Source organism: Grampus griseus (assembly GCF_964374135.1).
Source record: "Grampus griseus genome assembly, chromosome: 18".
In the NCBI taxonomy this organism is placed as follows: domain Eukaryota; kingdom Metazoa; phylum Chordata; class Mammalia; order Artiodactyla; family Delphinidae; genus Grampus; species Grampus griseus.
In genome coordinates, this window is record NC_139012.1 from 21,170,724 (window position 1) to 21,242,812 (window position 72,089).

The window sequence follows — 72,089 nt, forward strand, 5'->3', positions numbered from 1 at the left end:
TTGTCTAAAGGGATATATTCGCTATAAACAATGCTTTCAAAACAAATTGATATTCTGTACCACAAGTTAGGATTTGATTACTGAAAATGTGTACATAATGCAAAGCTAATTATAAAAACCCAATATTGAAATGTACTTTTTTTCAGGGATTTAAATGGTTTCCACCAAGGGAGAGGACTTTTCAATATGCAGGGAACTAGAATGATGCTTCTTCTACTAAACAACAAAATAACTTAAGCTAAATAGCCCTTCCCAATCCTTTTATTTCTATTCTATGTGGCTTTGGAGAAAATCAGAATAGTATTTAGGATCATATTCTACATAATGCTTATCTCTAAATGAAAATGTGCATTGCTTTTCTTTAAAAAAATGTTTTATGTTTAGAGATGCTGTATTTCTAATTAGCGATTCTATAATTAGCAATCTAATTCTGACTACTCCTGAGCAATATTAAAATGAAAATTTAATTTGCCTTTTCTTTTCCAAGGGAATTTCCCAGCCATGCTAAATGACAGCCAGGGAGCCACAGATTGGATTGAGACAAATGTCATAACATATTTTTGTGACAGCCAGAATGCTTTAACATTTTATAAAGAAATCACTATACTTTCTCTCATTCTTTAAGATGTTTACTTTAATATCCTGTACATACACTTCTTTCCTATTGCTCTTTTTTACTAATGAATTCATGGTTTTTCTTTTAAGGACAATTTTTATATCTTTATGACAAGAATTTATAAGCTAATATAAATATTTATCCACATCTCTGAGATGCTGAAGTCCATTTTAAAATCTGCTTTAGCTACTCTGTGTTGCTGTGAATACAGAATAAAATAAAGAATAAAACTATGTCATGGGGCTTCCCTGGTGGCGCAGTGGTTGGGAGTCCGCCTGCCGATGCAGGGGACACGGGTTTGTGCCCCGGTCTGGGAGGATCCCACATGCCGCGGAGCGGCTGGGCCCGTAAGCCATGGCCGCTGAGCCTGCGCGTCCGGAGCCTGGGCTCCACGGCGGGAGAGGCCACGACAGTGAGAGGCCCGCGTACCGCAAAAAAAAAAAAAACAAAAACTATGTCATGAATGCTACAGTATAGTGCACATTTCATAATCATTCTGTGTATTGAAAAGATTTGTATACCATGGTGAGGACATACATTTTGATACAAACTGAGATTGCAAACTTTTGAAAGTTCTAAAACATATAGATCACTTTGACTGCCATGTAGAATGGGTTGTTAGGAGGCAACAACAGAGGTAGAGGCATCACTTAGTAGTTTATTAAAATGGACCAGGAAACAAAGGTCAGTGGCTCAGATCAGGATACAGCAGTAGAAGTAATGACAGTTGCAGCTTACATATATTTAAAAGACATCTTCTTTAGGACTTGTTGATAGATTGCTTAGGTGATGGGATGGATAGGAAAGAAAAATTAGAGTCAACAATGAATTTTTATCCTAAGCAATTGGAGAAATGAAAATTCATTTAACTGAAATAGGGAATTTAGAAGGAAAACTGCTGTTTATATTTTCTGGAAAATTTTTTTAATTGCTTTTTTTTTTAACATCTTTAGTGGAGTATAATTGCTTTACAATTGTGTGTTAGTTTCTGCTTTATAACAAAGTGAATCAGCTATACATATACATATATCCCCATATCTCCTCCCTCTTTGGGCACATTTATGGTTGAGTTACCTGTTATACATCTCCAAACTGTTACAGTGGGATAATGAGTCTAGGGTTCTGGGGAGAAAACAGGGCTGGAGATTAGCATGTAGAAGTCATCAGGAAATGGATTAAATTTAAAGATAAATGAGTTCTCCTAGGGAGTAAATGATAAGATACAAAAGAAAAACAGAGAGTGATCAAAATGTTAGCTTTATTTAATAAAATAACTTTCAATAGCAGACACAGACCTTTTGTATGGCCAGTGTCGTCCTTTCTAAGACACCTCTGGATTTAATTTATCTTTCCCTCAGTAACTGAACCTACCTTGCAAAACTTAATGTATGGCTGAAAGAAATCTGAGAATGCATCTCTCAGCAGGGAAACAGTAGTCACAAGAGAGGTGGAAAGAAAGCTCATAATGAGGCATCCTCTTCTCAATCTTAAAAAAATTGTTAGAGTATTTCTAACCATGGAGGAGCAAAGGTGGGAAGAGAGGCCACAGGTTTTTTCCAGTGTTTTACTAGCATGAGGAGTGAATGCTTCATGTTATTCCTAACAGCAATGTTCACTGGTATTAAAATATAATTTCATAAAAGACATAAGGGAGAAGGAAGAATCTAGGTCAAATTCCTGATTTATGTTTAGGTTTTCATACAATTACTATTTCATTGGAACAACCAGAGAACTCAGGAGGAACATTTATTCTGGTGTACCAAGTCCCTAAAATTGCTTTTTATAGTCTCTGAGGTTAGAACAGCACTTCCCAAACATGTTCACGAAGTGGCATGCTTATAAATAATTAAAATGTGTATTCTTATATTAAATAAACACAAAGTTAATCTCAAGCTTAGCTGACCAGCTGATGGGTCCATGTTACAGCTTTGCCCATTCCAGTGGGTAAGATTAGTAATATATTAGACTTATTTTATTTCTAATTAAGGCTTATTAATATGCTTTAATGTCTGAAAATATTATTTGGGAAATTTCAGTATAGATAACTCTTTCAGACATTACACTGGACAAAATGGCCCTTGCCCTACAAAAAATAGTTCTTTTATATTTTAAATTTATCATATAAATCAATTACCCATGGTATTTATTCATCTAGAATATTTATTTAATTATTTCCAGTACCCCAAGAGCAGATGTGTTTAACTGTGATCAAAAATTGTACTCTCATTCAACCATTTGAATAACTTCCATTATATTACTGACAGAAATCAATACACCTGCTTTCATAATAGCCATTAATTCAAGGCTGACTGACCTTGAAGTTAATGTATTGATACTGTAATTTAAAGCATGTTGCAATATGTCTGCTTAATACTGGGCAGACTCCATGAGGTATGGTCATCTGCTAGCAAATTAGGATCTCTTTACTCTTCTCTTGGCTTATTTTGCTAACACTGTGTATCCAGGCAATTATCAAGAGATGTAACTCTGTATGCATGTCTCTTGACCTCCCCATTGGACTCTGAGTCCCATGAGAGCAAGTTCTTCAACTCACTGATTTTCATTTCTCCCTTGCCTATTTCTGTGCCCTGAATGCAATTTACATATTAATCATATAACAGATACGTTTTAAATTAAAATGTTTCATCTTTGTGGTTGGTGTGTAAATGAATGTCAGAGTTGGAAAGCAGGCGTGATTTGTTATAATAGTCACAACATTAAGATATTTGCTCTTAAACTAAAATTGTTAGAATTTTCTGAATTTGCTTCTGATGTGACAAATTTTTTAACTATACTGAAGAAGACTGAGAAATTGCATAGGGAGTTTTCTGCACATATTTTGAATGTTAAACTGTAGCTGAAATTAGTTATAAGCGATATAAAAGACTAAATCTCTAACTATGCCTGTGCTTTTATAATTTTTATCCTTAAGGATTCTGGCAATATTTGTGGATATATATAAATTAATCCATGCAATATTTTGGGTATATCCCAGTTTAAACAGTTGTCTTTGTCTATCTGATTATCATTGATATAAACATGATTGTGGTCATGGGTATTTTTTTATTTTCAGGAATGTGAAAAAGTGTTAAAGATGTGATAAATGTCTGCCTATGTTCAAGGGCTTTTGTGTCGCTGGAAGTAAGCAAGATATTTACTATAGAGCACAGTGTTTTCAAAGAGTTTTCTTTCTACTGGTTTGCCCCAATATGCTTCGTTCTTCCCTGAAGTTATAAAAGCAATATGATCCTTGAGGTCCTACCATCAGTGATCTGTTCTTTTGCATTTAAAAAATCCACAGAAGCAAAATATCTACATCCTATGGAAAGATCATTAAACTATTTACCACAAAATAGGAACATAGCTACTTAAGGGGAGATAGCTGCAAATTTTGGAACAGGGTCAGAAGATGTTTCCTGAAAAATTTGATTCTGAGCAGTACAGCTTGGCAAAAGGGTCTTTGGAAGAGGCTAGAGCTGAAGCACAATGATCGAACATTTTAATGGGAAGAAGAGAAAAGGTCCATCTCAGAACTGCCTATTCCAACAGAACAGAAACTATTGCAAGTGAAAGCATATATAATTTCATACAGTGAAATCTGAAGTTTCCTTTAGACCTACTGGAAGGAAGAAGTGAGGTGAGGATTCTGGCTAAATCTTCAAAATAATTATTTTGATTACATTTGGTTTCAAATTTTTGCTAAGAATATGAAAATATTTTTGGAGACTCTGTGCGTTATGTCTATTAATTCTCTGATTTTCTTCTGGACAAATGCTAGATTTTTTTTGTTCGTTTATTTGTTGTTGGTATATTTTGATGCTATACTCAGGTAATGCTGGAACAATGGACCATTTGTGTGGGCACAATTTGGTTTTGTTTTTTCCATACTGTAAATTCTTCTACCATTACTGATATCATCCTACTTATGTGACATGAATTTATTGGGAATAGTTGCATACAAACAGCTTTTATGAGCAGGTACAAGCTGGCTCTATTATACCACTTCTGTTACCTTGACACTTTTTATGTTTTCAGCTTTGGCACCTTTTATTATTCTAAATATAAATTACCTTCTATTTAAATAGGCATCCTTCAAAGTTTAAATGAAGCATCAGTCTGATTCGGGTTCCCAACTAAAATCCTTTTGCCTCCATGACTCCGAAACAAAGAGTCAAAAAGCCAAACAGAGCACATCTAATCTAAAGCCCTCATTTCAGAGACTATAGAGATTAAATGGCCTAGGGTACTATAACATGTAAGGAAAATATACAGAAATAAGGCTTATTAACCATAACATCCTATACAGGATGTTATTGATCTAACTGTCCAGATTTCAAGCATCTATTTATAACTTTATCCAAATAATGTTTTTAAATTGTGTTTCCTTCATTCAGAAGAAATAAATTATATATGCAAAAAGACAACCTAGAGAATGGGAGAAAATATTGGCAAATATTATAACTGACAAGAGGTTAATGTCTAAAATATATAAACAGTTCATACAACTCAATATCAAAAAACCAAACAACCCAATCAAAAACTGGACAGAAGACCTGAATAGCCATTTTTCAAAAAAAAGACACACAGATGGCTAATAGGCACATGAAAATATACTCAACATCATTAATTATTAGAGGAACGTAAATCAAAATAACAGTGAGATATCACCTCACACTTGTCAGAATGGTTATCAACAAAAAGTCTACAAACAACAAATGTTGGCAAGGCTGTGGAGAAAAGGGAGCCATTGTACACTGTTGGTGGGAATGTAAATTGGTGCATCCACTGTGGAATACAGTATAGAGGTTAGTCAAAAACTAAAAATAGAACTACCGTATGATCCATCAATTCCACTTCTAGGTATCTACCTGGAAAAAATGAAAACACTAATTCAAAAAAATACATGCACCCCAATGTTCATAGCAGTATTATTTACAATAGCCAAGATGTGAAAGCAACCCAAATGTCCATCAATAGACAAATGGATAAAGAAAATGTGGTGTGTGTGTATATATATATATATATATATATACACATATACATATATATAAAATTAAATACTACTTAGCCATAAAAAAATAAAATTCTGCCATTTGCAGTGATGTGAACAGACTGCTTAGTGAAATATGTCAGACAAAGACAAATGCTCTATGTTATCACTTATACGTGGAATCTAAAAAAATAAAATAAGAAAATGTGTATAGCAAAACAGAAACAGACTAACAGATATAGAAAACAAACTAGTGGTTACCAGTGTGGAGAGGGAAGGGGGGAGGGGCAAGATAGGCATATGGGATTGAGATAAAAACTACTATGTATAAAATAGATAAGCAACAAGTATATGTTATATAGCACAGGGAATTATAGCCATTATCTTGTAGTAACTTTTAATGGAGTATAATCTGTAAAAATACTGAATCACTAAGCTGTACACCTGAAACAAATACAATATTGTGAATCAACTATACTTCAGTTAAAAAAAGAATTATGTATATGTGTATACATTCTCCATATATTTAATTTAAAAAATTAGGTATAACTATATTACTGAACAACAATGTGTCCAGTCATTATTGTACAGTAAAGAACAAGTTTCAAAATGTAGGCCTTAAGATGCAGTATGGAAAACCGATGCCTATACTTTTGTTCTCTCTCACCAATGGCAGACCTGCACATGGTGGTCTCAAAAATATTTGCAATTACTTGGAAAAATCTAATAGAAGTTCCTGATAAAATCTCCAACCTAAGCCCATATTCCTACTCAGCTTCTAACAGAATTTGTCATTAAAATATTGGGTAAGCATGTAGCCCTAAAGAGTGTTGTACTATTGTTCCTTGGGCTTAGGCTCTGCAGAGTATTTTGCCAATGGAGTATGTTCGATTGCAAGGTATCCTCATATCTTAGACCATAATGTCATCAAAGTGAACTGAAATACCACCTTATACCCTATACAAATTCTCTTGCTCCAGAGCTGAATACTGATTCTGTCTGTGACCTGAGTGCTAGACATTAGGGGAAATTCTCTGTTAACTCTCTTCCTTTCATCCTGCCTTCCGGAGTTTATGGATATGTTTTTGATTGAAACTTAAGATTCAACACAGATGTGGGAGCCTTAAATACAATTCTTTTAAGCCATTAATATATCTAATAGACTCATCAAGTTAAAGGATATAAGCACATGCCATTTACAATGAAGTTAAAGAGATTAACTTTGGAGTGAGGCTACCACTGACTCATTCTCTGCTTTTTTTTTTTTAAGGCAATAAATAGTGTATTAATATATTGGGATATGTCAAAAATGATTACATTTTGTGAATATTTCACATGCTCTTGAAAAGTATTCTGATGTTTTGGGATAAAATGTTCTAAAAAATGTTGATAAAATCCAGTTGATTGTTGGAGTTCATTTCTTCTATATCCTTACCAGTTTTCTGTTTAATAGTTCTATGTATTATTGGGAGAGAAACATTGAAGTCTCTAACTGTAACTGTAGATTTGTCTAAATTTCCTTTAAGTTTTGCCAGTTTTTGTATTTTGAAATTTCATTTTTAGGCACATAAATATTAGACTTATGTGCCTTCTTGGTGAATAAGCAGTGCCCCACCTATCCCTGGTAATGTCCTTTGCTCTTTTGCTTCTTTTATATTTATATAGCCACTCTAGCTTTGTTTTGATGTGTTTGCATGATATATCTTTATTCTTCTTTGTACTTTTAATCAACCCTATTTCTCTATCTATTCGTGGGTGTGCTTAGATCATTTACATTTATATAATTTACCTTTAATGTAATTTTTGACCTATGGAATTAGTTCTACAATTTAATTTTTTGGTTCCTTCTTCTTGTTATTACTTTCCCCTTTTTTCCATTTTCTTTTGCAGTATTTGAATATTTTTTAGTAATACACTCTAAGGTTTGCGATGTAGTTTTAAGTTTATCTCCATACAAATTTTTTTTAGTAGTTGTCTTAGGGATTACAACGTACATACTCAAATTACACAGTCTGCTTACAACCAACATTTTAACATTTGATGAGAAATATAGAAAACGTACCATTATCTAAGCTCCTGTTGTTACAGTTCTCTTGTATATTGCATCTATATGCATTAAAAACCAAATCAGTCAGTGCTATCATTTTTGCTTTTAAGCATCAAATAAATTATAAAAACCCAGAGGTAAATAATCTAATATATTTACCCAAATATTTACCATTTCCATTGTTCTTCCTTCATTGCTAAGGTTCCAAGTTTCTGTCTGGCATTGTTTCCCCTCAGTCTGAAAAACTCCTTTTAACAGCAATCATTTTAGAGCAAATTTGCTGGTAATGGATTTTCTTAGATTTTCTTCATCTGGAAATGTCTTTCACCTTCATTCCTGAAGGATATTTCCACTGGATATAGAACTTTTTTTCAGCACTTTAAAAATGGTGCTCTACTTTCTTCTACCTTCAGGATTTTTTCTTTGTCTTAGTTTTCTGCAGTTTTATTATTACGTACCTGATCATAGCATTCTTTGGATTTGTTTTGTTGGAGATTCTCTGAGCTTCTTGAACCCGTCACTTTATGTCTTTGGCCAAATTTAGGAAATTTCAGCCATTAATTTTGTAAATATTTTTCAAGCACCACCTTCTTTCATGCTGGAATTCATATTACATCAAGATTTAGCCTTCTGTTTGTTTACTGTAGATTCCTGAGAATCTTTTCTGTTCTGTTTTTTCTTTTTTTTTTTCCTCTTTTTTGTTCATATTGGATAATTTCTATTGATCTATCAGGTTCACTGTTTCTTTCCTCTGTCATTTCCATTCTGCTGTTGAGTCCATCCAGTGTATTCTTCATTTCATCTGTTGCATATTTTATATGTAGTATTTCCACTTGATTTTCTTTTGTATTCTTCAATGCATTTATTGAGACTTTCCATTTTTTTCTTTCAATTCAAGAGCAAGCCCAGGAGTTGATAGATAACTGTAGGGGTCACTTTCTCACACACTTTCTGCAATCTTCCTAGTATTTTAGGGTTCTCTGGGGCTCTCCTTTTTGGTTCTCTGTTAGGAGGACTGAGCTTTAGTCACCGGCTCTCTGGCACACTTCAGTGAGCATGTCCACATCCATGGCCAAGTGCTAGAATTACAGAGAGAGAGCAAAAAGCAACAGTGGTTTGTTCCAACCTCCTGGCACCAGAGCTCCACCGATCAAAACAGAAGGTTCCTCTTCCTCACAGTCTTGGCTTTTGTGGTTTCTTGTTGTGACCGTTGTGATTTCCTGTCTGGTGATCTTTAAAAAGTCACTTTCTATCTCTATGAACCAAACAAGAGGGCTTTTCCTGGTGTTCTTTTATCTGTAGAGAATGATTTATTTTTGTGTTTTATGCTGTGTAGTGTTCAAGCCCTGGAAAAACAGTGGAAAACAACTGGTAAATCACCATTGGTTCAGTGCTGCTTGAAATTTTCCCCAATCAGTCTGCTACTATTTACTTTTTAGAGTCCTCAAAGAGCTACTAAATCCATTTTTGGAATGTTTCATTCTTTCGGTGGAAGAGTCAGGGTGAAATATGCTTACGCTATCTTACCTGGAACCAGAGCACAAAATCTGCTGGCATTTTGAGCAGAAAATATATATATATATTTTATATGTTCATCTGAGGGGAAAATATAGATGATAAAATACTTTGGATACAACATCATTAAATCTCATGGTTTCTCCAAATCCAAATGTTAATGTAGATAATTTTCTTTGCTAATTTGTGCTTTAAACACATGGGCTATGTAATTTCACAGAGCTAATATGTGGTTCTCTCAGTAAGTTATAAAATAATATATGGGTCAAAATACCAGGAATTAATTTCAAAGGAATGGCCATAACATAATGGCTAAACTTTTAACATGGTATAGCTTCCACATCACACTATGTCTCTGTTTTACATACCATGTCTTTATCAACATCATTCTTTTTTAAAAATCCAAACATTCCTAAAGTATCATTTCATTTATGCAAATACTTCCAAACCTCTTCTCTGAATAATTAAGAAAATTTCTTATCAGTTTAAAGTAACACTTGATTTCAAACAGAATATTAAGTAAAATATATATATATATAATAATGCAACTTTGTCATTAATAGATTTAAAATTTATTCCTATAAGAGGAAAAATGTATGCACTTTCTCTCCAATCAGCTCCAACACCTTGTGTTATTTGAACACATGGGGAACATATATTCCCCATGTGTACAAATGAAAAAAGAAACAGCAGACATTGTCTATTTTTATAATAAATACCTAGTCCCAGTTTTATAACCATACAAACACCATATTCAGAACTAGAAATAAATGTTTAACAAGTAAATTTCTAATAAAGTACATAAAATCTGGTTTTCCTATAATTTACAAATTAATATATGTGTATATTTTAGGTCAAAATAGGTTTCTCTATGTATCTACTAACAAAATTATGTTTGAAAGAGCATTCAAGTTTTATATGAACAATATTAATGTAATTTTAAGTAATTAATTCTATTTTGTCATATTCTTTACCTGTGATATATTTCATTTGTTCTACAGAATTTTCATATTACAATTATTTATGATGAACCTAAATCATTCCTCATTTTATCAAATTCATCAGTTTTGCATACAAACCAGTTCCCATGGGGCACACGGTATGATGAGCATCTCAAATTTAGTACCATAACGAGCAAATTCTCACTGAACTATTTTTGTATAACTCTATAAATTTATTCTTGATTATCTCTTCCTGTTATTAAAACCCTATTCCTTGGGAATTTGAAAATGAGTCTGAAATAGAACACTGAAGGCTGTATTTATGAGTGTTATTTTTCTGACATCGGAATGATTCAAATGATCTCAAGATTTTTCTATGCTTTTTTAAAATATTGCTTGGGGCCATTAAGATGACTTTAAATTCATCCTGCTGAGAGGCTAAGCAGAAAGGATTAATACAGGGTGTGTTTTACATTTATAAGAGTTAAACTAGGTTGTTTAGAAACATAATACAGCAAGTCTAAAGGTACACCTAGCTATGACTTTACCAGATTATTACCCAATTTTAAGAAGGAAGAGAAAAAATATGTCCTCCAGCAATTTTATTCATTCAAAAATAATTGTAATGCAATGAAATAGATCTATAAGCAGACTTCACATGAGTAATTAGTTTCTCTTTTTTCAAAAGGACTGGTTGGAGGGGCTGCTGTTATTGTATTATTTGTCTCCATCATCTAAACATATATTAATTTTTCCTTCATTAAAATTTGATCTTTTATAGAAACTGCTGTGATCAAAAATGAAACAAAAGGGCTTCTCCTCAGGGTCTTTTGCCTTACTCCACTTTTGTAAGTAGAAACTACTTAAATGTACCAGAGAATTGCAGTTGCCTGCAGGGCAATTCTAGCTTTAGCTGCAGCAGCAGAAAGAATTGCCCTTTTAAAGCTTATCCTTTGTTTCTGTGGGGTGAGTTTTGTTATTCCACATTTTAGATGGCTCATTCTTAAAAATATGAAGGTGTAAATTAGACATTGGGCAAAAAGTGGCCAAAGCATTTAAAATGCTTTCATTTCCAGATTTTTATATTCTCTTTAATTAACTTGTAATTATCAAAGACATTTTTGTCTCCTCTTAACCTTGATTTACCTACAAGTTTAGTTAGTTTGAATAAAAGGATGAGATTACTTTAAATTTATGTTTCCAGAGATTTTCATTTTTTTTTTTATCATTAGAGCTCTGAGTAAATTGAATTTTTTTGAAAAGAATATTCAGTTTGGTGATGTTAAAGAATATGATAATGTCATATATATTTATTTCAAATTAAAAAATCTTTTCAGAATTTTTTTGGTAAAGGTTTAAATAATACATAGCTCAATATCAAATAATGTTTTTGATTAATATGCCCAATATATGAAGGTAAGCCTCTGTGTTTCTTTTAGCTGTTGGAGTTTACAAAGAGACATGCAAATATTGAACTTACTACTCCTGGATGCCCTGACAATGTGGAAAATAAATCTTTACAAAATTGATTTTTTAAAAGAAATTACAAAATTTAGTAAAATAAATAAAAGTCTTAAATGAAATTAAGTAAAAATCTCCCTTCTTAAGTACAAAGAGATGTTGAGATATTGAATTTACCTAGTGAGAATAGCCAGAATGAGAGGAAATCAAATATCATTCTAATATCTAAAGCAAAGTTGGTTTATCAAAAGTTAGGACTTCATTAGTTTTTAAACTGTGCTCGTACATTTAAAAAATGTTTGTTTTGAAGATGCCTTAAGACATCTTAGGGCAGAATTAGGGTCAGGCTTGTGAATGTGACCAAAAAAAGAGAAATTTTGGCTCAATATTAGAAAGTAATCTCTAACAACTAATTATTCCCCTTCAGACATGGAATGCATAACTACTAGGGAAGTTACAGAAGGGCTTCAGCATTGGGGGGAAAATCACGTTAAAATTATCTCTGAGGACATCTGAAACTCTAACAGTCTGAGTTCAGTGTGCCCATTCCACATTGAATTAGCTTCAGCACATTTTTTATTGACTTCATTTTGTCCGTAGTTCAAAGAAGATAAGAACAAAACCACAAGTATATGTTATTGTTTCATTTGGGAAGAAAAAGAGTTCTAATTAGGTCCAGTAATGAAAAATATTAAGTAAAAAGTTTAAAAGGGGGGAGCATTATGATGTTCCAATGAAAATTATTTATGCAAATCATTGTTGCTTACCAATCAAGTAGTCACTATAATAAATATAACTTTATGTGGACAATCATCAAATCAAAACAAATTGTGTTTAATTAGTATTAAATGAATGAATGGCTTTTTAGATTTGAATTCTGTTAGAATACTACTTTTAAAATATGTTCATTGAGCACAGTATATTATTAATCATAGTGATTTATCATATTTTATTAGCTGAAAAATGGAAAAATGTGAGCTATTTCTTTTCAGCTGTAAAATACATAAAAATTTATATGAATATAACAATGCTTTTATCCATCTTCTTCAGGGATGTGTAGAAATGCACTATTTTGTACATTCCTGGTGAGCATTTTAGTTTCTAGGATAGACTAAAGGGCAGTCTAATGATACTTACCATCTTAAAATGTTGATAGATGTTTACTCTTGAGGATCTTATCTCTGGGAATTGATCCTAGACGAGCGCATAGAGATAGGTGTAGTAGTTGCTATACAGCACTGTGTATAATGTCTACAAAAAACAATATATAATACTACTAAAAATACTATATGTTTATGATCTCTAAACATACATTGCCTAACTTAAAACTCACAATGGTCATACAATGTTAGCTACATATAGTATTGCTATTTTATAGATGCAGAAATAGAGGCACAAAGAGGTAATGCAACTTGTCCAGAATTACAAATGAGATGTTGGAAGATAAAGATTTATATCAAGGAAATAATTCAAGTTAAATCCCAATTGCTGGCTCATGATATCCACATAAACTTGCCTGTCAGTGATTGAAACATATTCTCCCAGTAATGAGATATTTCGCAACAATAAATAGTAGTTTTCAGTACAATGTTTAAAACTGATAAAAATAATGTTAAATATATTTTAAATTCTAGGAATAGATTGAAGTATCTTCAATGCATTAAATCCATGAATCCTTTAAACCTTGTTCTTGTAAGTTGGGCAATATTTGTATCTCATATTTGTAGATAAGGAAACTGAGACACAGAGAGGTAAATAAACTTGGAAAAAGTCACTCAGCTAGTTAAGTAGAGGTTAGGTTTGAATTTAAGCACTTCTGGTAGCACAGAACTGTTGGTGACAGATTATCTCACCTTTTATTTGCCTGAAATTACTTTATTTCCCATGAGTTTTCCAGGAAAATTTATGTTGGGTATAGATTTTTAGTATCTGTAATTTTTTGAAATTATTTTTACCCTTTTCATATTTTCTGACTCACTGATTTTGTTAAAGTCTTCTCTATAAGTCTTCTGGTGATCTTTGTGGTAACATGTCTTTTTCCTTTCAAGATGTTTTGAAAAATTGCTTTTCCTTTTTCTTTTTCAGAGGCTTGACTGTGCTGTATGCAATTAGGCCTCTCCTTATATTTCTCTCACATTGTGTCCACTGAGCTTCTTGAATCTGTGTGTTGCTAGCTTTGATAAATGTCTCTCCTACTACATTTCCTCTTTCTCCTCTCTGGAACTCCATTTACACTTATTTTAGACTTTTACGATGTTGTCTTTGTGTCAAACACTCTGCTCTTCTCCCTCACCCCCTATTTTTTCCCTTTCTGCTAGTTTTTTGTATCCACCTTATCTTAACTAGTAGTATTTTACAGTGCCCTTTCTACTATTAAACCTATTCAAAGGGTTATAAATTATTGCTATTTTGTTTCATATTTGTATCATGTATAGGTGATTCACTCTATTGATACCAATACTCTTCATCTTTTCATCTATTTAACATATTTTGTTAATTTCCATATATTTATGTTGTTTCAATTATTCTAAAATCCTTATCTGTTAATCTCAATGTTGAGATTCTCTGTGGTTTCATTCTAATGTTTGTTTTTCTCTTTATTATGAGTCATATCATCTTATCTCTTGACATGTGCAATAATTTTTATGTTATCTTAGACAAAATGTAGAAAGGAACAGAAAAAGCTCCAAATGATATCTTTTGACAAGATCATTCCCACTTTCTACTGTTAGGCAGAGTAAGTGATGAATCTCTTCAATCCATCTGAGATTCATTTGGTGAGGACAAGGTTGAAATTTTACTAAGAATCATTTAACCTTTTGTTCTTTTCTATTCCTCGTGCATGTTAGTCTTAGTTTATTCAGGCTGCTATGACACAATACCATAGACTGAGTGGTTTATGAACAACAGAAATTTATTTTCCACAATTCTGGAGGCTGGGAAGTCCAAGATCAAGGAGCTGGCAAATTTGGTATCTGATGAGAGGGCCTGCTTCCTGGTTCATAAATGAATATCGTTCCTCTGTGTCTCACATAATAGAAGGAACAAGGAAGATTTCTGGGGTCTCTTTGTAAGGGCACTAATCCCCTCCTGATTTAATCACTTCCCAAAAGCTCCATCTCCAAATACCATCACACTGGGGATTAGGATTCAACATACGAATTTGGAAGGGGGGGGGCACAAAATTCAGTGTATTGCAATGTTCCCCAAATTTTTTTAGCTGAGAATCTGACTGGGTCTCTGTCTATCCTCAACTGAAGGATTGTGTGAGTCTGTTATTTGGAGGTTTCAGGCTTTGTAGTTTTTCCTTTCAATTGCACCCTACTCCAATCATAACAAAAGCCTTGAGTGAAAAGCACGGTGTACACTTGAAAGAGGCCCCGTTCTCTAGGTGTAAATATTTCTTCTAGATGTTGCAAGATTATAGGAATTTTATTTCGCTTTACAGAAACTCTTAACCTGCTACTTAGCACAAGAATTTGGCAAATGGACCAGTAAGGGTCTGTGGCCTGTTAGGAACCGGGCCACACTGCAGAAAGTGAGTGGCTTGTGAGCAGTGAAGCTTCATCTGTATTTACAGCTGCTCTCCATGACTCGCATTACCGCCTGAACTCCGCCTCCTGTCAGATCAGCGGTGGCATTAGATTCTTATAGGAGCACGAACCCTACTGTGAGCTGCGCATGCAAGGGATCTAGTTGCATGCTCTTTATGAGAATCTAATGCCCAGTGATCTGAGGTGGAGCTGAGGCAGTGATGCTAGCTCTGGGGAGTGGCTGCAAATATAGATTACCATTAACAGAGAGGTTTGACTGCACAGAGACCATAATAAATCAATTGTTTGCAGATTCATATCAAGACCCTATCAGTGAGTGGCAAGTGAAAACAAGCTCAGGGCTCCCACTGATTCTGCATTATGGTGAGTTGTATAATTATTTCATTATATATTACATTATATTGTAATAATAATAGAAATAAATGTAATGTGCTTGAATCATCCCGAAACCACCACCCCGCTGCCCCAGTCCATGGGAAAATTGTCTTCCACGAAACCAGTCCCTGGTGCCAAAAGGTTGGGGACCACCGGACTATAAGATAAAGAGAATCACACATTTAGGGTGCCTGGATTTTCAAATTTGCTGTGCCAGAACAGCACAAACACCCAAATCTTTGCTAGATTTTCTTTACCCAGTCGAGTACTTCTGTAAGGACCAAGTTCAATCATCAGCCATGTCTAGTGTTAACAAATGCTCTCTATGAAGAAAATATTCAACAATACACTGTTACCTTATAAAGACTGTCCCGCTGGAGTTTCAGTCTATTTAGTTTGATTTTCCTCCAAAGCTGGGCTGTTTTTGAATATCCCAGGCAATGTTAAGTTATATCTATAAAAACCTCTGAATACCAGCTTTGGTTTAAAACTTCTCTAAGACTGTCCCACCCCCACTTCGCATAAAGCCAAAACAATTTTTGTTGTGGCTCTTTGAGATAGGGGAACAACCCTTAGGGATTTCAACATTATGGGCAAGAATCTTATTACACATGTACTGGCATAAAGCTTTGTCTTCCACAAAAACTGAGTCTGTGAAAACCAGTGCTTGAGTTTCTCTTCTTCGCTAAATTCCTCAAGGAAAAATCAGCTTTTATTTTACTTTACTTCACTGGGGTTAGCATGATAAATCCTTACAAATTTATCAGCTCATGGATGACTTAAAATATGTACTATCAAACATTTTCAGGTGTTATGTAAACCAGATGCATTATCAGCAATAATACGAGAAAAGACATTTCTCTCCATTTACTCTTCCATCCAATTCATTCTCCTTTACTGCATTGAAATTTATCAAATTCATCAATGACCAAAATTGGACCAAACCCAATGGACACTTTCTGACATCACTTTACTTGACTTGGCAGCAAGATTGGATGTGTTCCACCAGTTCATCTCTCTCTTGAATAATTTATCTTTGATTTTGTGCATCTTCATTTTTGGTTTCTCTCTTTACTTATTTTTGTTTTGGTTTGTTTATTTTTTTCCTCTTGGTCCCCTTTGCTATATCATATTTGGGTTGCTGAAGCCCATGAATACAGCAAGACTATAGTTAAATCAATATTCAGACAAAAAATATTTATATTTAGAAAATGTTTGCATAGAACCTGTGAGTTTTAATTTTCTCTCAAATATGTTTTATCTTATGGGGAAAGACATGTTTCACATTTGTCTAACTTATAAGTTATCGATTTTTTTATTGTCTTGAAAAAGATATTAATTATCCAACCCGATGGAAGTAGAGGGATATGTGGACATTTCAGCTCTGCAAACTTCTTTTGCATATATATAAATAAAATATATAAAATAAATATATAAAATAATAAATATATAAAATAAATATATAAAATAATAAATTTTATATATAAAATTCTTTTGCAATATAAAAATAAAATACTCATATATAAGGAATTGTTTATGAAAACTGTTGTGTTTAGGTTAGAAAAGATTAATGAAAGCATAATAGACAATAAATTTTCCTAATTTTTTCTGCATATTATTTTTCTTTAGCTTTGAGATAATTTTGGTAAATAAAAATGGGAAAAATGACATCATTAATGATCTTCCCAGTGAAAATTTCATTTAAAGTTACCATCACTTAGAGCTATCATTCGAACTTTCTCTATGCTTTTTAACATTTAGTAATCTTTTAAATTTATGTTTAAAGATCTAGTACTTTATGTATAAAATTAAATATATACCTACTAATATTATTCTTAAAACATAATGTTTATTCTTCATCAGCTGATCCTTTAAGAGTTTAGATTCTAAGAGAGAGATGATAGGACCACATCCTCTTACAAATGTCACTTGAATCCTGCAGTATAAAAATTTTATAGTTCATGGTCCCTCAAGCATAAAATTAGCAAATATATTTACTGTATTTAAAAACAGAAATAATGTAGTGATCAGACTTTCTTTTATTTCTTTACAAACTTGACCTAGATATTTTCATTTTCTTTATTAGCTCATTACATTTATTCCTAGTGAAAATGTATCTCAAAGGATGTTCACTAGGCAAGTAAATTCTATGTAGACAAATTCTGTTAAGATTAGTTATTATACCTTCAAACATCCTACTGAATACACTGATATAACATGTTATACTTCAAAAATTTTGAATTATTAGTATTATATTATGCTTTTCATAAACAACTTGGCTGTGGTACCTAGAAAGTTATGTGGATATTAGTGGGTCATATTCTTTTAACATTTCACAAGAGTTTTCAATGAAAGTTGAACAGAGATTTCAGATGTTGGTAGTAAAATTCAATTACTTAAAAAGAAAAATCATTAGATAAAATCTTTTAAAAAACTTAATTGACCAAAAATGGAAATAACTTCCCTGCGAACACTGCATTGATGGACATTTTTAAGTGCCAAGGATCTCTATCTGAGGTATTCAAGATGGAATTCTTGTATTAGTGAAGCATTTACATTTGAGGTTTATCCTCATCCTCAATATTCTTTGAATTATTGCTTAGCATTCCCTTTATAAAACTCTGCAGAAACCAAAAATAAAGAAGTACTTTACCTCCATTTTCTTTTCAAATTTTTTTCAAATAAGATTCTAATACTGTTTTGTAATGTGTGTGTATATATATATATACATATTCAGTAAATATTATAAGGTTTTACAATGTATGTATATATATGTGTACACATACACACATATGTATGTGTGTAGATGATAGATAGAGATATAGATGATATTTTTAACACAATTTTATAGCTTATTTTTACCATGACTTAGTAAAATCACTTTATCTCATATTCAGAATTGTTTTATTACTCGGTAGCATTAGATATTAGCTATTTAACTGTTCTGTTAATTTATACACTTACCAAGCTACTGATCAATAAATTAATGCAATAGGCAATTGGAATTTCATTGTTTTATCTCTTATATCAAACCTTTTCATTACCATTTTGTAAGTATAATTCATATTATTTTTCACAGTTCAGGATGTTTTTTCAAGTGAGATGGAATTCATCATATAGCTGATTCACTGTCCATTGTAACAGATCATTAATCTTTGCCAGCAGGTATATTTATATTCTTGGCAGTCAATACATTTTCTAGATTTTCTCTTCCATCAGAATGAATGAGTAGAAAGTAGAGCAGATGCTCAAAATGATGGCTCTTCTAAATTTTCTGTAGGTACAGCAATAAAGATTAACACTTATGTCTACTATGACTTCTTCAGAATATGAGTATTTATATGGTTGTGTTTTGTTATTACAGATATCTGTGTGTGTAAAATTACTATTTAATGCATTGAAATCAATTGAGAATACTCAACCAAACTAAGAATATCACTTACTGTATAAGGTCAGTGTAATCCACTCTCTTTTTCAGTGTCCTCTCTTAATTATAAAAATTGAAAAATATTCTGGTAATTAGTGTCACCATATGAGATTAAAAAAAACAGAGATGAATCATCAGAAGGAGTTAAGATACCAATTACGGAGAGTCTTTTAATTCATATAAAGATATTTGACCTCTATATTTAAAAGCTAGTGAGTAGAAACTGAAATATTTTATGTAGGATAATGACACATCAAATTTACATTTCAAAAAATTCACCCTACCTGCACTTTAGAAAATCTATTGGATGAATACAAAAATGTATTATTGGTAAAAATGAGGATAAGACAAGAATACTGGTGAGATATAATGTTACCTTAGTCTAGAACAGTGTCAACAAAGAGGAGAAAACATATATATTTAAAATCATCAGGACTTGAAATTGTTTAAAGAGGCAAAATAGAGGAGTGATTTATTATTGTTATTAAGGTTCCAGAAAAAACATTGCTTGAATGATTATTTATTATGATAGAGACACTAGTGTATGAATAAATTTGTTGTGAAAATCATAAGTTCAAGTTGAGACTGGTTAAACAGGTTAAATATCTCTTAGGTATTCCAGATTTCAAGGTGACATAAGAATGTATACATCTGAAGTTCCACATAGAGTTATAGATTGAAGATTAAATTTAGAAGATGCCAATATATTTGAACTTATGTGGGAATGAGGCCTCTATAAAAGGTAAGAAAAAAGAACTTGAAGAGTAAACCCTTATGGGGACTTCCCTGGTGGTCCAGACTTCCCATTGGGTAAGACTCTGTGTTCCCAGTACAGGGGCCCTGGGTTCCATCCCTGGTTGAGGAACAAGATCCCGCATGCATGCCGCAACTAAGAAGTCTGCATGCCGCAACTAAAGATCCTGTGTGCCGCAGTGAAGATCCCTTTGCCATAACTAAGACCCAACACAGCCAAAATAAATAAATATTTAAAAGGAAAAAAAAAGATTAAGCCCTCATGACCACCAAAGCATAAGGTTTGGTAGAAAAGACATAAAGAGAGGAAATAGATATGTGTTGTGTTGCAGAGTTGTACATGTATAATGAAAGAAAGAAAGAAATGGCATGAAAAGAAGAGCAAACATGATAATTAAAAACAAAAATTTCAAAACAATAAATTCAGCAAAATTTCAAAACAGTAAGTTGGCACAGTCGAAAAATGAAGCAGTATTCTGAAAGATATACTTGAAATATCTTTCAGAGTATATAACAAAAATACAAGGAGAGAGAAAAAATTGAGGTAAGCACAAAAGATGTAAATATATATATATATTTATGTATAATTCAAATATATATATATTTGAATTTTCACTAAAGTTAAAATAAGTGTTAAGCTCCAGGTGGAAAATTTCCATCACGTACCTTATAAGAACATTAAAGTGGGAGAAACTCAACAAAAAATTATGGTGAAGTCTTTGACTGTCAAGAATATTTTAAAAATGCTAAAATAAAGCCTTCTGGAAGGAGACAAAAAATAATTTAGAAGAATTGTGATTATATTGGCATCAAATATTTTATGTGCAACACAAAGTATACATATATGAATATGTACATATATAAAATGTACATTATAACATGTTTATTGTAATATACCTACACATATGTATATATGTATTTCTAAGAATTATAAATAAATCACACAAAATTAAACAATTTAGGGCCAACTTTTGGTGCAAGTTTATAAAGACTAGTTTTCTGAAAAATGTCAATATATCCTCTCCATGGTGAAAGGCAGATTATTTCACCTTGGAATACCTAACACTAAAAATGAGGCACGATTATCAGTAAGATTTTTTGAATATAGTAGCAATGTGTTTCGCATTTGAGTAGAGCATTTACCATGTAAACCATAAGCATGCATGCTAGTTTTGACTGGGAAGGAGAGCAGGAGAAATCACTGCAGCCCATCCAAGCTTCACTGCACTCTGTTTTTCTGCTTGGTTGTTATAACTCAGCAGATCTCATGGTGCTTTATGTGTCTGTGGCAAACAAGGGTACTTTATGAAATATTGCACAAGAACCAATGGGAAAATCCCAGCACTGGCCTCTAAGGTTCTTATGTATATTCATGCCTTCATTTTCCAATAATTATTCTCTTCTTGAGAAATAGACTTTGGCTACTATAATCAGGTAAAGACTGAGTGCCTAATAGTGGGATATAAAATATCAGCCATTCAGAACTACTCATTCATTATGAGCTGTATGTTATCTGACACAAAAATTCTTATGGATGAGAATGCTCAGAAATAATCTACTATCAAGTATAAATGGTCTGCCTTCTGCAAGCTGGAAACCCAGGATGGCCAGTGGTGTAGTTTGAAGGCCTGAAAGCCAGGAGCACTGAGAGCAGAAGACAGATGTCACAGCTCAAGCTCTGTGTGTTAAGCTTTCTGTCAGGCAGAGAAGGAACAGATCTTCCCTTTCTCTCCATATTTTTGTTCTGTTCTGGCCTTAGGCGGGTTAGGTGATGCCATTCACCTTTGGCAGGGCCTTCTTCTTTACTCAGTCTTCCTATTTAAATGCCAATCTCTTCCAGGAACACCCTCACAGACACACTCAGAAATAATGTTTAACCAGATATCTGGGCATGGATGATTATTAATGATCTTGGATTATTATATTAATAATTTTTGGGAAATTGACCCCAGGAAGATAATATTCTCTTACTAATTCATAATCTATTTAAAATATTAATTTTATTTAAATAACACATCCAAAATAAATTCAGGAAAGAAATATAGGGAAACTCTAAAATTATAATGGTTTACAATGTTTGAAAGGGGAAAGTTCTTAGGTAATATAAAAACCCAGAATTCATGAAAGGAAAAACCAAGAATCTAAACAGAAAACGTGACCTGATTACATGAGATTTCGAAAACACTGTATGACAAATATATTTATATTTTAAGCACAAATTGATTACAAGAGCTATTGGAAATATAGTGAGAGCAAAGACATTAACATTGGAATTATATTAAAAATATAAATCAATAAGTAAAAGACAAATAATCCATTAAAAAAGTGCTGAGTGTCTAAAAGGCATTTAAAAAAGAAATGCCAATAACACACATAAGTACTAAAATGACTGTCTAGCTCACTCTTATCAGGTAAATGCAAATGTGAAAATGAGAGAAAAATGAGAATATAGGCTCTGACATACACATTTGTGGGAATTTAATGTATTGCCCAATTTCTGAAGGTCAATTTGAAGATTAAACCACAATTAAGATGTATCATTTGGCTTCTGCATAAAGTGTGTGGATAGGTAGATTACATTATATAAATTTCCATTTTTACAATAATAACAATAAAAAGAGAGCTAATTTATTAAGTAAGCAAAGCTTTAAAATGTCTAAGAGTTTTAAAATATTCCAACTAAGAATTGGGAATAAAGTATATTTCTTGCTGTAAGAAAAATGTGAAACCTAATTTTTTTTACTCTGTGTGTTCAAATATTACTCTGGGAGAGTATTTGTTACAATGCACTTGCTGAAAGTTTAAATGACCCTAGAAAAAATATATTCATTTGATAGTTTTTATTTGTAATTTAAATCTTGATTATGTCTAATTACAACAAAGATCTGCAGTAACAATCACTAAATTTTCTCAAAAATTATTTGTCAATGCTTAACCCAATAAAAATAGCATAAGAATGGCACAATATTCTACATGTTGCCCTAAACACTAGATTATGTGTATTTTCAGAAAAATGTTCTAAACCTTTGCTAAATTTCTTTTCTATGTTTTTTATTCAATTGTTTTCTTCTAGTAAATAAAATTTTATCACAGGGCATGGGTAAAAAAGAGATCGAAGATAATGTTCAGTGATTGTCACAGAGATAATAAAAACACCTCTCTTAGGCTTTTTATATTTAAAGCACATTGTTCCTTGACTTTTCATAACCTAACTGCATTCTTATTAACCTTGTATTCCGTGGCTCATTGTAATTATCTCTTGCATCACTTTCAATAATGCCAGCTCTATCTTTCCTCTCTCATACTCATTAGGCAAAACTCCAAATGACTACAAACAGAGTTGTTTTTAAGAAGTGGCTGGAAATCCTACAACAGTTCAAAATGCTTCCCTCCATCCTGCCATAGGAAAATTATTTCGTATCTTCTCTCTCTTCAAGTCTCTAGCATTGCCACTCCTCCCTCTCAGCTGAGATTAAAAAGGCAGTTATGAGAGAAGGTTCTCGTTATCCCATCACCAAGTCTCTCAATGTATCAGCTTCTATGTGTTACACTCTCTCTGAATAACCGCCATTTGCCCATCTTGTCCCCTGCATCCCATTTCTGCTCACCTTTTCAAAGACTCCACGCCTGTAATTGTGCCCTAATTCTCTGCATTACAAAGTTCTTTCTATTAGCAGAGTCAGTAAAAGCATGTTGTAATGTTTTTCATTAAAAAACTTACAAGAAAAATAAAACAAAACAAAATCTATTTTGTCCCTTCTTTCACCAACAGCAACTGCACCCTCTCTTCATCCATTTGCAGTAAATCTAAGTAAAGATATCTGAACTTACAGACACTAAGTCTTCACTTTCTTCTCTATGAAACTCACTGTCTTAAATCCAACCCAGCAATGCTTTAATTCCCACAACTCAAATGAATCTCCTATTAAAGTCATTCATTACCTCTTTGTAAGCAAAATGTACATATGGAACATTTTCTGTACTAATTGGAGTTAGCCACCTGACAAATTTGGCCACTACCTCCTTTTAGAAACACTTTGATTTATATTCTACTTTTATTTATTATTATGAAATGTACACATTTACACACACACACCATCTGTGTACTTTCTACCCAATTTAAGAAATAGAATATTACTAATACCTTTAGCCCGTACTGGGTACTTTCCTAATCACATTCTCCTCCTAAGTGTACACATGATTCCAAACTGTCTTTTATCATCCTCTTACTTATCTTAATGGTATACAAATGTATCAAGCTATGTATATTAATTTGAAATTTTTTGAATTCAGTGTTATTTTCTGAGATCCGTTCAGGTTATAAATGGAGATATACTGCTCAATTTCATTGCTGTATATCAAGCCATTAAATGAATTCACTGCAACCTATTTATTCATTCTCCTGTCTATTGAGAATTTGCTCTCTTCTAAGTTTCTTTTGCTTAACTCACAGCAAATATTGATATGAATATTCTTTCTGATGTAGCTGTAAAGGAACTCCCTTAGAATTTTTAACTAGAAAAGGAATTGCTGGATCAGAATTTATAATCCATATGTTTAAATTTATTATAAGACAATTTTTTGTCAAAAGTTGCATTCTAATTTTAATTAAAACAAATATTTAATTAAAATTCCTATTATTTGGTATTTTCCTCAACATTTGGAATTTTCAGACTTTAAAATATCTGTCATGTTGGTAGGTATAAGATTATTTCTTTTCATGGTTGCTCCATTGAAAACTGATCCTGTGTTCATTTCTCTAGTCCATGGGTATATAATTGAAAGACATTACTGACAGCTGTCAGAATCCTCACATCACTTGTCAACCAACGAAGTAAGAGCCATTATGATGGAATGAACTGAGAGAGGCCCATGAAACTTATTTACTATAAGTAATAAATAATATTTATTTATATGTTATGTATTAATTAAATCAGAATAAATAAATAAAAATAAATAACACATCTCAGGTGAAATTGTGTGGTTAAGTGCCAGCATCGAAATTTTAAACAATATAGGGGAGATTATCCCTATTATACTCCTATTCAGTTAATGAGTTCAGGTTCTAAAAAATTTAAATAAGTAAAACAAATTAGAAACGGATGGTGGATCGTGAATGATAGTGGTTGACTATCAACTTATGCAGTTTATAGTCCTACATTTGTAGGACTTCCCTGGTGGTGCAGTGGTTAAGAATCTGCCTGCCAATGCAGGGGACACAGGTTCGATCCCTGGTCCACGAAGATCCCACATGCCCCAGAGCAACTAAATCCATGCGCCACAACTACTGAGCCGGCGTGCCACATGTACTGAAGCCTGCACGCCTAGAGCCCATGCTCCACAACAAGAGAAGTCACCACAATAAGCCCGTGCACCACAACAAAGAGTAACCCCCACTCAACGCAACTAGAGGAAGCCTGCGTGAAGCAACAAAGACCCAATGCAACCAAAAATAAATAAATAAATTTAAAAATGAAAAGACTACATTTGTAAAAAATTTAAATTAAATTAAAAAATTTAAATAAGTAAAACAAAATAGAAACAGATGGTGGATGGTGAATGATACTGTTTGACTATCAATTTACCCAGTTTATGGCTTGACTATCAGCTTCTGCGCAAGTGTTTCACCTTGATTTTACATATTAATAGAGTAATAGCCTCTGGCACCAGGTATGCAGATCTGTTGAAGCAATTCTTTAGACCCTTTTCAAGAAAAAGCCTAAAAAATTTTTAAAACTAACATGGAAATAAGAACATTACACATCCACTGAGTTGTCCAATGGATATTTTAATTCTCATGCTTTCAATCCTATAATAGGAAAGACCCTGAACATTTTAGTCTTCTGCAGAATATCACAGTGACCACTATATTGGTAACAGAAAGTGGGTATCTTTTTACTTGTTCCATTAATCTATTGTTGCATTACAACCCAACCCAAGAATTGAGTAAGTGTTATAAAACAATAAGCTCATGATTTCATGCACCAGAACTGAACACCTGTCCCTAAAAGATGCAAATGAAGAAGAACCCAGGAAACCAAGTGACTATCAAAATGAAGGCCCCAGGCACATGCCCCAGTTCAATCACCCTTGCTATCTGCAGCTGTTCAAGTCTACTGGTAGGAATGATTTAGGGAAAGAAAGGATGTTTCCTTTCAAGTAGGTGCTAATGTGAGCAAATGAGTTATAATTCTTCTGGGAAATCTTAGAAGGCAATGTGGCTAACGCCTCAAATTTATCACAAACAAAGGATAAATCCATCAGATATTGGCTAAGGACTCCTCCAAGGGATTGCTTAACTCCCTAGTACTTTGCTTGGTATATGCACTTAGGTTGGTACGAGTGGGGTCCTGTAGCCAAAGAAAGTGCTTGAAATTGAAAACCCAAATATTTGACTTAAAGAAGCATGTTACTGTCTCCAACTCTTCCCCAAGAAAACTCTTTAAACTGACATCAAAATAACAAGAGAACTGTAATGCCATTATGAACTCATCCTTAGATCCATTGCATTTGGACACCAAGGGAAAAAAAAAAAAAGTGACACTGATGTGCATATAAATGTAGAGTACTGGGTGATGTGAGCAGAAAAGCGAGGTCCTCTGCTAAACATCTCTCATCTTACACAGTGACTGTCCTACTACATAGTAGGTATTGCAAAGATCTTTTGATTAATCAATAAATTTTCAGCACCCCTAAACATTATACCTAATCACTTTCTTCATAAAATTAACAAGGAATTTAAAAATTTTTTGAAAGCATGGATCTATTTCTTTTTAAATCTGTGATTCATTTTTTCACAAATTTTGAGACTGTCTATTAAAGGCTACTTACTGGATAAAAATATTTCTGGCTCCACAGAATTTAGAACTTAGCAGTAAACTGTAATAAAGGCAGCTTATCGATAAAAACCCGCTCGGAAAATAACTAAGTATAAATATTAACACCCAATTACGTGTTGAGGGATAGTTTAGTTAGACACATACGACTAAATAATACTGCTGCCAATAATAATACTCTGACATCTGTTTATCAGAAGATACTAGAAAGTAGCCTCAGAGCCTAAGCCTCACATCCCCCCTCCACCAGACAACAGTGTTCTCAACATTAAATATCTCTAGGAAATCCCCACACCAAAATACCTAGGCTCTTTGGAGAACATGTCTCTCTCATGTCTCTGCCATTTCTTTGAGCCTATCTCCCCTCAGCCACCATCAAAATGATAAATAAAAGAAAGAATTTTGGCTTTTAAGCGTTGTTGTTTTAACTCAAGTAAATTTATTTCTTCCAGGGATGAATTTTAAATAGCTATGTGCTATAACTGATATGACAATATTTTCTGGTCCCAATATTCGGCAACATAATTTGCATTTTTATTAAGGTGTAATTTACATATGCAAGACTATATCCATTTAAAATACACACTTTGATGAGTTTGATAAATGAATATGCCCATGTTACCAACCCACCAATCAAGATATAGAACCTTTTTCTTATTTCAGAAAGTTCCTTCGGTGACTTTTTTCGGTCAATCCTGCATCACCACCCGCCAAACTCCAAAGTAATCCCTTTCTGATTTCTATTACCATGATTACTTTTAGACCCATTTTTTAAGTTCATAGATGTGGTAATAAGGGGTATGTTCTCTTTTCTGTTTGCTTTCTTTAGTACAACACAATGGTTTTGAGATGCATAGGTGGCATTTTGTGTGTCACCAGTGTGTTTTTACTGCTGAATAATATTTCACTGAATGAGTATACCACATTGTGTTTATCATTCTTCTGTTCTTGAACATTTGGGTTGTTTCTATTGATAGATTTTGGCTATCATGAATAGCTGTTATGAACTGTCATGTATGAGTGTTTTGTGGTCATACTTTTCTGATGCCAACAAAATAACTATGAATGGAATTGCTGGATCATCAAGCAGATATATTTTACCCTTAAAAAACATTAAACAGTTTCTCAGAGCAGTTCTACTGTTTCACAACAACCCCAGGAATGCCTTAGCATTCCAATTGTTCCAATTCCTTGCCAACATTTGGCATTATCACACTTTTTAGTTTTTTTCATTCTTATGGGCTAAGTAATATCTCATTGGAATTTAATTCAAAGTTCTATGAAGAATGATGAAGTTGCTCTTCTCTTTCTGTATTTATTGCCTAATTGTATATTGTGTGTATGTGTAGATGTATGTGTGAAGGACTTTTAAGTCCTTACTCATTTTTAGTTGGGTTGCTTGTTTATTTTGTATTGATTTTTAAGAGTAATTATGTATTCTAATACAAGTGCTCTGTTGGATAAATCTATTAGAAATATTTTCTCACTGTCTGGTTCTTCCCATTTTTAAAATTGAGACTGATGAAAATAAGTTTTTATTTTGGGGAGATTGGATTTATCATTTTTCTCTTTTATGATTAATAGTTTGGCCCTAAGAATTATTTACCTACTTGAAACTTGTAAAACTGGCTACTATATAATGAACACGTTATGTACTTGCGTCCATTATTGAAAACAACAGCTTTCTGCTTCCCTCTGAAGGGCTTATCATCTATGTAATTCAGCTATTTGAGGCTACCTAATATCCACTGCTAGCATCATAGAAGTATATCATTTTAATTTTATCTTTAAAAAATATTTTCATGGTATAAAGTGTGATTTTTATGTTCACATTTTAATCAGAAGTTGAAGTTCCTATGTTTCCAACTTTAATAACCACCCTTTGCATACATCACTGTCCCATACAATAACGGATGTTTATAATTATGTATTAGACTACTTAGGTAATAGAAAAGTTGTGTTTTAAGAGGCAGGGAAACAATTCAAGGCATTGGTAAGAAACCTAACATCAATGATTAATCATAACAAGCATTTATACTTAGTAAACAAGATTTCAGTTGCATATAAAATTAGAGCATTTGTAAAAGCTCACCTTCTGATACTATTGGATAAAGTGATTTTATTCTACTGTGTATATGTAACTTTTGATAAAAAGTTAAGCTATACATTTTAGTTAAATTTTGAAATTTGAAAATGAGAAAATCTAGGCCTAATACAGTGTTCATCATATAGTGTAACTAAATAAACATCTTTTAGTCAAAGACTGGTTCTATAATGTAGTATTAGGATTTTAAACTAGTGACAGTTTTAATTTTGAGAGAGGAATTTCACCCTCATTTTGTGTTTAATGAAATGAACCTAATTAGCCCCTTGCATTTTGTATTATTGGTTAGGTCATCTGAGGCCAATTTCAATATTTGCATTCATTTCTAGTCCTAATCATGTTCCAAGAAGTAAGAATATGGTAATTAGTTTCTGTAATTTAAAAACAACATTCCTGAACTACTTGAAGATTATTGAAATCTAGTTATCTTTTTAAAAAGTTTTATTAGAATTTAGGCACCTGTAAAATCCTGCTTCAATACATTTTCCAGTGTCATTATTTGTACTACATGATTAGTACCAAGAGACTGAATTCAAATACCACAATCTCTTCTCGTTATTATGGTCTGTAATTTTGTAAATTGTTATTAAACATTAAATATTCATGGGTTTGTTTTTCTTTTAGTTGTCAGCAATGATGCAGTAGTCGCTGGGGACTAGCCTTTCTTGTGGACATTGTTATTAATCAAAAAAAATGAATTAAAATGTTCTTTGAGGAATAAACTATATGAATTAATAAGAATGTATATTTTATATTCCATTAGTCATTCTAGGGAAAATCTATCAAAGATTTAAACAATATTTTTCATTAGAAATGAAGTCAAATTCATTAATCAATTCAGAACTAAGACAATTAATCTAGCCCTGGTGAAATTCAACCTGGACTAAATATTTTTTAAGACTTTTTAACATGCATTCATTTAGCATCTTTGAAATTCTATCCTTGAATTATATATTTAAGAACTATTTTGCCATCAAAGTGCACATAACCTAAAGGTATAGTTGGACTGAGGCAAAGTATGTATTAACATAGACTCAATTTTAGTGTATATGGACAGCATTGTTTCTGCAATTGTTTTTGGAAATAATTTCAAAATCTTAAGGGAGGTTCATATTTGAGAAAGTAGTAAATTATGAAGTATGTGTTTACTATATAATAATAACAGCACTAATAAATCAAAATGTGAATAAGTTTAAATATCTATGGACCCAACATTGTGATCTATTTTTTTTAATTTTATAATTGAATTGTATACAATTTTCCACACTATGCTATATTTCATTTTGAGTAGTTTTAATGCTTGGGCTATATATATATATATTTAATAGATTTATTTATTTTTATTTTAATGTATGGGCTATATTAAGTTCCACTAGCAAGAAAGTAACTGTTACCCTAAGGTAACACACCTTGGTAATCCTGATATCCTTATTCAGTGTTACACATGGATATGGTATTAATAACCCTTCGTCGACCAAATCATTACTTCTGCCATTTTGAGCTCCGAGTATCATATGATGAAGCAAGTTGTGTAGGATTCCCACAACTAGCTAATTCTCAAAACTCTTACAGTGATTTCTTTCCCATCTAGCCATCCCCTCTAGGCCTATGGAGGCTTTGGACTTCATCAGGAACAGATCTCAGATCTCCACTGAGCACCCTCTGTTAAGTGTACTGTATTGAGATGAATCAGAGAAACAAACCCTGATTTAAGTTTATCTAACTCAGAGAAAAAGAAATTTTCAATAATAGAAATCAAAATGCTTTTGGCTAGGTCCAATTGATTAATTCAGAATTGTCTCCAATTGTTTCTACTAAACATATTTTAAACTAAACATATCACTTCCTAAAGTCTAAACGTTGGTAAGATTTAGATTTTTCTTTTTCAAGGTGGTTTCAATGAGAAAACTTAAGAAATGCCTACTGAAAATATTTCAAAGTATAAATAGTGACATTCTTTTGCCCTGCCTTCATATTAATTAAAATTTATAGTCACAAGAGGAGCCTTAAGTAGTATTATGTAACTATTAAGAAGGTTAAAATAAATAATTTTAAAAATCCTAGGACATAATAGACAATCTTAATTTCATATTCTCATCAATGGGAAATGTCAAAGACTGCTGAAAATAAAAAATGTTTCCTAAAATGGTGAGGTAAAAAATCATAGGAAGTACTTTAGTTAAGCAGATGAATCAGAGATCCATTCAACTTCTAATTTTCTCTATTGAAAGTAGATAAGAAGACATCAATTTTTATATAAATAATTGCATTTAACACTTTTGGTATAAGAAAACTGAGGGTTAGACAGATATTGTTACTTTCCCAAGACTAATAAGTAATAAAAAGGGAAGTTTTATCTAAAGTAAGGCTTACCACCTAACCAGGGTATCAGATCAGGTTAGACTATGCTGCAGTGCTTATATGCCTAGTATCTCAGGGGTTTAATTCCACCCACTTGCACCAAAAAAAAAAAAAAAAAGTTATGTCTAACTCATGTCACAGATCACTTGCAGTTAAGTTGGGGCTATACTTCATCTCCAGGACAGAGTGAAAGGAGTCATTATCTAGAACAAGATCAATCACTTTTGCATTGGAAAGATGATTTTGCAAATTATGTACTGGATCATAAATGCTTCTGCTTTAAGGAACTCCAAATAACACGATTCAGAATGTACATCTATGCAGTCTCTTTTATTTGAAAACTATCTATTGAAGTTTAAACTGCATTTATTATTCGATGCCAAAACTGTTTGTCTAGAAATCTATTCTACAGATATACTACTCATAACCACTCATAATTCACTGGCCAAAGCAAGTCACATGACCACACCACCTTCTCAGAAGTGGAGAATGCAAAGAACATTTGCATCAAAGAAGGCTTTAACAGTATTTCTAACTCATTCACTGTCTTTGAGTGCATATGTATGTATGTAGGCTTATGTGTGAAAATGTATAGATGTGAAATTTTCTTATCTCCTGTTCTAGAAATAGTCCCTGTTACTGTAATAAGAAAAATTCCTATTATTGTAAAAATATGCTCAGGTATTCATAAATTTATTATTTAAATAGACATGTTAAATTTTACATAGACTATATGTATATATATGTGTGTGCACATATAAGTGTGTAATATATATATTTTATGCTTATATATTTTCTGTGTAGGTATCTATATTTAATTTTAGTGTGTTTAAGCTTTTTTTTCCCTTTCACTCCACAAAAGTTTTTTTTTTTTTTTTTTTATTGTGTGTGTCCAATTTCATTAGCCTTTCCAGCTTGTGGGATTCCTTTGATTATTTGAAAGACCTTCTTCCATTACAGTGTTATGAATGTAACAGTCTCTGTATTGTTCTGTAGTTTTAATGTGTCTTCAGTTTAGATCATTGATGAAGAAGTTATTGGGATAATGGATTTGTGTAGATATCTAGCTTTATTTACTTTTCAAAATAGCTACTTCCAAAACAATTTACTAAAACATCTACTCTCCCATGTTAGTTTGAAATATAATCTTTAGCATAGTAAGTTCCCACAGTTATTCTGTACTTTCAACTTTGCTTTATTGCTATGATTGCTACTCCTTCAGTAGCACCAGCTTAAACATACTAATATTAAAGGCATTTCAATTCCTGGTAAGGTTAGGTCTTCATATGACCATTCTTTTTTCAAAACCTTTCTAGCTGTTCTCTCATATAGACTTTTCCACATAAACTTTATGAAATGCCTATACTTACATTGCTATGTATTTGTTGTTCAAATGCTAAATCATTTCTTTTCCCCTCTTGTTTAGAATATAAATATATAAAGCCATATTCTTTTTCTCTGTGCATAACCATAACAATGTAACCATGGTTCTAAATACAGGGAAGCCCCTTGAATGTTCTTTAAACTTGTTTTACTGATTAAAATATGGTATTATAATTTTGCAGTGCCATTAATGACTTGATATTTATTATTATTATAATTTAATTAACCAGTCACCACTTCCAAGTAAGGGATAGAAACATATTCAAAACTTTTGATATATATTACCAATTAAATCGTGTAAAATAGTATGGGTGAATTACAAGTATCTTGTACAGAAATTTCTATTAAAAAATTAGTATTTTAACTAAATAATTATTTTATGAAAAAATTAAAGTTCATTAAATTTCTATTTTAAGTTGCATGTATTTTATTACTAGTGAAGTTGAATATATTTTTCAAGTAATTGTAACCAGTCTATCTTTTGGCAAATTTTTAAATTGTTTTTATCTCCTAAATTTTTACTTTTAAATAGCTTTTAATAAGATGTGTTACAGATATTTCACTGGTTTGCAATGTAATTTTAATTCTGCATGTTATATCCTTTTTGATGTTAAAGAGAATAAACAGCAAGTTAAAGTACAGGATGGATAAACTAAAATATTTTTAATAAAATAAAATTTGCATTATTATATACATAGAGTATATGCGTAAAGGAACATACACCAAGATTTTGACATTGTTTGACTTGTGGGATGGGTTTATGTAACATTATTTTTAAAAGTCATTTTAGGTTGCATTATTTAAACTTGCCTTAATTTGGAAGCATTCTAGGTATTTAAAATTTACTTTTTAGAGTGTGTTTATGTATTGCCTCTACAGGTTTTGTCATTAGTGTTAAAAGTCACTCTTTACCTCAGGAATATATGATATACTTAACCATGATTTTTAGTAATATATGTTCTGAATTTTTTAATTTAACTGTATATTTCTTCCTTATACTTAAGGCTTTATATTTAATTTAATTTTACATTAACATGATTAAGGAATTTTACTGAAGCTTTCTCAAAAAGCTAACAGTATGTGAACTTTAGGTTGTCTGAGAAGAAAATAAAAAATCTTAAGAATATAGGTGGTGTAAGCATAAATTCTTTTATCTATTATATTAATAATGAAGATATAAATAATGTATCTTATTTATATTCATATTCTATATAAATATAATATATACATTGATTAAGAACATAGTCCTTTTAAAGTTGTTTAAATAGATTAATGATTAGAGTAATATCATATAATATATTCACGTAAAATGAAACTATAAAAAGATTTTGGTCAATGGATACTGGATGAAAGAGTAAAAAAAATGTTTTGTTTGAATGGAAAAGAGAAAGTTGAACATTGTGTCTTATATTTATGTAAGGAAGGCAGCTTATACTGAGGCAGCATGAGTATGGTTTGAAACTGATGTCCATATTTTAACATTCAAGTAAACCAATCCTGGCTTTCGTGTTTCTGCTCCTTGGTAGAGCAGATGAACTGAGAGAAATACTTACAGTAAATAAGCTGACAAAAATTGCTATTGACACTATCCAATAAGTTCCTGAAAATTAAATAACATAATAAAGTAGAATAAAATGAGAGTAAATGTGAGTTAGCTATTCATAGAATGGCATATCATGAAGGTAATCTATAAAGAGATTATAACGTTATAAGTTAGCATGCAAGGTAAATTTTTAAAAGGTATAGACTTGATCCTTTGATATTTGAAAAACTCAGTCAAATAATATCAAATACTAATGAAAATTTGGGATAACTGCCTCTTGAGAGCATGTAATGAATAGTCTATAAATATAGTCGATGACATATAGTAATACATTGTGACCCAACAATTTTCCCACTATTCACCTTTTTGAGAAACACATGCACACATTTGTAAGGAGACATTATAAGAATGTGCAATGCAGTGGTGTTTATTATTTCCCAGAGTAGGAACTGACCTAGATATCTATCATTAGAGAGCTGGGAAAAATATAAAAATATAGCATCTAAATGCATTCTTGGTAGGAGATCCACATATATTAACATACACAGATATAAAAGAAATATATTTAGTGTAAAATATAGGAAAGATAATTGATTATTCTCTCCTTAAAATAGATGTATTGCATTAAGTGTTGGACTTAAACTGCCTTTCAATGAAAAGATAAATTATATAAATAATGAAATATAAATATATAATTTTTAGTAAAAGTACTTTTATATTTAAATATTATAAATCATATCCTCATAGTCAAGCCATCTCCTAAATAATTAAAATTCAGAGTATTGTCATGACAATACTTCAAATTAAGTATCATAAGTATGTATCTAATTGAAATTTAAAATGACCAAATTATACATGACATAAATTTACAATCAACTGATTGGCTCCAAAAAAAGATACTCATATTAAAAATATTTGTTCTTACTCAAAGAGGTCCCAGTAATTTTAGATGGTTTATCACCAGTTCTTCTTGTTCATGATAATTTCAAACCATAGTTTGTCTATTTTATGAGAAAAATCTAAGAAAATCACAGTAAAATATTCTACCCCGCTACAGTAAATATAAAAATATAATATGTAATTTCTCTTACTGCATCTTTTTAAATGCATGTGCTTAAAATCATCTATATAAGAACACAAATTTTAAAATCACAACTTTAGAACATAAGGAAATATGAACAAAATAAATAATTTTATGTTGAAATTCTTCAGAAATTAAATCCAGCTACATTTTTGGAATAAGAGAGAAAATAAAATAATATGAATTTATAAATATTTATTTAGAAAAAAGGTTTTTTTTTAGTATATAGGACATTTAATATGAATTATAACTTTTTGAGATAAATCTTGACAAGAATACATTTTTTCTTCTATAAAGCTCTACTCATTGATAGAAGGCTAGAGTATAAATTATGTTTATTTGTCATAGGTAGCATTTCTTATAATTTATAAAAATTATTACACTGAAAAACATACACCAAATCATATACATTTGAAAATATTTCAGTATCTTAGCATATAAATATTATTGTTGGGCTTCCCTGGTGGCGCAGTGGTTGAGAGTCTGCCTGCTGATGCAGGGGACACGGGGTCGTGCCCCGGTCCGGGAAGATCCCACGTGCCGCGGAGCGGCTGGGCCCGTGAGCCATGGCCGCTGAGCCTGCGCATCCGGAGCCTGTGCTCCGCAACGGGAGAGGCCACAACAGTGAGAGGCCCGCGTACCGCAAAAAAAAAAAAAAATATATATATATATATATATATATATTATTGTTGCAGACAATGTGGTTTGAATGATGAGCTCATTAAACCCTTTGGGTACTGACTGCAAAAGGATTTCTAGGTGGAATAATGATTCTATACTGATGAATACATATAAATGTTTAGGTTAACTTTTTTAAGTCACACAATATTTACACATCTTGGACAGATAATCTCAATCCCAGGAATTTATTTTAAGAAAATAATCCAAAACATTAAAAAAAGAAAGGAAAAAACTATTCAGTGTGATGGCTAATTTTGTGTTAACGTGACTGGGCTAACAGAGGCCCAAATAGCTAGTAAAACTATTTCGGAGTATGTCTGTGATGATATTTCTGGAAGAGATTAGTTTTTGAATCAGTAGACTGAATAAATAGATCCACTCTCATCAGCGTGGGCCCGAACAGAAAGAAGCTGAAGGGCAAATTTGCTTTCTTCCTGAGCTGGGACATCCACCTTCTCCTGGACATCACAGTTCCTGGTTCTCAAATTTTCAGACTCAGACTGAATTACACCATTGGCTTCCTGATTCTCCAATTTACAGACAATAGATTAAGGGGCTTCTTGGCTTCATAACCATGTGAGTCAATTCCTACAATAAACAAGCAAACAAAGAAATATATCCTATTGATTTTGTTTCCCTGTAGAACCTTGACTAATACAAAAATACATATAGTTTTTTTTTTTTTTTAGTATCATTATGATAGCAAAATAAGGAAGGGAAAAATATGAAAATTCAAACTGATGTCAGTACTAGGGAATGAACATTTTTAATTAACACATTTTGTTAGACATGGGCATAAATGGTATCATAATGAAATATTATGAAGTCATATAACACCAAGGCTGCACAGAAACTTGGAAAATACCCAAAAATTAAGTTTATAAAATCTTACCTAAAAAGGTTTTCCTAAGATCGATTGATTGTTATTCTGTGCGCTACAGTTTATAACTTTTCGATTAGATCTTAGTCAGCAATATAAGGTGCCAGCATGTGATACTCTCATCAGAAAATATTAGAGTTCTTTTATAGCTGTCATGTCTCACTGTGAACTTTAGTGGTGATTATCCTGTTTGAAAGAAACCATCTAAAAGAATTGTGATTCATCTTACTCTCTACATATTCTTAATAGATCATCTTGGCTTAAAGGAAACACTTGCAGAGCATGTACTTGAAATAATATCCGAGTTTGAAAATATCCAAAGGTTTGAAAATAACCTTTTGCTTATTTTACTTTAATATATAGTTTTTTTATTTTTTATCTAATCAAAGACTTAGTTTTAGCATCTTCCACAAAAACGTAATTAATATATAAACGTAATTAATATATAAAACTACCTTATCTGAGAAAGAAGACATGGTTTGCAAGAATTTGCAAATTATTTTTTTCAGTCATACTCATCTGTTTTCACTTCTCTCCCACTTTATTTCTTCTAGTGGGTATGAGGTCGTAGTGCTTCATTATTTTCTAAATCTACGTCTTCCATTTCGGAGTCACCCCTACTTAATTTTCAAATCTACTCCTACTTAATTTTTTTAATGTATTCTCCTTATACTACAAAATTTCTTATACAAAATATATGCTGTTATTGTCATCAAGCACTTAGTGCTTAGCCATCTATCATTTGACCCTCAACATTATTTTATTGAAAACGTTTCTCAAAACTAAGCAATGATATACTTGTTGCCAAGTGGAAATATATTTTCTTAGTCTTCAGCCTCCTCAGTCACACTGCAAATTAATATCAGTTAAGGCTGTATTCTTTGATAATTTTTCCTTCCTTGATAATCTTTCTATAGTTTGAAATTATACCTCCTAGTCTATTACTCAGCGTTCCTTCCATGGTCTCCTAAATTAGCACATTTCTTCTGCCTATAAACTATATTTAAATATCACCAAATGTGTTGTCTGTGAACCACTGCCTTTTGTGTTATTAATTCTCATGACTGATATCTACCACCTGGAATAATTAATTGGCACAATTTTCCATTTACTTTAAAACTCCTAACACTTTACTATAAAATATCACAGATTTAGTATATGCCACCTTAAAATTAAGGGAAATTATTTTCAGTATTCTATATAATATCTTACTTATTGATCCCCAAAAACTATTTCAAAATATTTTCTAAAAGGTGGTTAAATTATAATGTGGCTAATTCTGGAATAATAAACTGTACTGAAATTTTAAAATAATTTTGAACCAAATATTTTATTCACATATATCAGAGGTTAATGTCAATCATTTAATAAAGCTAAATATTTGCAAATAATATTTTACCAGTGAAACTGTATTTCACACACGAAAAAATATGAAATGCCAGTATGTAAAAGTTGTTTTTTTCTGATGGAAACAGCACTGGGAGATTTGAATTAACTTTCCAAGAGGAAAACTTCCAGGAAACTTGCCTGATATTTCAGAGTTTTCTGAACACTATTGTAAAATCACTATGCTAAATATGTAATATTTTGTAGAGATTATTTTTAAACAAGTAGGAGGAATATGTTTGCTGCCTTCAAGTTAGTAGTTTTCCTCACAGCTTATTTAATGATTGAATAATACTGAAAATACACACCAATCATGTTTAAACACTTTACGTACGTTTTCGTTAAAACTAAAATCATGGAAGAGTTTATGAATACATCATATTATGCAATTGCCTGGTAATGAATGTTTTGAAATTTCTTTCTTTAAAAATATAAATCATTTTAACTTCTGTTAAAATTTATTTCTGAAATACCTTTTTATACCCCTGTTTCACCCAAGAGATTTTAACTTTAAAATTAATAAATCTTAATAAAGCCCATATCCTAGGAAACGGGAATGTTCCAAAACACAATTGTAAAGTGTATAGTGTTCCTAAGCAAAGTATACATCCAGGTATTCCCAAGTGATAACTAACATTTACCTCACATACAGGTGTGAAATAATATATCTTGATTTGTTAAATAATACTGGGTATGAGTGTGCTGAATTCAATTCTTCAAATTTATTGAACTTCTATATTTATAGGACCCTGTTTAGATTCCTGGGAAATACAAAGCTCACAAAAAGTGATAACCAAGGTATTTTTCCTGTCTTCAAAAGAGAGGCAGTTACGTACACAAACATGACCCACAAAAATAAGTAACAATATAAAGATGCAAATAGACTACTACATGGGTAAAATAATGGTGAGACTAATTTCACCATAGACATTTTCATGAATGTTAATGAGTGAAATATATTTGATCGGAGTCTTGAAGTGCACGTAGAAATTTTACAGGATGATAGGAGTTCTCCCTCTGCATTTTAACTTGGAGGAGCAAATAAATAAAAGACCTGGGGGATGTAAAAGCAAATAAAAAAATAAAATAACATAAAAAAGTGGCAAGAAATCCAATGTGCAAGAGATGTGCATATTTATGAAAGATTAAAAAATTAATATAAAGTTAGAGAAGTTGATTGTGGAAAACATATTTAAATCTTTTGCCCAGTTTTTTTAATTTCAAACGCTAAATACTTTTATTTTATTTTACACATCTTTACTGGAGTATAATTGCTTCACAATGCTGTGTTAGTTTCTGTTGTACAACAAAGTGAATCGGCCATATGCATACATATGTCCCCATATCCCCTCCCTCTTGAACCTCCCTCCCACCCTCCCTATCCCACCCCTCTAGGTGGTCACAAAGCACTGAGATGATATCCCTGTGCTATGTGGCTTCTTCCCACTAGCTATCTATTTTACGTTTGGTAGCATATATATGTAGATGCTTCTCTCACTTCACCCCAGCTTCCCCCTCCCTCTCCCCCTCCCCATGTCCTCAAGTCAATTCTGTCTGTCTACACATTTTATTCCTGCCCTGCCACTAGGTTCATCAGTACCTTTTTTTTTTTAGATTCCATAAATATGCATTTGCCCAGTTTTTATTGGTTTGTCTTTTTATTGGTTGTATTTTTATTATTGAGTTGTAAGAGCTCTTTATAGTTTCTGGATCAAAGTCCCTTGTGAGATACATGATTTGAAGATTTTTTTTTCCCAAATGTTTTCATTTTTTGATGGTAGCAATTAGAGCACAAAAGATTTAAATTTTGCTGTAATCTAATTTATCTAGTTTTCTTTCACTGCTTGTCTATTTGACGTCATATCTGCACTGTTGCAGCAGCATCCAGTATTTGTGGTGCAGTAGCAGTGGAGCTCACAGCAATATCATGTTCAATTCAATTGGTAAAATCTGCAGGGTACAGTGTTCTATATTAGTGGCAATGGCGTCTTCACCAGACTAATTCCTTGGTGTTATTTTGGATGGAATTCTGTTAATTACCATCTGAAAATTTTTGTAGAGGTTTACTGGTATTTTGGTTACCTCACCAATAACATATGAAGTTACTTTCTGCTGAATTTCATCTGAATCTATTTATACTACCTGCATGATTAAAAAACAAACAACAACAACAAAAAACCCTACCTGCTGTAGCCACTGAGAGATTAAATGATTGGGTTACTCATGAGATATCAGAGATAATAGTTTAAAAGAATGTTGGGAAGTGAAAGAGGCTATTATGGTTGTGGATTATTTTTACTGGTCCCAAATTATCTCTTGATTAAAAATTCAAATTTCCTTTTGGGTAGAGAATTACTTTTCACACTATTGTGTATACGCCAGAAGTTAATAAGATACACTTCTTTTCTGGAACAGAGGGAAAAACTATGATTAAAAAAAAGTCGACCAATTCAAGGATATTCTCCAAAACGTAAACTTTGAAAATGGTTGGTGTGTATTCCTTACAATGAGTGTTTCCTACAATCCCTGATCTCTAGATCTTGACAATATTTCAACTTTACCACAGATTCAGTGAGTTGCCCAGTATTTTAAACAAAAGATATTTTTCTTACAAAGTACAGTATTAAGTCCCTCACAATGACCACTTAAAAATTTTTAATTTAAAATGTAATATAAAATAATTCTATAGAAATTAAAAGGAAAAATAAGCTTATTTTGAACTATATGGCTAGCCTTGTGTCAGATTAACAAATTAAGATTCTGAAAAAGAAAATTTCCAGCCCATAAATCTGACATATTTTTAAAGTAAACACAAGGCTGACTTTTTAAGTTATCAACTGCTTCTATTCTTTGTTCTTCAAAGGCATTTTGTATTTGAAAATATTTGTTGTATTAACATAATTAAATCTGATAGAAACCTGAAGGCAGATATAAACAAGAAAAGGGTCACAATAAATCTGTTTCTCTTTCTTTCTTACTATGGACATGGCATCTAAACAGTCAGCTCACATTTAGAAAAAGATCATAATCTATAACCTATGAACCCTACTCTTAATGGCATATTGTCTGTAGCTATAACTACTAATTGAGAAAATGGAGCATAAAATTACTAAAGAGGCATAGATAACTAATATTTAAAATAACAAGAAAACTTAATTAATTGAGAGAGCATTCAACAGAAGTAGAAATTGTTATCGAGAAAGTGATCATATGAACTATGATGGGGTGAAGATGGGGAGAAGATAAAACACAGAATGTCACATTAATTTCATTACTTTTTATAAAGTTAGGAAAATTAAATGCCATGACTTTAATTAATGTTCAAATGAAAGAGTGACATTTTGAATATATTTTAAAACATTATGTTTCAGAAAAGATTATTCAGTGCCAGTTGTAGTCTAATGGTGTGCTTGAGGGTTTTTTGTTTGTTTGTTTGTGGGGGGGTTTTGGTGTAAAATGTGTATCTAAGGTATTTCCTCAAATCTTCCTCCCACTTCCTAGCCACCACTGACACTCTCTCCCTTCACAAGAATCCCCTGTTTTGTGCTGCATCCTTTCAACCTAGGACTGTTTTTTCATTTTAAACTTATCTTCCATTTATGATTATTTTGCCAATTTTTAAGGTAATTATAAGGTACAGTAATGGAAATTATGTTCTTCTTAATAAAAATCTCTTTTAAAAAGTAACAGAATTTTTCTATTCTTCGAATTTACTATTTTTTTCATTTTTTGTGAGAGACAAGTGGTGTAATATTTATAACTGCTCTCATTTGCCTTCCCCATGTAATTGTCAGATCATAAGCTCACCACAGGTTCAGGTATTATTCTAACAATTACAGTATCAGTTTTTCAAGAAAGTAGTAATGATACAGGCTGATTTGATTTCCAAAGATATCTCATTCTGTAATTGCTCATCATTATACTCATTTAATTTTTTACAGAAACTCTGATAATAAGAAGAAAAGAAGTCCTCCTAAAATTGGAAATTTAGTAAAAGACAAATTATTTTCTTTTTTACTTTACATTTGCTTCATAATAGCATTTTTTAACTTACAATTTTAAATTATATTTAAGACCAATTTTATTTTTTCACAAGACCATCCCATTAAATTGAATATATATGTATAAAGAGAGAGTCAGAAGTATTATGTGTTTATTTTAGTCATTTTTATTGTTGACATGATGATATTTAACACAAAACTTTATTCACATCATAAAAAATTACATCTAGTATTTGGATAGATATGTAATATCTGTTGTTTATGACACTGATTGTTATTGTATACATGTATAATGTCCATTATGTGTATAAATTATATCATTGGTATCCATTATATATAAAATATGAAACTTTTGTTATCTCTATATCCTGAATGTATTTTAAATATAGTATTTAGTCCCCTCTGCAGCCAAACACTTGTAGCATGTAGAAGATTATCAGCACAAAAATTTAGGTGTGAAAAAATATATATTTTTTGGCAGTCACTATAGTCACTCTTTTAAATATTTAGATGCATTTTCTTATTTAATTCAAAAAATCACCCCCATGAAGTCATATTATAACTTATTCCTATTTTACAAATGAGGAAACTGGGGCTTCTTGGTACTGCACTAAGAATTGAGGATAGCAGGACAAAAAATAAAATTTTGTTACTTGCCTTCATAGTGCATCTATCCTAGTGGAGAAGACAATCGACAACCGTGTAAAGAAACAAAGAATTTCCAGAAAAACAGAAAGAGTACAACTATTCAAAATAACAGGCAGAGGGGTTGCTTCAGATAGCAAGATGGAGAAAGCATTTCTGAGGGGTTGATACCGACAACAAGACCTAGAAAAAAATAAAGAGCTGCCTATGGAAAGAATCGTAAAGAAGTTATTTTAGTATAAAGGAATATAGAAAGTGCAAAAGTTCCAAGTGAGGGGAATAATCCTAGCCTGTAGAATAGACAATGGACAGAATAGGCAATGGACAGAAGAACGGTGTGGCTAAGATATTCTGAGTGCACATAATATCAATATAATACAGGTTGAAGAATAATCAAGGGTCATGTAACTTGGGAGCCAGATCAGGCAGAGCCTTAGCAGCCACACTGATGATTCTCAGCTGCATTTTAGTCAGCAGAGTCCAGTGTGCACTGAAATCATGCATTTCTTTCCATGCTGAACTGTTATCTTGTTCATGCATCTAGGTTTACTTAGAATTTTTATTTTCTGTTTGTTTTTCTTTTCCACAATATTTTGAGTTGTTTAAAAACAGGGCCTCTTCTTCCTTTATTTATTCTCAGACCTAACATATACCGGCAAAGTTTTAGGGCATAATTAACTTTAAATGAATGATTTAAACTTTAGAAGATTTATTAATGGCTGTTTCCACTGACTAATATATGTGAATTACAATTAGAGACACAGAAAATTTTAACCCAGTTTCACAAGCTTGTATCAATTACTACTCTCCCAAAATTGTTTTTAGAGTGAATTGAATATTTAATTGTACATTTCAGATAGTGTATTCCAGGTTTTCTCATTAACAGAAGGATGTAATATAATAGACACCAGATCTTTTTAACATTTTTTATAAAATATCAGACGATTTTAAAATACTACCAAAGAGTTAAGATTATATTTAATAGTATTGCTTACACTGTTTACCACTCTTTTCCTCAGATATTAAAAATGTATATCTGAAAATTGTTACCTTAATATGGGCCCTTTTGTGTGATAACTTATACCACTGAAAATTCTTCAGAAGGCATTAAGCTTAATATGACTTTATGCCTAGCTCAAAATCTATCTTTTGATCTATCTTCAATGCAGTTATTTATATTTATTCCCTAACTTTCTTATTTCTCACAAAAGAAGAAATATTCAGCAAAACATTTGCTTATAATTGTCATTTGTGCTGAGGCTGATAGATATGAAATAAGGCACAGAGATAGGGAGAATGTGACAATGCTTTTTATTTTTCCATGTGATTTTAACATCATTTTGTTTCATAATTCCTGTTTATCACTGCACTAGAAAGTCACTTTGACCCTGAGTGAAAAAGCTCAGACAGACTTCTTTTTTAACCTTTTATGTTCCATTTTTCACTTTGCAGTTTCTCTTTTTTTTTTTTTTACTAATTTCAAAACTAATTGGCTTTATCAAATTCTTCACTCAGTATCTGCATTGCCAGGTTTTGCGCTTTGAAATTGTAATTGTTAATTTAGATCAGAGTCTCATCTAGTTTTACAAATGCTCCTCTACCAGGGAAGAGAAAGAAAAGACTGATTAAGCTCTGACCTGACTTTGAAATTAGTGGATAGAAAGCCATATTAAAAATCAGTCTTAGAACAGTGAAGACATAACAGACATCATTTTTTTTATAATAGACTTCAAAACTTTTTTTTTTTTTTTTTTTTTTTTTTGCGGTACACGGGCCTCTCACTGTTGTGGCCTCTCCCATTGCGGAGCACAGGCTCCGGATGCACAGGCTCAGCGGCCATGGCTCACGGGCCCAGCCGCTCCGCAGCATGTGGGATCTTCCCGGACGGGGTCACGAACCTGTGTCCCCTGCATCACCAGGCGGACTCTCAACCACTGTGTCACCAGGGAAGCCCGACTTCAAAACTTTTTACATAATGCAACGTTTAATAAGCCTTTCAACTTTGAGGGAATGAGCTACACTAGGTAAATTATATTTTGTTCCTATAGGTGAAGTATTATCTCATCAAATTTAAATGCAACTTGTTCAAGATAGTTAAGAGATCCAAAATTTCTATTCCACATCCTTGGCAAACTCATATTTCATTTATACTGAAAGAAAAAGCAGCTTTGTTCCTACCTACACCCTCACTTTAGTCCCTGTGTACCAACCCTAACATTTATTTAATAAAAGATATGTTCTCAAGGATAGTTAAAATAGCACTGAGATATAAATTTCAATTTTTTTCTTTTATAACCACCTTTATTACATATGTTTTTTTATGCAACACTTCTCTACATGCATTACAAAATGGTTATCACTTCCATTTTCTTAAATAACACTGTTCTCAAAGTAGCAAGTAGGGAGTACTCTTATGGCCATCTTTTTTACGTGTCTTTTTTTTTTCTTGAATTGAGATATAAGACACGTTGACCACTAGAGATTTCTTAAATGTTGACCTGGGATTGACCTAGCAGATTCTTTTAAAAGTGAAGCAGTCTTTGCTAAAGTTTCTGACAGAGACCAGGAGAAAGACAAGATTATATATAAAGAAACAAATTGTAGGGCAAGATGAATGTTGACTGTTTAATATTATTTTAGATTTGGCACAGGAAATATATAATAAAACTGAAGACTATATTACAAACAATGTATTCTCCCTTCATCAATAGCATGTGTTATATTTCAACATGATGTTTGTCTTTATAAAGATGATATTATAAATAAGTACAAAATGGGAAGTTATTACTTTCTTACTGTGACAAATATCTACTTTTATTCAGTGCTTACACTGTCAGACACTTTGTTATTTACTTTATGAGTTATCTGATTTAATCTTCAAAATTATCCTACAGTATAGCATTATGTTCATTTTACCAATTGTCACTGAAAAGAAATCAGATGGTTTGCTTCTACAGCTCGTAAATGTTTTCACCCATAGTTTTCTCATTTTAAACTCACAGAAACCTGTGAAATAGCAACATCATTTCCACGTTTGCGACTAAGAAACACAGAGGTAAAGTTACTTTGTTGGGTCCCAAGAAAAATTTAAGATTCCTAATTATCATTTGCTTTAAAAGGCATAACAACTGCTCCCCCTCATACGTCACACTCCTTCTATATATATTCAAAGTTACTAGGAGCAATTGTATTATACAGATCATTTTCTTTTCTATACTGAATAATAAATTGAGGTGTGCCAAAATAATTAAAAGTCTTTATTTTGAAGATTGGCAGTAAATTGTAAGATTCTTTAAATGTTGAGCTTATCCATTCTTCCATTGAACACTGATTACCAGGAGAGCTGATGATTTTAAAAGGCATTTTTATATAATAATTTCAACTTAAATGAGATTTTGAATATTTTAATAAGCTATGTAGTATTTTCAATAGAATCTATAACTGACATCTCAAAGTAAGGCTTTCCCTTTCATTTCTTTATGCTTGAGCAAGTTTCTAAAGAAAATTGATAGGAAATGAATTTTAACATTTTAATTATTGATATTAATGTTTGACACCAAAAGTTGGGAAATTCAGTTTCCTAGAGCACTACTCTCTTCAAGGAGACACTTAAAAAACATATTGACCGAAATAAGTAGGTCAGCTTTTCCACGGAGCTTCTGAAACTCCTGTCTAATTGCTACTATAAATGTATTGTTTTGATTATTTTCAGTGTAATAAGATTTTTTTTTCCATGGAAGATGAAATTTATTCTTGGAAATAGCCTAAAGCCATCATGATTTGATAATAACACTCTAGCAAATGGCAGTTATGTTACCAAATGAGGTTTGAAATATTAATTGATCATTGTAAACCTCATCAGCTGTATTTAAAAGGCTCTTTTTCCAGTCTTTTCCCCAATTCAGCTTAATTTGTATATTTTACCCCTAACATGTGATTATTCTAATTCATATGACTGATTATAGTTGAATAAATGATCTATAAAGCAATCATTCTCTCTGCTGCTTCACTGCTTGAATTATTCACATTTTATAAAATATACTTAATTAAAATTATCAATATTTTAATTGCAAGATTAGAAGGGGCAATCTAAGGAAAATATTGACAAACTAAATTGTACCCTTGTCTGGTAAAGTCTTATTTGAAATGAACCTTTAAAAAGTACAACATCGAGGGCTTCCCTGGTGGCGCAGTGGTTGAGAGTCTGCCTGCCGATGCAAGGTACACAGGTTCGTGCCCCGGTCCGGGAAGATCCCACATGCCGCGGAGTGGCTGGGCCCGTGAGCCATGGCCGCTGAGCCTGCGTGTCCGGAGCCTGTGCTCCGCAACGGGAGAGGCCACAACAGTGAGAGGCCCGCGTATCGCAAAAAAAAAAAAAAAAAAAAAGTACAATATCGAAAAAATGAGGCAAGACTCAAATCATCTTTTTGTTTTCCCAGTAAATGGGAAAAAGAAACTGCAGAGAGTAAGAACACTTACAGATTGAAGAACCTTAGAATAGTCTCATTGTGATAATGAAGAAACAATGGTGTATTCTCTGGACTAAACAAGGCACTGAGACCATTTTCATGAGGACCCTCTGATGGTTCTGGAGATTCCTGCTGAGACTGGACTCCTTGGTGTGCCCGACAGACAGCTACGCCTGGAGCATGTAGTTGAGGCAATTTAGCATTAACTTAGCGAGACTAGTATCATCACATCCATTTTTGCATCAAGAACATTCAAAAACAGCAGAGATGTGTCCATGAAAAGTCTTCTACATCTAGGACAAATGGTTGAGGGGAAGGAAGAAAGAGAGAGAATGGGAGTAATATCGTATGTTAACAACTTAATTTCAACCTCTTGTAGTTTGGAAGGATCACTAGAAATCAGGAACAAATTTCTGTTCCTGTTTTCCAGCACTGCTCAGATGTAAATTATTACACCTTAAAGGAACCATTCTCCTTTAATGCCTTCGCTTGGGAAATTTTATAATGGCCTGGATCCTGCCAACAAATTCTGCCTTATCAGTACCATTTCTTATTCTTAAATTCAATACTCAGGTCAAACTTTAATTGCAATTTCCAAATACACCATTCATCTCACCTCCAGTCTTTGGCATTTGTGTTTTTCTCATCTTGTAATACCTTGCCTTCTTCACCTAGATAATGATCATGAATCCCTCTTGTCTCAGTTTCTATGTCATTACTTACGGAAACAAATTTCTAGTGACTCACAAAACCTGTGCTGTCTCATCTAGTCTACCTGTACCCTGTATTTATTCCCATCTTTGCATTGAAAGCTCTTGGCTGTGAAATCTTATAAGCCAGATTTCACAAATACTGTGGAACTTCAGCGAAAGCTGGGACTTGTCTGGCTCACTTCTGTTTTTGTAATGTTAATACGATACTGGTACATAGAAGGTAATCAATGAGCATTTTTTTTTTTATATGGGAGATTCTCAAAGTGACTGTAGAGCAACTACCCAGCCCCTACTGTTTACAACACATTTGTGTGTAAACACATTGAGTTTCAACACAGGACATCAAGGAAACTTCCTCTTAACCTCCTTTGGTGTCTGAGAAGACGCGATTGCAAACACATGACTGCATCTCCTAATATCTGACTACAAAACGACCTTGGGCTTTTCAAATACCTTAGAAATTATGCGTTTGAACACGCTTAGGGAAAGGAATCAAGTAATGTAAGAATCATATATCAAAATATTAAATCTCTAGTAACTGAAAGATCCAACGTAAGTCAGTCTCCTGAGTCCAAGTGTGGTGAACTTAACTTTTTCAGAAAATGTTGATCTATTTATTTCATAACAACAAGAATATCTGTAGTGCGAATTCCTCAGTTCTTGTCCCAACTGGTTCAATGACTAGCACTTTAACCTAATCACAAACTGATGGAGGAATAACACTATTTTCATTTAAAGACCTATGCAATGCATTTTTCAATGGAAATTCATCTAACACCCTTCTAATTTATAGTAGAATCAATGACTCCCTCACCTATGAACATTTATTTGCTTTGTATATGTTTCAGTTTTTTGAGGACAAAGAAGAGTAAGGTACTAGAGCCTCTGGGATTACCTGGACTGTTAATACAGTTGCATTCTGATAGCGGCAGTAATCACCTGGGTTTTGTGTGCTACTTTTCAATCTCACTCTAAAATGTCCAAATGATATTCTTTTCAGAATTGTAAATATGTCCACTCAAGCTAGTCATCTTCAGAGTTCAAACCTCTCTCACTATGTATTTTAGCTCTCATTGGGATCTACTATGGCTCGGCTGTCAAGAGAGTTGTTAAAATTTTAACCCGTGCTCTATTTGGAACTGCTTTTTCCTGTGGAATTTATCTCTATTGTGCAAGATGCAGTGGTATCCCAGCAGAGATGCAGGTGTGGATAGATACACTCAATCTACTCTGTACAACCAATTCTAGTATTTACAGTGTGTAAAATGAAATGAGATGAAACAAAATAAATTAAATAAAGATAATATGGTAATGAAATCCAGCACAATATATTAAATCTGTACCCTGGATCCACAACCTCCAGGTCCATATCCTAAGAACTTTGCACTTGTGTGATTAAGGGAAATTTACTTTACCTGTCTGTGCTTGTTTTCTCACTGGTAGAGTAGAGATTAAAATCATACTTCTCTCATAGCTTTGTTAGAAGTCTTACACTGGATAGTGTTTCTAAAGTTCTTAGAACAATACTTGGCACACAGAACTTCACAATTAGATTCTAAATTTTAAAATTTGCTTTAAGTAAGCATCTTTCAAAGTGCCTTCCCATAGGACTGCAAAATAATATTCTGCAAAAAAAACATAGTCACATTGTGACAAAATAATTCTGTACTAAAATTGATTTAGGTGATACCATCTTAACTATATTAAGTATATTTTTGTCTGCTGATTTATTACAGATATTAATAATAGCAGGTGAATATTGCAAGTCATGAAGAGGGGGTAGAATATGTATTGTTTACCAGTTTGTCTGTGAAATCCTCTTTTTTCATGAAGATTTTATTAATATCTCCCATAACTTGTCCCTCACGTAACACAGATTGGGAGATTTTGTCTTAAAAGTATTGTGCTAATGAGGAATGTTCCTATATTTCATGCTACTATATTTTATATATATAAATTATCATTAAGCAAATTTTGCTATTTAATTATAATATCTCCCACACAGTGTATAAGTTATGAATAATGCACTTGCAATGCATAAAGATAGTATAGTTTAGAAATTACATTCATTTTCAACATTGAAAATTATTGAGCTATATATTATCAAAGCAAGAAATATTCTGGTTACCCAGATACCAGTAGGAATTAGTTCGAGTCCAAAGTAATTGAGGAAGTATGCAATACCAGGTCAGTCCGGCTCTCTTTTACACCATATTTGGGGGAAAAAAATCGACTATAGCTTTAGAAAATGCTTTATAAGTAAATAATTAATAAGTAATAATTTAATAATCATTACTGGAATCAGATCTGGAATGCTAAAGAGGTAATAGCAGATTTTGGTATGAAGATTGCAAGTTACAAGTTTTCCTGACTTCACTTAAGCTGATCAGAAACATGCATTCATATTAGCATTATTCCTCAAGAAGAGCTGGAACATTGAAATTTCTTCTTTGGTTCATTTACCATCAATAAATAGTCTACATTATAATTATAAAGCGTATCACAAAATCAAATTATTTAAGTATTTAAAAAGGCCTTTTATGAGCATTCCTAGATAAAAATTTTATACTTTTATGTTTGTCATGATTGCATTTAAGAAAACAAGTTTAACAAATTAACATATGTGATACTGTATGTTATGTTTTCTTATAAAAGTTAAATAAAATAATACATTAATAGTGTGCGTGTATATTTTTTTTTGTATATATTTGTCTGCGTGTTTGACATCCTAGCTCATACAGCATTTTGTAATAGTCACATTTGATTTTTACATAAACTACAAATTATGCATGGTATTATGAAGGGAGTCATTTAGATAAATAAGATTCAGGTTCAAGTATTTGATTCCTTATATAGAACTCTGCAAACCAACTGAAAAATCTCTTCATTGTAACTTGTATGTGAAAAATGTTACATCATATGGACTGTGATAATCTGTAAGGATCTTGATTTTTAATCTAGGTAGTTATTATCATTAGTAATGCTTATTAATGGAAAGTATTGAATGGGAAATTGAAATTCATCAGCTCAATAAGAATTATCTATCACATTAGGTACATTGAGATAATTTTGTCAACTTGTTTTTGTTACTATTTATTGATATAAATAATTTACTGGGAAATAGCATTTAATTGTGCATTTTTAAAGGCACAGTGTACGTAATCTGTTACAAGTCAATAGTTTTGTTATGATAACCAACTATCCAAACATTATAAACTATAAGAAATAAAATTATATATTTGATTTTGAGATTTCATATTTTTATTTGTAAAAGATGTGATTACATAAAACATCAAAGTCAGAACTAGCTAATCTTTTATTCAAACATTCTCTGGATCTATTAGTAGATGCTTTTTTTTTTTTTTTTTTTTGGTCCATTGGCAGTTTTTTAACATTGCCATGCCCTACTTCATGCTCTGTCTTTATGGTTCAAAGGCAGTGTCCACATAGTTGACTTTTCCACCATGTTGTACACTGAACTTCTCCTTTGACCTTTGTGCTATTTGGACATACAACCCTCTATCTATCTTCATTATTTCCAGCAACGTCAGTTTCTTTGATTACACATTCCTGAGTTTTTCCCTCTTATCTTTCTAGCAAATATATATTGATCCTGCTTTGCTGACATTTCAGCCTCTATCCATTCTGAAAATATTGATATAACTAACAGCTCATTTCCAGGACATCTAGTTGACATGGACGTCCTAAGCAGAAAATACCATCTTTGGATTTACTGTCACATATATGCTTGTGGCTCATAATACGCATGTCCAACACAAATGTCTTTTCAACCACCTACCCGCAATTCAAACATGTTATAAAGTAAAATTAAGTAACATTTTGCTCAATAATTATTCATTCCAGGGTTCATTCTCTCATCAGACGATATCCAAATACACATGTAAAGTAAAAAGTTCAGCTTAATCTTTGATGCCATCTTATTCCTTATCTTTCCACTTCTAGTCAGTTATCAAGCTGTTTCAATTAGTTCCCAGATATTTCTCCCATCCGTCTACTTTATTCCTTCCCTACTGTCTTTGGTAGTCTTCCTCCCCTCTAATTAATTCTTCTCCAAGTTGAGAAAATTATATTTTTAAAAGTGTAGATTGAATTGCAATTCTCCTTAAAGTCATCTAATGACTTTCCTTTATATATATAGAATAAAGATCAAATTACTTACCATGACTTGCCCACTAACTCATCAATAATTCTGCTATTCTGCATGTTCCAGACTCTAGACATCTTCCAATACATTATTCTGTCTTTCTGTCTTACTTATGGGTTTTCACATACATACAGTACTCTAAACCTCTCACTTCATATCTCTTCTGATCTACATTACTCCTATGTTTATGGTATTGTCAGGTTAAGCATGCTTCTCCTGGAAGTAAGTTAGGAAGAGTAGAGGTAGACTTAAGATAGAAAAATTGCTCTAGTTGAGTTTGGAAACCATAAATTCATAAGGTTATGCTATTATACATATATATGATATTTAGTCTGTGGTAGAAAAGAATGAAAATAATCAGTGCATGCATTGGCTTAGTGCATGCAAAATTTTTAGGATGGCTATCCAATAAAAGCTACCCCAGACACTAAAGCAATGGCTTCAGATAATATTTTCTTTAAAAAGAAATCCCATGTCATATTATTATTTTTTTAATCTATATATCTTAAAAACTTAACAAACCTAATATCTGGTCAGCTACCGTTATCTAAAGCATGACATAAATAGAAGCTGATTTCTACTATTAACTAATCGGTTCTCAGTGGAATCAATTAACTATCAAATACACATGAAATGATAGGACTGATTATCAGATGACTTTTGTTGTTGTTATTATGCAGCCCCTTTTAAAATGTATAATAAGATTTTAAATATTGATTAGATGAAAGGACAATATTTTTTCTAAATTTTGTATTATAATTTAAGTTGTTATACTTGCCTCTTGCCAGCTTTTTTTTTTTAAACATTTAAACAGGTGGCTCCAACTATCTGAGCATTGAATTAAAATACAAAAGTAAAATTTATCTCTACCTTGTCAGAGTATTTTGACTAACACTCAAGTAGATAGGTGGATAAGAGATGTGATTTCCATAATTTTGCTTTTGTTGTATTCTAATTTGAGTTTATGTTTTAATTTCAACCTTAAGAAATCCCCCTTTATTTATTTTTTTGAAATAAAATTATAGAACTTTAGGTCATTAATTCACTTGTTTGCTATTTTGCCTAGATTCCCAGATCACTACACATGTCAAACTGTGGGTACATAATCTTTTGGTTTATCAGAGATTCAACTCTCTTTGAGATTGCTGACTCTGAAATGTTTGTCTTTAGATTCAAATCTATATCCTGTTTCCCATCTCATTTTGGATGCCTAAAAAAGTGGTCTTTTTCTCAAAGCAAGCTTGTATTCATAGCTTTCTTTTGAATAAATTGCACCGAAAACTTTTAGGATAGTCAGGTTTAGAATTTCAAAGACTTTTTGGATTAGTTTGCTTCCATACCTCTCACACGTGAGAGGGTGTACAGCACCCTAATGAAAGTCTGTATTAGATGCTGATATTAGAAGTCCTTAAGAAGCAAAAGAGGAAATGTGGGTACCTTACTAAAAATAGATGAAAGAAACAATGGAAACAGTCTCAGATTTAACTGTCTTATAGATTCTACTTTAAAAATTCCTACTTAATCAATTCTATTCCTCACGTTATCCATGCAATCAACTTCCTTTCCTACTTTTATGTGGCAGTCATTAATTCTTCTCATTCTAAGTTTGATTTTTCTTTTCTTGCACATGGAGATTTACTCTTGTCCCATAAGACCTACACTGGGTCATTTTACTTTCTGTACCCAATAAACCATAAGTTGAAGTGATGTGTGACACTTCTAGGCAGACCCTTAAGAGTCATTCACTTCATTCTAGCTTCCCTGGCTCTGTAACCATGGTAGTATGTTTTGAGATGCAGCTTCTGTCTGCCTGAATCTCTGAATAACCACGATAAGCAGAGACTTTTGGCTGACCTGTGATAGAAATGTGATATGAAGAAATAATTTTTGTTGTTTTAATCCACTCAGATTGGTATGATTTTTGTTCCTTTCACAGTTACATAATCAAATCTTTCCTGATGTAGACTTTCAATACCAGTCTCCATTCTGTACTTATTCAACTTTTCTGTACATGATCATCTTAATCATCTCTCTAAAGCTCAGCTCCTACCATGACTTCAAACTATTATGTATCTCCTCACTACCTGGTAAGCTAAATACAAACTCTTTGGATCTAAATTTGGGATTTTTATATTCTCATTATTGCCACTTTGGCAGAAGTTGTGAAATATTTGGACGCATCAGATAAAACCAGAAAAGTCACAAGTCACAACTTGGCAAGTTTTAATTCTGTAACATTTGTTGAAAATGGGAGAAAACTTACCAGCATGGCATACAAGACTGACTGAGTCAACAGAAGGATTATTCTCACAAAAGAATCACTAATATGGGGGAAAATATCACTGTCTTAGTCTGTTTAGGTTGCTATAACAAAATACTATAAATTGGGTGGCACTGGGGCTCCAGATAATACTAGCATCTCAGAAGATTATAGAGGCATGTAAATTAAGCAAAATAGGTAGAATTTTGTAGAAACTCAGTAAACCAGCAAAAGAAAATATATCATTATATGACGATCTTTTCTTCAAGTATTACCTTCTTCTCAAACTCCTAAATAATGCTTTTAAAAATTAAGAAATTTTTATTTCAATTTGTTCTCTCCCTGTTCTAAAAGGTTTTTCTACTTATATGTAGGGATTTATTTACTCTGTCATCAGTTCTTTAACATTCTGTTTATAGTCCTCATAGTATTTTTACATCGTCAGTCTTGTTATAACACATATTCATTACATTTCTTTTATAAAAATTTCCTATTTATTGAAAGTAAGGATACCTATGTTAATCTTTTTTTAAGTCAAGTCCAATAACTTGCTTATTGTTAACATTGAATAAATAGCTACAAACTGATAATAGTCGTTGAACTGATAATTTAAATTTTAATTAAAAATGGTGTGCCACGATGTTTTCCTTTTGCAACTGGGATCTATACTCCAATCTTCTTCATCATTTTCTGTGTATTAAGTGGATGACCTAAATGGGCTACGTCAACCACCACCTGTGCAGAGACATCAAGAATGAGATTAGCGCCCTTATAAAAGAGACTTAGAGAGTGCCTGTTTCTAGGGCTGTCTATGAGCCAGGAAGCAGGAGCTCACCAGGCATGGAATCTGATCAGGTGTCTTGATCTTGAACTTCTTAACCTTTAGAACTGTGAGAAATAAATTTCAGTTGTTTCTAAGCTACTCACTTCTATGGCATTTGTTACAGAAGCCCAGGCAGACTAAGACAGAAATCGGTACCAAGAAATGAGTGTGCTGCTGTAATAAATATCTAAAAACGTAGTTGTGACTTTGGAACTGCTGGTTGAGGACAAGGCCAGAAAAGTTTTGAGGGGCACGCCAAAACCTATCTTACCGTAAATAGACCTTTAAAGGACATTCTGGTAAAGGCCCAGAAAGAGAAGAGGACAGCTGTAGTGAAAGCCTTAGTCTTCTTAGAGAACACGTAAGCAATCCTAAACAGGATGTCAGTAGAAATATGCACAATAAAGACCATTCTGATGAGGTCTCAGATGGAAATGAGGAACATGTTTTTGGACACTGGAGGAAAGGTGTTCCTTGTTATAAAGTGGGAATGAACTTAGCTGAATTGTGTTCATGTCCTGGTGTTTTGTGGAAGGTAGAAATTGCAAGAAACGAAATTTAGTGTTTGGCAAAGGAAATCTTTAAGCAAAGTGTTGGAGAGCGACCTGGTTCTTCCTGACTGCTTATAATGAAATGTGAGATGAGAGAAATGACTTGAAGATGAAATTGTGAGTCAAAAAGGAACCCGAACTTAAAATTTGGAAAATTCTCATACAAGAATGAGAAAGGAATGAGAAAGTCTGTTTGGGAGAGAACACTAAGGGTGGGGCCAAATGATCATTTGATAAGAAGATTAGTCAGTCATCTCAACAGAAGGCAGGAACTACTGTCCAAAGCAATGGAAGAATGATCCTAAAGGCAATTCAGAGATCAACAGGATTATCCCTCCTGTCACGGGTTCCGAGTTCAACGTCCAGTGGGCAGACTGGTTTCAAAGGAGGGGCTTCTGGCATGCATGGGACCTCAGCAGGTCCTGCTGGCACCATCTCAAATGGCAGGCTCCACTTCCTGCATTTGGAGCTACCCCGGGTGGGGCTTTGCCGGCCTCAGTGAAGGGCAGGCACAGTGACCACCCCTCCAGAGGGAGCAGGTAGCAAACTTTGGCGGTGTCTTCAGTGCTTTCTCTGTTGGCACACAGAGTACACGAGCTCAGCCATGGGGGCAAGGCCGCCCTTACATAGATTTCGGTGGGTGGGGACCCTGCAGAGAGCCCTGGAGAAGGCAGAGTCAGCTCAGAGAGTCCAAATCAGAAGAGCTACCTGCTTCCCTGGAGAAGTGCAGGTCGGAGGGCCCAGCTGGGAAGAGAAGCAGAAGCAAAACTGGAAGAATGGTAGGCATGGACTCCAATGCCTGAGAGCCGAAGAGATTATTTTTTGAGCCTGAAGATTTAACGCTGTTTGTTCCATTACGTTTTAGATTTATCAGAATCACTCCTTTCTGTCACTCCTTCATTCCTATTTCTCCCTTTGGGATTAGGAATGTGTCTCCTATGCCTGTTTCACAGTTGTGTTTTAGAAGCACTATACAGCTATAGAAGAGTATGCCTCAGGATGAATTACACCTTGAGTCTCACCCATATCTGATTTGGATGATATTTAGATTAGACTTTGGACTTTAGACTTTGAGTTGCTGCTGGAACAAGTTAAGACTTTGGGAGATATGACAGTCGAATGAATGTATTTTGCCTATGAGAGGGACATGAATCTGGGGTCCAACACCAGAACGTTACAGACAATAGTTGTGTCCCCCACCAAATTCATATGTTGAAACTTATTCCCCAAGGTGATGTTATTCAGACATGGGACCTTTGGGTGATTAGGCCAGGAGAGTAGAAAAGCCCCCTCACTCCTTCTTCCATGTGAGAACCCAGTGAGAAGTAGCCATCTATGAACCAGGAAGTAGCTGTCACGAGACACCAGATCTGTTGATGCCTTGATCTTGGACCTCTAGCCTCTAAAACTGTGAGAAATAAATTTGTTGTTTATAAGCCAGCCAGTCTGTGTATTTTATCAGAGCAGCCAAACAGACTAAGACACCGTGGAAGAATATCAAAGTAAGGGAGAAGTGTGGATGCGTTCACTTATTCCCTTTAGTCTCTGTGAAATCACTATGGGCTGCCTGTATTGCTGTGTGAAATTCATTACTTAAAGTACACTGTACTTCACAAGTACACTGTTCTGTATTTCTGGATTCTAGCAACGGGCCTGTGCCCTCTTCCCCAGGGAGGCTGTCACAGCTCCATGTGGCTAAACAACAACGAATGCACTATCCTCTGTCTCCTCAGTACCCCATCTACTCTTTTGTAAATGACTCCTTAATCTGTTAATTATCTTACTGTGGGTGGGCTTTCTGTTTTATGATAGGTTGCTGATTGATATAAGTGTAGCTAAATATGGTCCAGTGGCTGAATATTTATAGTTAAAAATGGTTTCCATAGGGTAATATTTCATAAATTTGAGATACTATGTTGATACCGTATTGAGTAAATATATTTTGGGGCCAGAATGATAAAATAAATATGAAAAAAATGCTGTCAACAATTAGTTTGGCTTATTGTTAAAATCTGTTTAAATATTAATAAAATCACACCTAGGAGATCATCCGTAGATATATTTCTACCATAAAAATAGAACCAACCCCTAGAGGGAGACTGCAGGCTCTACAAAACTTGAAAATGAAAATCGAGAATTTAGTCACAACTTCACTTACCATGTGTCTGTGACATATTCTGTTCCTTTTTCAGTTCTAGTATGTGTCCCAGCTTCTCTCAATAAACCTAGCCACGGGCTTCCCTGGTGGCACAGTGGTTGAGAGTCCGCCTGCTGATGCAGGGTACATGGGTTTGTGCCCCGGTCCGGGAAGATCCCACATGCCGCGGAGCGGCTGGGCCCGTGAGCCATGGCCGCTGAGCCTGCGCGTCCAGAGCCTGTGCTCCGCAACGGGAGAGGCCACAACAGTGAGAGGTCCGCGTACCGCAAAAATAAAATAAAATAAAATAAATCTAGCCACAACGATCATCACTTTGTGGAATTATAAGCATTTCTTTTTATATACTAAGAATACCTGAACACAAAAATGATTGTCGTTAAAATAAAATAGCCATTATCTTTGTATAAGCGGCACCATTCTGTCTAGTCATGGAGGAGGTCAGAATGTAATAAAATGTCTCACTCCTCAGGTTTTGAATGAGACAATAGAGAGATTAAGAATGAGGGGACCGTGATGCATTTTTTATCTGAAAATACATTCACAAACGATCTTCGAATTTGTCCTTTTGGGTTGTGCAGTTTTGCTAAATGGCTCAGGTAGAGTTACTTCTTTTTCTACTGTCAGAGGTAAGGAGTCACATCTGATCTGAACACAAAAAAGAAAGAAAGAAAGAAACTCTACCTCCTTCAAACTTATTTAAGGACCCTTTATCTTTCTTTCTGTCTACAGATACATAGTCATTTAGCAATGGGAATTATGAAACACTTTGCCTATTTATTCCCTTGATAACAATATTTTGAATAACAATGTGTGAATTTAGAATTTACAATAATCTTTAGAATACTTTATATGCTTACTAGGGTTGTTACAATCCACCTATTATCTAAGCATTTCTATTTTTGTGTGTGGGTATGTATCTATGTCAGTGTTCTTATTCTTATCTATTTATAAATATTTTTGTTCCCAGATAAATTTTAAGCTAATTTAAAACTAGAACCTCTATTATATTTCACTTTAATTCAGTATTTCATCTGGCGTAGTGTAATTCACATACAACAAAACAATGGTCCATAAAAATATTAATAATGTTAATATTTGTTGAATAATCCACCTGCATTAAATTTTAATTAGCAGTTTACTTACATTATTTATTTTAATACTTATTTCAACCCTATGAAAAAGTTACTTTATTTCAGGAATATTAGAATGTTTTAATTAAGAAATTAAGGATCATTGAGATTCGGAAACGACCATTTTCACATATTTATCAAATGAAAAAACCTTATAATGTTGGTGATATTGACAAACACTTGATAGGATTATTAGAGAAAATGGTATATTTTACTCCATTTCCCCAGAGAGTGGAACTGATCTTTGACTCATTAAAAAAAAAAAAAAAAAAAAAAAGAAAAAGAATTTTCTCAGCTAAAACTTTCCCAGTCATATGCTATAGTCAACGTCTTATCATGTTAAACGTTTGCTACCATGATTAACTTATCTTAATAAATCAAGTACTGTTATAATGTATATGTGATCTCATTTATTTAAAACTTAAGAAAATTAATATTAATCAACCTCAATTGTTATAAATCACAAAGTTTCAAAGATTCAGCTGTTTCTATAAATAAGACAACATCAATTCAGCTATAACACAAATATAATTATTATAATGTTTACGGGTATTTGCTTATATTTTAATTTCTATTTTATAGCAATATAATGAAAATATAACAACTTGGACTTCCCTGGTGGTGCAGTGGTTAAGAATCCATCTGACAATGCAGGGGATATGGGTTTGATCCCTGGTCCGGGAAGGTCCCACATGCCGCAGAGCAGCTAAGCACACGTACCACAACTACTGAAGCCCTTGCACCTGGAGCCCAAGCTCCACAACAAGAGAAACCACTGCAATGAGAAGCCCACACACTGCAAGGAAGAGTAGCCCCCCTCTCGCAGCAACTAGAGAAAACCGGTGTGCAGAAACGAAGACCCAACGCAGCCAAAAAAAAAAGAGAGAATTAAAAGAAAATATAACAACTTGAGGTCAGTATATTCCTTAGATATCTCATGATCACATAAAAACAATTTTACTGAGATAATGAAAGATAAGAATATACTGCATATTGTCCCTCTAAACTTTTTTAAATGATTTAAATTACAGCTGAAATTCATCATATTACTCAGTATTATTTAAAACAACATTTGTATTAAAGCAATTGAGAAAAGTGTACAGTATTTTCCTGGAACTATTAACATTCATCTACATTATAAGCAGGTGGATTTTCAGTATAATTCAGTCATAATAAAAATGTAAGTCAATGTGATCTTTTTTTCACTTTAGACAATAAAATTTGGTATTCCTTCAGTCGTTAGGATTAAAATATACAGAACCAAATATAAATAAAATATATCTAACTTCAATGTAAAATCAACTATACCAAAGGGATATTTTCCTAACTCAATTCTTCCAAACCTAGGATAATGTGTTGTACAGATGCCTCAAGAGAGGGCCATACAATATATAGTTGTTAGAATCTGGAACACAAATTCCCAACTTCTATTTATGAATCTGTAAAACTAATAACTGTCCTTTAATATTGGGAAGTATAAATCATTTTGTTAAAACAATTTAAAATTTTAATTAAATCAATAATCCTCTCCATAAATTTGTGCTATGAGTAGTTTCTTCTTTACTTTCCTCATAACTTATTTTCAGATATAATTCTAAAACTCCTGCTACATTCTAAGCAATCAAATTAGAAAAAGAAGCAAAAAAAAAAAAAATAATAATGGCAACAAATAATACCTCCTGGAGAAAAGTTAATAAAAATTCTTTATTATTCTGTTGGTTGATAATAAAGAATTTTTGCTTGATCTCTTTATAACTCAAAAAAATAAAATAAAATGATACAAATTTATAGGCATGAAAATTGCTTTTTTACTCTACCCTATCATTGCAGTTCATGACATCAGAGAATATTTATATTTGCATTTTCTGGAGTTGCAAAGATGTCTGTTTTAGTGAGACAATTAACTGTTCAGCCATAGTGTAAACGTTGACATGGATAATATCTGACACACAATAAGTAGTCAATTAATATCTATGCAATGAATAAGTTAATAAGCATAAAATATGACAGATTTAGCATCCTACACAAAATATACTAAATATGATTGATCTCTTTTCATATTCTAGTAAATACTATTGGCATATAGCATTATAAATCAGTCAATTCAAAATAAAAAGTATGTGACTTTAAGATGAATGACAATCTTAATTCAATTTTAGTTCTTTCATAATGTAGTACTTATAAGTACCTTTAAAAAATATATGTATGTATACATACACACACACACACACACACACACACACACACACACACTAGTCCTAATCATAGTCTAACTCAGTGTTGTCTGAAGGATGACAAAGTTTGCAATTTTGATACTATAAAACTTGGGGCATGTAGAAAAAACTTACCTGAGAAATGGGCAGTCATTAAAAAGGTTTTCTATAAGGTGAGAAACTAGAAGAGGATGTTATATAAGAAATATTAAAACTAAAAACTGAAAGATATAATTTGTAACAATCTTCCATGCTTACCTTTTCTTCATTACATTCATTCCTTAGCCAATAATTTTTATGCATGCTTAGTGTTCAAAACTATATAAAGAACTGGAGTATGAAATATGCTTACACAAAGTTGGAGCTACTCAAGTGTTTTAGGAGCTTAAAATATGATTATGCCTATATTTCAGAATGATTATAGGAGAAGGAAGGTATGCAGAAATGAAGTTGAGGTAAAAACCATAGAGAACAGATCAATCAGGACTTCACCACGATAGTACAAACAAGCCAGCAGAGAGTCTTGAGCTATGGCAGTGAAGAAGAAGCAATTTCGATGAATTTGCTTTATGACAGTCAACTAAAATATGCAAAATCATTGTCCATATAGATGAAGGATTTGAAGGATGTAGCTCTCTCATATAAGGGTAGTAATATGTGAGATTACATGTCTCTATGTAATATAACTTTGAACACGTGCATGTACTTGGGACTGGTTATGTGTCCAATCAAAGCTTATGAAAAAAATTTTAAGCTGATGAAATTTCTGTGGATCTAATTAATTTCCTAAATCATTTTCAAGGCTTGGATAAATAGTTCTCAAGGTAAAATAGTATGACAATGAAGAAACAGTGCTATAGAACATAAAGTTTTGAATTTCAGATAGAGGTTTTTTTGGTGCTTTTTATTTGCTCTGTTTGTGGTATATCTGTCTGTTTATCCAGCTGTATCTATCTCTCAGTTAATAGCTTAGCTATTATATCTTTATTTTGTTGCTGATTTCCCTGAAGCCTGTGATGAGTACAGATACCAGAATTTAAATCCAAGTGGAAAATTATGATGCAATATGGTTTTTACAAAGTAGGTACCTGGATCAAATAAAAATATAGTTTTTATTGATTCTGATACTCCTAGTTTTAGTAGACATAGCCATCTGCTGTTTAAAATCTTCCAGTGAAGAGCTATTTTAGTAAGATATGAAATATGTCAATGCCACATGCAACCTGAATATATTATTGTAATTCCATTAATTGTAACAAATTTGTCATGTCCTTGAAGGCACCTTATTTTATTCAGCTTTATAACACCTGCCTTTAGCATGTAGTTGGTAGTCAACAAATGTTTGCTATTTTAATTATATAACATATATTATCACAAAAATAACTGAATAAAATAGAGTAGTTAAATATTTAACACAACTTAAAACAATTATCAAAATATTTTGCAAATCCAACTACTTTAGAAAATTGTTTTGTATTTAAATCTAGACATGTCCTTTGACCTAGTAATTTCACTCCTATGTATATATACAAATTTGTACATAGGTGGAAAAAAAAAGCATGTACAGGGATGTTTTAGAGGCATAAATATTAATAGCTCAAGCTGTAAACAAGTCAAATGTCATAATATAATGGTTATAATGCATATATTATATGTATAATCTATTTGATATATTATATATTTACCATAACTAATATATATGAGGACTACAGTTATAGAAATAGATATGTAAGATATATATAGTTATAAATAGACATATATTATGAAGCTTATAAAGTTTAAATACAAAATAAAATATTCAGTAGTATGTTGGTGCATGATTTTTAAAAAATATTACATATTAATCTCAATTACCCCATTCCTCCCCAAATTGTAGGTACTATAATTGCATTCTTGTGCATCTATCTAAGGCAAGGAAATGCTCACACATGCACATTTCTTTTTCCTCTTAGTTTTTCAGTACTTGGTATTCCAACCAACTGATACTATTTGACTTTCAATATTATAAAGGAGACAATCCATGGACTCACTTTACTTCTCATCTTTGTTCTTCCTCAGCTAAGTAGTTTTAATTTGATCATATCCACCTGGTTAGAAGACAGAACATTTGCTATCCTTCTGTTGCTCTAATACTCATATTTGTTTTAATATTTACTTTTCATATAAATATATTCAATTATCACTGCTTGTCCTTTAGCTGTAATTTCCCAAGTCATTTCTTGGTTGCTTAAAGCTCATCCTTTAGTAATTTCCCAAGTCATTCTCATGAACACAAAATGAGTTCTTGCATGTTTAAAATAATTTTTATATTGGCTTTATACTTGAGGAAATTTGAACTGATTGTAAAATCCATGGATAACACATTCCTTCTCTAACTATACAGTAGGAGTAACTCAATTGGACTGTGATTTTGAAGGTTGCTTTTGAGAAAATTGAGACCAGCTGAATTATTTTCCCTTATAAGTAAAGTTATTTAAAAAAAAACTTGATGCTTTTTAATTTTAGTGTACAATGGCTTTATCTGAATATGACAGTTAACCATTTTTATTTAATTTTTCTTAGCACATTGAATAACATACCAATATGTAGATTCATATAGCTGTGTTCAGAGAAGTATTTGATAGTTTTAATAGCCCATTAGAGAGATGGGGAGAGAGGAGACAAGAAGATTCCTCCAGGAGCAAAAATTTAGGTTTTTTATTTGTTGCTTTAGCGTTCTTCAGGATAGAGGGTGGAACATGTGAAGACAGTTGGTAAAAAAAAGGAAAAATAAAATTAATTGTACAAGGGAAAATGCTGGAAGTGGATCCATCCTTCACAACAAACAAAGAGACTTCCAAACTGGTAAACATATAAATTAAAACAAATAACCAAAATTATAAAAGGAAGTATAATTTACAAAAGTATAGAAGTATATGTTAGAATTAATATGCTAATTTCATAAATCTCTATCCTCAAACTAAGTATATAAAATCAATAGTTTTTCAATATACTGACTCTATCCAGTTTGGAAATATAATTTAAAATATATAACAATCAAAAAAAAAATAAAAAATAAAATATATAACAATCATATCTCAAGCTTAGGTGAGATTCAAGTATGGACGTTCATTTCAGGAAAACTTGTTGGAAGCCTGCCAAAAATTGTTCCTGGGGACCAAGTAACCTCTTATTGCTTTGGGTCTGGACAAATATTGGACATTGATAGGGTGCCCTAACATTAGACTGGAAAGTCTCCTGTGAGAAAAAACTACTTAAGACAGAAGCATAAGACTCAATATACTTGGCTCATTTAGAAATCCCTAGCTGAGGCTGCAAGGGCAGGTAGTGAGTGGAAGGACCATTTTGTAAATCATGCCACTGAAGTTGCTTTTAAGTGATACACATCATTGGAATCTTATATGCCTGGGAGAAAGGGAGAATTAATAAGATACCAAATGAAGAGGCAAATCATGCATTTGAATTAGAGAGAGGGAGAGAGAGAGAGAGACCATCTATAAAACTCCCTACAAAATCCAGGCACAAGCAGCTCTGCTTCAGAACTGATATATTAGAAAGATGTTCTTCCATTTACCTTATAGATTCAGTGCCTTAATTGAAGTGTTAAAGTGAATACCCAGTATTCAGTGAGAACTCACTTGGTCATGTAGAACCTGGGAGATGCTTAGTTTGAGAGAATTTATTCAAAGAGGACTTAGCAGATATACCTTAGAAATATGTTTTTATAAATATATGGCATAAACAAATAGATACTCATATGAATACATATACATGCAAATATATGCACATATGTACATATACATATATTTGCACACTGGTAGATACATAAATAAGAATATATATACGTATGTATTGTATAGTAACACATCTAAGCTAACATATACCTACTCATCTGTAAAAATCATTATTCCTGTTCATTTATAAAAAATAAAGAAGATCTAGGCAGAGGCAGAGAAGATAATATTTGAGCTATCATTATTTAAGAATGCCAAAAATGTGCTACTCAGTATTTCTTAGACTGTCTTAGCAAAGAGTACCACCTTCAATGCAATAATTGCAAAAAATATTATTGGAGACAATACCATCTGGATTGAGACAGCTGGATTTGAATCTTACATCCAACAGTTACCTCCAGAGAGTTACCTGACATTTATTTCTAGGGCTCTATTTTCACTTCAATAAATAACAAAATACAGCTCCAAATATGTGCTATATAAAAATAATGGTCACGTTGGTGTCTCTAAGTGGTAACTATTATCACTCTTCAATTACACTTTTCACAACAAAATTTAAATTGTAGCCATACCTGAAAAATATCAGATATTTTTCAGATTCATAATTTATTTTAACTGTTTATTAATAACTATACTTATTCATGCATCATTATAAAGCAAATATTTATTTGTTAATTTCTATTTCTCACATACATGACAGTGAATAAGACACTGTTTTTACTTTCAAGATGCTGCCAAACTCATGTGGGAGACAAAAATCAATAGAAAATTTAAACTATTGCAAAAATCAATTTTAATATCTATATAAGTAAAAATGTCTCAGTTGTAAAAGAGAAACTTTCAGTCAGTTTTGTAAGCCTTTGGAAATGAGGGCTATACTGTTTCCAGCATAATATAAAGGAGATAGCTAGCTCGGGGAAGGGAGAGAGAGTGTCAGAGACAGGAAGAAGATAAAAAAATAGAAATGCCACAAGAAATTAATTATGGCTGGATCATATAGTTTATGATAAGCAGAGTCATGGCATTCAATGCTATCTTCTTCATAAAAAGTGGATATTATGCTAAAGATGAGAAGATGCTGGCTGATGGACTTTAAAAATGTGCAGTAAGAACTGAAGTATTACATTATGTATTTTTGCATTATCAATCTGAATTCACTGTGAAGACGCTGAATAGAGAATAGCTTGATTGAGGTGTGGGAGACTTAGTGACAGCCTATTTTAATTATTCAGATAAGAAATGACCATAAGCTAAATTTAAGGAATGGAAAATTCTGATAAAAAGTAGGTGATTTCAACTTTACACATTGCTAACGGTGTCTCAAATAATGCAACCACTTTGGAAAAGTTTTACAGTATAATATAAAGTTAAATATACAACTATCTTTGATTAAGCAATTCTATTCATAGCTATTAAGTCAACTTTATGTGTATATATGTATATACGTATATACATATGAACTTCTATATATCTTAAAACTTTTATAAATATGTGTATATATATATATATTTCACAAAGATATTTACAAGAACATTTTTAACAACTTTATTTGTAATAGCCAAAGACTAAAAACAACGAAAAACAAGAAAGTCTATCAGGGGAAGGGTAGATAAACAAATTGTTGCATAGTCATACAGTGAAATATTACTCAGCAATAAAAACAGTGTATTGATATACGTAACCTCATGGATGAAACTCACATACATTATGTGAACAGGAGAACAGACACACATGCACACACATGTAAGAATATTACAGTATTTCTCATTTCATATGAAATTTCTCAATTCTTTCAAATTTGACCCCTCATTTATTATAAAATTGTTTCAAATTATATATATTCAATTGCTGTGATGTTCAAAGTTAATAGAGCCAACAAAATAGAAAAAAATGGAGTGAATTATATTAGCAAACATATCACAAAAGGCAAAAATTAAATATTATTGTTGAAATGCAAGTGGCTAATTTGACTTACACAAATGTGGAATAAATAAAGGGACATTAAAAACAGTCATGTAAAACGAATCATTAAGGCCAGTATTCCAGGTACCAAATATTTATAAGAACTTGGTCATATCACACTCTTTGATTCTCTAGTTTCTTGTCTTCAATAGAATGGTCAAATATAACCATGATGCTCCCCCAAGCCCAATAATGACTTGACCTTGCCTTTGAAACCTCCTCTAATCTGCATCACAATCTGATTGAATGCATCCTCTCATTTGTCTGTCCTTTCCTAATACAAGCCCGAAGTTCTAATATTTTTTTGGATACTGAAAAGTGAACTTCATACTCCTTGGAGAAAATCTCCACAAATTGGTTTCCCAAGCATGACCCTTTACCCTCTTCTCTGTGTCAGTTCCCTTTTTGCACTTCAGTATATTTATTGTCTCTTCTCAATAGTTTTCCTCTAAGATACTTTACTATCGACATTTTTCCATGTCTGCATGTGGAAGGAGAAAACCCATTCAAAACCACTAGCTTCCACCTTTATTAAAATGGTACAATGTGGACAGCTCTATAATGAATGCCATGGGGGACACGATCAGATTTCAGAATTTATAGGGAAGATTGACAAAGATCAAGTACAGGTTTGTACTGAGAATTTTTCACTATTCAAGTTCTTGGAAGGTATAAAGATATTCAGATATTAATATAGGACAAAAGTCATCAAAACTCGTGTCACAGATTAGAAGTCATTGATTGGTCAGTCCTGTGTTTAACAAGATAGATGGAAAAAGTAATAGTGGATGAACGGCTTGCAAGGGTCAAAGTGAAAATTGTTTAGTTTTTCTGGGATTGAAACACTGAGAAATGAATCTTGAATCTGCCACATGCACTTTCTGATACGTGAGCAAAATATTTATTCTTTTTGAGTCCTTGCTTCCTCACTATAAAATATGAGTAAAACTCATTTCATAAATAGTTCAGAATATAGGTAAGATAAAATATGTACAATACTTAATAAAGTGGCCTATAAAAAACAAAACATGGAGTGGCAACATTTTTATTAATAATGAGTGTTTTTTGCTTTGTGATTTGTTTTTGTCTTAAATTGTCTCATATTAAGTTCACCAGATACTTGATGAATCAAAGTTTTAAAACATTAAAATTGTTGTGATTATTCCATCTGTTGCCATGCCTTGTCAAAGCTCCCTCCAGAACATTTCTGAGACCAGTTCTCTGCGGTGCTTCTTTTATACTTTAATTCTAATCTGTTTTAATGAAGTTGTAGTGGCTCAAAGGTAATTCCTTACTTTTAGTCTCTAACTCATGTTAACAAATGTATATGTCAACGAAGGATGAGACTTCCCTAAGATTAATCCTAATTCTGTTCAAAACCTTCAATGGCTCCTTATTTCTACAGTAAACTATTCTTTAGTTTTGCATTCATGATTTTCTGTTGAATTTATTGTCTGAAATAATTGGCCCTGTTTGATTTCTAAGGCTGCTTCTTATGTAACTTCTCTACCAACCAAATTGATATACATCTTCCTGCAAACTGTGTCCCGTAATTTCTTGCAACCCTTCCTTTACTTATTTAGTTCACTTTATCCAGAACTCCTTTTTTTCTGTACAAGTTAAAGTCATATATATACTGAAGCCTTCCAAATTACTATAATGTTATTCTCAAAATTTTCTGCAATCTGTAATATTGTGGTAAATCTCTCCCTAACCTGAACTTCCATAATACCTATTCTATACCTTTCAAACATGTAGATAATTCTAAATTTACATTTCACATTAATACATCAATTAGGCCAAGCTTCTTGAGAACAGGAGCTATCTTTGATTCCTTTTTTGGTCTCCTCAACCAGACCTAGAACACTTACACATCTCAGTAATGAAATGGCAGAATTTTTCTTCTGCCTCCAAGTGCTGACATCTTTCAAATATACCACCTGCCTTCACAAAGCAAGGGCTTGCCATTCTACAGGATAACTGACTTGAAAAATTAGAGTTGCAGATTTCCAGCACTCTGACATTTCTTGAAAAAGGGGTTCAGATAATCTTTCTTTAGAATATCATTTGTGGATATAGGATATCTCAGGTATTATGCCTATAAATACGAATGAAAAAGAAACTGAAGGTGAGAATCTGTAAATGTACTTCTCAATGCAGCAAGATTTGTTTTGTAGATGGTTTGTGTTGCTCTAAGATCAAATATTGTCAGTGCTTTTTGATCATACTCATCCAAGGGCAGTTTTTGCAGGATAACAGTTTTCTCACATCTCACCATTAGATGAGTACGTTGGCTTACTATAAAAGCTGAGCTGCTGGGTTATGTCTACTCTAAACAGTACTGATCGAATGTTGAAAAGACTGCCAAGAGGTTTGACATTTAAAGGGCATTATTTTGCAAGCTTTGGGAGTGGTTGGCCTGTCCTGAAGTAGTCTGTGATCCATGATGAAAGTTTAAACAACATCTTAATTCATCGATGTGACTTTTACTGATTCAAATGCACATCTGTAAAACGCAGTTTCGTGATATTGGTTTAACAAGAATTTTTTAAGACAAGACCATTTAAAATTTTTTTCATTTGCATCTATTCTTGTTGATTGATAAAAAAAAATATCACGGTATGTCCCTGAGAATTGGAAAACATCAAGATGAATTACAAAGGCTTGACATGGGAAGATTTGATTTCCAGTGCCAATTTCACAGCCTAAAGTTTATGTGATTTTTTTGGACAAGTTAATTAAAAATTTTTAATTTTGTTCCTATAAACTATGATACTGGAAAAATAAAATATCTGCCTGTATTATTTTTCAGAAATTTAGGTAAAAGTAATTGAAATAACAGATGTGAATAGGTTTTAGTTTGTGAACCGTAAGGTGAGGTAAATACACTGTGAATTTACTAATTAAAATTGAAACAATAAAAAATAATAGAACATTTGAGACAATGTTCAGTAGTTATAAAAGTGGGTATTTTGGATTTATTTTTTATTTTATTTTTTCCAATTTTAAATACAGTTTTATTTAAGACATTGCATTTTCCACTTACAATACAGTGCTTGTAAACTACAATGTTATTTCTTTTCCCTGTGCACACATTCCATGTTCAAGTATCAAGAATGCCCAGTTTGCTATAGCAGCTCAACTTTAAAACTGCCACAGAATTGGCTATAAATTTGGGTCCTTCAATGTTTTCTGTGGAACAATGCTATTGGATTTATTTTTAAATCATTCCCACAAACAGTACTTCTTAAGAATGTATCGAATTTTCATTGACTGAATAAAGCAGTTTAAGATAGCAGATATCAAAAAGAATTCATGTATTCATGTATTACTATAGATCAAATAAACACATACGAAAAAACTTTAGACTTTAGACTTCAAAGCAAATGAAAAGGTTTTGAGAATGTGGTAATAGACTAAAAGTAGGGACGAACTCAGTCTGAGTCATGATAAGTCAAAGAAGACATCAGAGGTCATTGTAGAGATACAATGTAGAGATACATTGTAGAACATGTATCCCCCAAATGAGAGAATCTTATAAATAAAGAAGAAAAAAATCAAGGTGTATTTTGTGAATGCCAAGGAAAAGAAACTAGCTGAAATTGATGAAGAGAGTGAAAATCAAGCTTGAATTAGTTACAAACCTTCCACAGACCAAAGTTTGCAAGATTTTGGAATGAAAAGTATTCCTGCAAAGCATAGTTCTTGCAGTGGCCTCTGACCAAAAAACAATGAAACAACCCCCGAAAGATGTAAACCACAAATGAAACAACAACAACAACAAATGCCATGTTAATTGTATGTTTCTTGGTCCAGTTGAGGAACAGGTCCAAGCCAGAATGAAATTGTGATTTTTCAAGTTTCAGTGTTATCTTTAGTTTCAGATCATTTCCAAATACATTATACATATATATAGGGATTACATGAAATCTGATGATAATGGATGATTGTAAGACAACAAGTATTATAATGTCAGCTATACTCCATAAGTTCCAAAAAGGCTCTTAGTAGCCCCGATACTAACCTGGCATCAATCACAATAATAAACCTGCTTCTGGCAACTATTCCTCATCCCCTTTCCCGGTGTGTATTGAGTTCAGGATTAAAATTCAGTATTTTTAGAATATTTTAGAGATGGCTTAACTCTCATCAGCATAAGTGGATTTGTCCCTGAGCGAGGCAGATAATAGAACGAGAGGAGCACGAACTGTGGATAAAGTGGCCTGGGCTGATCTGCAGCCCATGTATTGCGCGCTTTAGGAAAATGACTTTTCCTCTCTAAGCCTCAGTTTTCACCAGTGTCAAACAAAGAGATTCAAATGTCTCTCAGAAGTTACTTATGAATACGAAATGAAATATTCTTTATTTTTGAAGTACTTAGCCTAATGCCTGGTACATAGAAAATGTGCACTATAAGGTGACTAATTATCCATCACTAGAGCCCAAGATGAACTCACATTTCCCCAAAACAGTCTTACCATGAATTAGATGATAGAAAGTAGTCAATCCCTTTTTATATTGAGAGAAACTGTAGCGTTATGGGGCTGAGAAGTCATATTTAGACTGTAAATGAGGTTACAAGCTCTTTGCAGTCAGGGACAAAGTCTTATATGATTTTTTCATCCCCAGTGGCTAGCAAAGTGTCCAGTAAATAGTAGATGCAATAAATGTTTGATGAATGCAGCTATTAAAAGGAAGAAGGAAGGGGCTTCCCTGGTGGTGCAGTGGTCGAGAGTCCGCCTGCCGATGCTAGGGAAGCGGGTTCGTGCCCCGGTCTGGGAAGATCCCACATGCCGCGGAGCAGCTGGGCCCGTGAGCCATGGCCGCTGAGCCTGCGCATCCGGAGCCTGTGCTCTGCAACGGGAGAGGCCACAACAGTGAGAGGCCCGTGCAAAAAAAAAAAAAGGAAGAAGGAAGAGCCAACAAACGCTTTCTGCCCATCAGTTGCAGCAAATGGGAATAGACCAGTTTAGATAACCTTAGCTGTTGAATGAGAAGCAAGTCCGAAGGGCTTGACGCAGCCAGCTTTGAATTGAGCTGTGATACTCTTCTATTCATTGGGGAACTGAAACATTCATGCCGGGCTGGCAAGTTCTTAGAACATTTCTACCCAAAGTAGCTGTTATATATTATGACCTAATTGCTATTGTTTTTCTGCAAAGGTCTTTTCCACTATATTGTGCAATGATAAGTTTTATAAAAGTAATACATATATATATGTTCCTTTCTTAATGCATGTGAAGGAAAAATATTTATTTCACATATTAGTAATAAAAATGCACAATTTTTCATTACTCATGTGTAAGAAGCATTAACATATTAGGATCATTC

The 72,089-nt window shown here is 32.6% G+C and overlaps 1 long non-coding RNA gene across 1 annotated transcript; it reads left to right on the forward strand.

The window, feature by feature from the left end:
• The first annotated feature begins 10,888 nt into the window (after positions 1 to 10,888).
• Positions 10,889 to 41,891, forward strand: LOC309835963. Its single transcript, XR_014298065.1, has 3 exons — positions 10,889 to 10,957; positions 15,416 to 15,487; positions 41,876 to 41,891. It is a non-coding gene; the product is annotated as an uncharacterized lncRNA (long non-coding RNA).
• Positions 41,892 to 72,089: the final 30,198 nt, after the last annotated feature.